Source organism: Nansenia antarctica, assembly GCF_963989245.1.
Source record: "Nansenia antarctica genome assembly, chromosome: 2".
Lineage (NCBI taxonomy): Eukaryota > Metazoa > Chordata > Actinopteri > Argentiniformes > Microstomatidae > Nansenia > Nansenia antarctica.
The window spans coordinates 68,820,379-68,872,814 of NC_137675.1; the positions used below are offsets into that span (position 1 = coordinate 68,820,379).

Here is a 52,436-nt window from a genome sequence, read left to right on the forward strand (position 1 = left end):
CTAATAGACTCTTTCAATAAGAAATGGCTTCCTAGATTATTGTTACTCTTACTTTATGAAAAGCCACAGAAAGCAGAGAGAGGACAGGAAAAGTTCCAGGCCAGATACCATGCTTGTAACAGCCATACCCTCTGATGCTATGAAATACTATAATGCTCATTTTCCTCCATAGCCATAAGACTTTTAAGTCATGTGTTTAAGTGTGCTCTCACCACTAGAGTCCAGGGTGCTTTGCCATGTCAAATCAATGCTTTTGAGTCGAGGAGAAATCAGTCATATTTTATTCGGTTCTGCATTTACTGGTAAGTGGATGATACTTTAGGCATTACTATGCTTATGTGGTGAAGGCTTTCTCATATTCAAATAGGAGATTATGGCACAGCATGTGATAAATGTCACCTAACAGCGATGACCTACATTATGTGGAACGCTCCTTCAGGAGCGTTTGACTCTCACGTCCGTTCAACACTGGTCACTGTCTCCAGGTGTGAAACCTTGCCCCTAGGCCAAGTCTTGGCTCCAGCCTAACTGAACAATTTAGCATGCCCAAAAAGGTGATATTAGTGTGAACATATAAATGTGTATAAGTACAGTAGATACACGGTAGATTAACCCTTTTAGTGCTCAGTAAACTTAAGATGTCCTTTAAAATATCTTTGAGGAGGTGGCTTATCTGTGAGAAATGAACATTCAAAAGGAAACATGCTTTAACATAAACCTTTTTGAGTTACTCATCACTTAATGTCTCAATATCTATCTATTTCATGCAGATGTAGATATTTATTCATCGCTACAAGTCTACTCTCCTGCTCTGTAGCTTATGCACGGTCAGTTAAGATGACCGACAAGCATTTTGAACATTGAGCCAGTCTCATACATCGACTGTCATGTGATGGGTAAGGGAGGGGATCAACATACTCTAACTGAGCAGGCATAATCCTCCTGAATGTGGAGTTAAGCCATTTCATAATTAGCAGATTTTCTAATGTATGCCAGGCTTTAATGACCTTTGCAGATGAGAATGGTTGTTTGAATTTCCATCATTCACATCATTTTTTTTTTCTTCCATGACTGCTCGATAGATTGAGCACAAGAGCGTTTGATGATATGCATAAGCTTAATGAACAAGGTGTCTTTGAGAGTATAAGGGTGCATGCATGTATGTTTGAATGAAAACTGATGGGCTCAGAATGGGCTCAGAAAATCAGATGAGATTCAGAATGAATTTCAGCAAATAACCTATTTAATGTCCTATTTAATCTTCTGTAATGTGACTTCTCGTTTTGTCTTTTCTAACCACAAAATATTAATTATATGTCAAATGTATGCAACACTATGGTGTTGCTGTCAAGTTACTGTCATGTAGTTACACTTGTCACCTAATATGTTCTTCAGCCCAGGGCTATAACCATCCTACAGTATGCTCTGGGATAGCACCAACCTTTGCCAATGGCTACATTAGCCCTGGTTGAGAACACATTAGCACTGACCCCAAGCTACAGCAGTACAGCAGAGCTGACATGAAACATATACAAATGTTATCCCTGGGCTGAGTACTGTTTGTACATGTATGGGCCTGGGGATTAAGTATAACCCAGGGCTAAGATACACCATACTAAACTGCAAAATGAGTGATGCTGTCTCATAGGGTCGGGATGAGGGAACACATGTCTCTAATGGAAAACAAAGCATCCAACATGTAATGTGTACAGTATATAATATACTGTAAACAACAAAAAACAAAAAGAAACAACCTCTACAGACATGTTGAATTCATGGAAGTGTTCAATAATTGACAACAAAGTTGTATTTATTGCTCCGAAGTCAGGCTGTCTGAGTGTGCCACTGTCAGAAGCTTGGTAAAAAGCCATAGAGAGGGCTCAACTAAAGCCATAGACATTCATCATGGCTTTAATGCTATCAAACTCTAATCTGTCTGGGATTTCATGTGTGTTAACACAGCTACAAATGCAGAGAGCAAACACTTCGACAACACTATATACATGTCTCAATATATTAACCAGACAATAAACAACCTTTTCAATTCCAGGGATTTGCATGGGAAATGTGCGCATTAGTGAACATAGACAAGTCTTCTCCTTCTCAATATCTACTTTCAGAAGAAGGATGACTTCAAACATGATCCTGTGAGTGAGGGGAGAAGAGAACACAGCCCTACAGAGAGAGCTGTGCCTCTCCGTTTTGGCATATCTGTGCTCACAATGCCATAGATTAGTACAGTGTCACTACATAGCTGAAATAAGCTAATTGCTTAATTAGCTGACCCAATTCGATAAGCTTCTTTTAGCATATTAACAAGAGCTATGTAACAAATAGCTCTGATTCATGCAGACTGGGTTTATTTATGGCATTACAAATATGAGAATAAAACACAAAACATTACGGTCAATGATGCTCCTTTCATGAAAGTATTTATGGAAAAGAACATAGCTACAGTACAAACATTTTGATGGTAATTTGTGACATGTAAAACCAGCGTTTTGTTGCTGGTCTACATCACATATCCACAAATGAATGATAAAAATGCATAATTTGTTATGCACATATTCTTTATATATAGTACTGTTTGAGTTAGTGTCAGCTTATTTATTTGAAACAATTAAATTAGACCTGGGAATGATTGGACTGCGCTGACAATAAATTCGGACAATGAAGCATGAGGGTTAAACGTATAAAAGTACATTTCCTTAGATTTCATTAGATTGAATGATGATTGAAATGGATTAATTTACATTTCCCCTGGCATACTTTACATATATGATATTTTGCTCAGCACAGGGAGTCCTGGGCAAAAGAGCACTACTTGTATAAGATGAACTCATCTATATGCTAATTCATTGGCATGTAAACCTGCTTCATTTTCTCTGATTCATTCCTGTTTACCTATTAGCTGTTATAGATGCAAAGAGAAATTAGAATATTAAAACCAAAAAGCTGACGGCAACAAAGCATTAGCAGTACATCACCTGTTATTATATTCATATTAGGGTGCCATTGCTGGCCTTTGTTTAAGCTGTGCCCAAGACCCAACTCCAAGTGAGATTTCACAATAAAATGAGCCATCTCTTTTACTTAAGTGAGACCTGCTGCACCTGACAAAAATATAATGGTTTCAAAAGTACCTGAGATAAGAAGATCTGGAAACTGGTCCAAGGCCCTCTTAATAATAAGGTTTCTTTGCAGGACCTCTCTTAAACATAGCAACAACTGGAAGTATTTATCTTACACAATAAAGCTGCAGTATATACCTATGTGTGTGGTAATAACATTGCCATTAGTAAGAATACTTCCATTTCTAAAACGATGCAAAGAAACACCACCATGGCCTTACACAGTATGGAGATGTGTGTGACAGATCACATTACAACCAAGGCCTAAATGCTAATGTAATTCAACTTGAACCAAGCTTAAAGTGATGCAATCAACCATTCCTGATACTCACTACTGTTGTGTTTAAGAGGATGACAACCTCCCTCTTATTGTCTATGTAATTCACCAAAATTGCCACTTATAGCCGCTCAGAGTTAGACGTTTCATCTCCAAGCTTCTTCTGGTCTGTTCTAGTCATCCCATTTCTACTTCCTCCAAAGGCGCCACCACTTCATTAACCTTGCCAGGCATGAGATAAGAGAGGCAGCGCATCAAAGCAGTCTGCCCACAGAGAGAGAACAGAGCCAGTCTCTACTACACAGCAGACATCAGACTCACACAGGCAGACCCACACTCCTCAGCCCATGCACAACTCACGAGGGGCATCTGCGTTCCAAACTGCCACTCATAGGCTGAGCTACATTCTTGTACACCTGCTGTGTTTTAAACAGTTTTAAGACTGTGAACAATACATCCAATAGGTACAGTAGCACTCTAAAGGGACAGCATTAAGTCATACTGTTGTAAAGACAGCTGAAGTCTGGGACTAACTAACACTCATGTCACTGACCTTACAGGCATTTGGTAACCTTTACCAAAATATAGAAACCCTATATGTGCACCCTATTTACTTTAACTAAATCTAGTAATTGCCATCGACATTCTTAAAGCCAGTACTCTGGCTGAAAATAGAAACAAGTATAACTGTAGCAACATTAGGAATATTGTTTTACTTCTACTAGACACACATGTCTGTTGTATTTAATCCCTCTACTCACAAGTTCTCAAAAAGAAGGGCAGAAATGAATTTTCCTTTAGAGGAAACTGCAAATCCCTGTCTGGATTCTGTTAAAAGGCTTAAAATGTCACTAAATGCTAAACTGAGACTCCTGCTAACATGTAGGTCTTTAAGACAAGATGTTAAAGCGCTGAAAGTTACCTGAAATTGATGAGGTTAATATTCTTATCGCAAACGGATAGTTCTGTGAAAGTGGATATTGAAAATGCAGACAGCAAAGTAACCCTTCATATTAGAGGGTATATCACAGGGCTTATGCACTGCAAACAATAATTACTAATTTAATTGTTTATCACCATAGTACTTATAGCTTGGAAATTTCAATTGTGCAATTGTATTTCACTATGTGGTAAGCGTGTCACAATGTGAACTGCATACTACTACTAGAACTATTTCTGATTGAGTATTACTGAAATATCACAAATTATTCTACTGTGCATCCCTTTTCTGAAAATCAAAAATAAAGTTAGATGTTGATAGAGGATGCCTCGCACTAACATTTCTAATGTAACAAAGAAAAATAAGGCCACAGAATAAATTCAGTTCATAGAGATTCCCTGGGTACCATCCGTTTTCTGCTAATGTGAATCAGAGGTAAAATACAGTACAGTAAGTCATCCACTGAGCCAGCACAGAGGGAGGGTAGAGTGAGACATTTTTCCATCTATTAAGACTTACGTTATGTATATATTGTGTTGTGAAGGAATTTAACTGATCCACAAAACCAGCAGGAAAGGATAAGAGTGAGAGTCTGTAAGAACATGTGGTAAGCAACTGCACTGCAGAATCTCAGGGAAGTTAAAAGTTGCTGTGGCGTTGAGCAGAAAGTCATGCTGAATCCTGCATGCCCGCTGATAACATGGTTGGATTAGGGATGTTTAAGGGAAGTGAAAATTATTCATTTGAGATGGATGAAAGCTGCACTTGTCAAGTCTACCAGTCATGCACTTTATACATTTCATTTCCACTAGCCAGCATGCATAATTTCTCCTCAATGCAAATTTCTACACACTGAAATGGTGAGCATATTTACCCCGCTCTCTCAACAGGAAAAAGGGATCGTCTCTCTGTAAAAATTAATTCTCTGTTGAAGACGGGCACTGAATAAAACAATGCACATGTTTTATTAAGAATCTAATGGTATACGTACGTTTTGAAATAGAATGCCAATACAATGACCATAGTGCTTGAATTGAAGATCAAATTAACGTGATATGTTAGACCCTACTTTTAGCATATCTAAACACAACTTTTAGCACATGTTCAATTATCTGTATAGTTTCCATTGCAGTCCACTATGAGGGGTGTAATTACTGTATGATTTAAGTCACAAAAGTCATCCCTTCAGTGTTGGTCTTAGAGCCTAGTAACTCTGAGTACATGCCTTCTCTCTGTACAAATATTATGATCTCTCTGATGAGAATTAAGTCTCCAGCCTGTATGGCCAATAAATTAGAGGCACGCTTCTCGTTTACTCATCAGAGCTAATGAGCCTGATAAAATTACCTCGAGGATCATAATTACAGGCTAGTGGCAGAGACTCTGGCACTTTGAGTGAGACAAGCACACACACATACAGTAACACACACAACACGCATGCATGCACGTGCACACACAGACATTTTTGCCCACAGCCTTACAGAGAGAAAAGTTTTAGCCCACAGCCTAAAAGAGGTCAGAGTGCATTCTGGAGCCCTGTCACTGTAGGAGTTGGTTGACATAGAAACACTTAGATTGTAGGCGAATAGTGTAATTGACAGAGTACCAAATATAGGTGTTGTCAAACTGTTCACATACAGGACACTATGTTTTCTTGTTCGACTCTCTTTGTTGCCATTAGTATATGTATACATCTCCCTGAATTAAATGTGAGATTCTGAGCAGGTCAGTAGAATATTAAAATGTTCCTTTATTCCTTCAGAGCAGTGACAACACATTTCTACTACCCTTTCATAAAGATTAAGCACTTAATGGGTAATGGCATATTTTGATGGACGATGGCAGCGTGGACAGGAGAGCTCACCTCAGAGGATTTCATTTCATCACACATTCACAGGATGAATTGTTTTACTTATGAATATTAATGTCCCTCTAATTTGAGGCTGTTGTTAATGCTTGTCGCTAGGAGCTTGGCAAATCAGGTCCCATTCCTGTTAAAACCATGTATTAGACACCCCCCTGACACTAAGCCCTTGCCTTTGATTCTTAATTGCAGAAGCGCAAGCATTTGCAGTAGATGGGGCGCAAAGCTTTAATTAACTGTAATATCACACGTATTCAGTCTTGACTGTCACCCACATCACGCATGGTGTTCTGCACCAATATCATCCCAGCTCCACTCAGTTAGAAAGATGAGGTTCCAAGTTCATGATCACAATTTCATGCATCTTAAATTGGGAATGTGTAGTTTGGGAAGCTGCACAATATTGACGTGAGCAAATTATCTTGATGCCTTCCCTAAAACCCACATTAAATGCATCAAATGATGTAGCTCTGTGGATTATTACCGAACTTTGATACGTGTCCCAACATTAAAGGTCCACCACAGTGACATCATGCTGGATGAGAAGGGCCTAACCTGTGCACACAGATCTGTAGTAATCAAATCAGCCTGTAAACGCATCACCTCCAGTGTTAATTCAAACTTTAAAATAACTCAATTAACAACCATGATACAGTATTTCATGACAAATAGTTAAATTCCACAGAACTTAGAAACAAAGATTTCAAACTCAGATGAAGGATGTTCAAATGATTTATTGGACAGAACATTTTAAAAACGTAATCAATTAAAATATAAATATACACATGTACACACATTCGTTTATCATTCCTTCTGATTTTAAAACGTCACAAGACATTATATCCTTGTGCATTCCTTATAAATTGAAAAAAAAACGGATGACTGACTACAAAACGTCAACTGTTCTTTTGTAGATTGTAATATTGGACCAGGTATAAAACAATATAGTTTTAATTAGTATAGAATTATGTTTAAAACAGGCTTTAAGATAAAAAGTTAAATACAACATATAGTTAATAAGCCTTCCCTGGCCATAAGCTCCTACATCATTTTCTTTCACATAATGTTATTGCATCAGTAGAGTTGAACATTTTGAAACATTTATAAAATTAGCAAAGAAATTAACTGTCTACTGTGGCAAATTGGATTTTCAAGTTCCTGCACATTTCCTTATCCTGTAAAGCCACGGTGCCACCTACAGCATGACAGTAGAAATACAACCTTAAAAACAAGGCGCTATACAATATGCTGCTTAACAGTTTCTCTAGTTAACACACTGCAACGCATTTTAAACTACCGTAGCTTTTGTCTAGATTTTCTTTCCTAATAACTTCCTTTTAGGACGAGTAAAAAATACATCATAAAATAAATACATAGCTTTAAAACAATTACTTTGGGGCTTAAAACATCAGCATGTGTCAAGGCAGATTCTGTGATTTTCATTTACACCAACAATGTTTTACAATACAATAGTTCTCTTCAACAATACCAGTAACATTATTTCACATTGCATTTATTTCAACACAGTAACTCATGAACGCTTCTTCACAACAATGTTTAAACATGGAATAAACAGTGACTTCAAAAAAAGAACAAAAGACTAAAAGGTGATATCTGTGATTTAAATAATAAAGTTAAATTAATCAAGTTTAACTCAAAAACAACAAGATTAAGATCATAAGGGTCATGAGACCAGTCTCATGAATTGCCACGGCACCAAGTGAACACTAAATTAAGAACAGAGAAAGTTGAATATCAAACAAAAAACTATTTTAATCAAACCTTCTTTTCACCAAGAGACAAGAAAAACCCAATGTGACAGCATTTAGCTGATAAAATGCTTGCTTTAAACTAGAACATCCGTCATGCTACTGTAGGAACCCCCCATCTTGTAAAACCTCTGACACTGATCCAGAAGATGATGCAGTAAGCCAACATACAATACCTCTTATTTGACTGATGATATCATTTAAAACGTCACACACTAGACACCGAGCACAACACATACACATGAACATCAGCTCCCACAGCAGGAGAAGGCAGGCTGTCATACGTTCCCCTGAAGATCACTCGACTGCTAACTTTTTACTCCTTCGCCTGAACAGCTTAGAGAAAGACGTTTTCCTCTTGTTTTTGGATTTCTTAATTCCTGTGCACCAGAACAGAGAGATTATAATGACATTTAGCAGGCACATGCCTGGGGTTTAAATGGAGGAATATTCAAAATCACCACAAACACTCACCAAGATTTTGCATCATCTCATCCAACTGCTGATCTTCTTCCTCTTCTCTAAAATCAAGAAATGTAGGTGTTTAACACAAATAAGAATCTTGTTTAAACTCTGTGATCGTTACCTGCCTTGTCCCCATCACTACTTGGGATTCCACATGAAACGCAACAGTGCTCATGTCCAATTGCAAAATGAACAATGACAAGTCTGATCTCAGGTCATTCCAACAGCATCACTCAGTCACAACCCTGTCATGTTGAGTCATGTCCCTACCTCAGCCTGTCCTCGTCCAGCCCCTCCACGATGGCATTTCTACCGTTCACAATCTCCACCAGCCTCTCCATCAACTTCTCCTCCCGTCGACGCTCCTCTGTCGACTTCAAATGATCTTTAAAGCCAAGGACACAGATCTCAGTATCAAACAAGGGAGTCTTGTTCTACAAGTTCTTGTTCTGACAACTGCTGATCTTGGAGGTGGAGGATGTAAAACGGCCAGTGGAGGGGCAGTGTGGCCCTTGTGCGCCTCTTACCTGGTTTCTCTAACAGCCGACGCAGCTCGCCCTCCACCCCTGGCTGCTGCTCTTCCAGATCAAGAGTCTTTGCTCTGAGAATTGCAGTAGTATGACAAATGACAAGCCACTATAAATCAGATACTGTAAATCAGAAAGAGTGTGACATTGTATTTACATTGAACGTACTCACATGTACACAAGCTCCGATTCCCTTCTGATGTACATCTGTTTCTTTCGGATCAGACTGAACCAGTCAACCATTAAAGGGTCCATCAAAACGTCCCCCTCTCCCTCTGCAAAAGAAAGGCCAAAGTCAAGTGAGTTACAAATATTATCAACACGTAATATGTCATTTCTATGTCAATATCGACTAGGCTATGCTTCTAGAGGACATTCATGTCCCATCCAAAATTCTATAATTGAATAATATAAAGCAACACAATGTTCCAGTTCAACATACAAGTTAAACCGTTATCATTGTCCACACACACAATTAGTTTACAGTGCAGTCTGGACTGGCCTATGACTGAGAGGCAGGAGTGCCCCATTAACTCCCACTGCCTACTATCAGCAGGCCAGGTGCATGGAGGAAGGAGTTAGGGAACAAGCAGTGGACCGGATGATATTACTGTGCCCAAACCATGGTGACCTTGAGCAGAGCAATCAGGCCCCCCTACTCCTGCTCTGCAGCCAGTCTTTGGGGCTGCTGGCCCTGCTCTCCTCCCTCTCCCTTTGCTCAATCCCAAGGAGATGGAGGTGCATCACAGAGGGAAGGTGCCTCCCTATGGGCAGTGCAGGCCTCCCACCTCATTTGGCTCTGGCTGCTGAAAATGGAACCCATTCACCGGTCACACCTCTCCCCTCCAGGCTGTGGCTGAAAGTGTGTGCAAGTCCCAGGTGGACGAGCTGGGATAACAGCTCCATCATGAGAGCATAACTCGACATAGATGCACATAGTGTACTGCATCTGGCAGTGGAGGGAAAGGGCTATTTGGATTGAAGTACATTACACATCAAATCAAAGTGCTGGTCTATTTGAAAGTTTATTTGGAAAAATAGAGTGTCCTTGAAATTCATGTGCCGACAAATACCCAGTTGGGGTGGAAAACTTTTATATGAAAAATAAAATGAATACCGTAAGAACAAATAACTGTGGTTAATCATTTTTTCTATGTCCTTCAAAGTCAGATCAGTCCTATAGTGTCTATAACCAAAGTCTATACACACAGTAGAAGCTGATTTCAAAGCAAACAGTGCATACATTCAAGATTTCCCTCTCCCATAGCTCTAATTGATATGCACAATATAGTCTATCGTTATCTGTATTCAACAAAGTAAGGAGGGACACCTAGGGAGTGAAAGGAAATTCCTTGGGAAATACCTTCCTCACAGCTGCGAAGCTTTTTCTCCATCTCCACTCCCTTCCTCTCCAAATCACTCAAACTGTCCTCAATCTCATGAAGCTCCTTCACGATCTGATCCATTGGAATGTGATAGGACTTAATCTGACCAAAACACAGAAAAACTTTGTGTTGCACAGAATAATGTCATTTACAATGTCATTTATCTTTGCATACAACACTTGCTACTGACAGAAGGCTTTACTACATGTCAGCTGTATTTATCATACATAAATGGTGACTACTTACCAAGGGTGACCTTATTTCAGACCTGGAGGCTTTTGTGGGTGACCAATACTTTCCGTTTTTGGAACCTAAGCAGTAGATAATAATAGGATTAATACAACCTTTTTATGGATGAGTTTCAAGGAGCCATTGTCAGATAAGACTGTTGACTTGTTCTATTTAAATCTAAGACATTAGACAAACATTTTAAATATCAGCATAATGGTTTGGGGATTTGTGTTGAAGTGCAGGCCCAGCCCTACCTTTGGATGACTGGCGAGGCTGTTGAGGAGAGGGACTTTTGTGACTGGCTGGACCAGTGGGAGGAGGGCTGATAGAATCCATAACTGGCCAATGGGATGAAGAATTGGTAGGCAAGCAACTCCCATTATTTGAATCTAAAAAACAATTTTCATTAGAAAACCAAGAACTACAACAGTCTCATTTAAGTGCACTCACAAACCACTTGATGTTAAGGAGTGTTTCAAGGACTAAATATTAGACACTCACCATACCACAATTTTAAGCACATACAGATCAGAATCATGACATTGCAAGTACAATGAAAATATGAAACTACAGAGAATGATTGGAGGACTTGGCTGTACCCCATCCTTCAGAACTACGGCATGGCTTGGGAGAGAGAGGTCTGTGCCAAACAGGGACAAGTGGAGGAGAGCCGATGGAGGATGGGCAAGGATAGATGATGGTTGTAGAATAATTTCCATTTTTTGTACCTAAAATTAGAAAAGTAGAATCAATTAGCATGCCTATAGGTTAATCGGAAACCTTACTGGTTCACGGTACAAGATGATACAAATCACACCCAAACCTGCAGAGGCCTGGCGAGGCTGCTGGGGAGAAGGAGCCCTGTAGGAGATGGGGCCAGAAGGAGGAGGGCTGATGGGGGACTGGGGTGTCCGAGGAGAGGAGGAACTGATGGTGAGAGGGGAGGGCTTGGAGCTGCCATCAAGTTTGGGTTTCTCAAGAATGATTGATTGGTTCTCAGCAGAGGCTGGGGTTCTGGAGAAACAGTAGAGCCAAAAAATTATTGGACGCCTCTTGGAAAAGTGTCTTGGATGTAATGCACAATATGAACAGGACAAACAGCCTCACCTGACATTTTGAAATTATGGAGATGGAAAAACTGTGAAGGGGTCATCAGACGAACTCTGGGAAACTATCTAGTGCTGCACTAGGGGTCATTTCAGGCGTAGCACTCCTTGGGACTTGTGAGGACGGGGGAGAGGGCTAAATGCTGCATTCTGCATTCAACAATTACAGAGATGGGCGAAGCAGGATGAATCCTCACACTGGAGAGTGAATACAGGACACCCAACTGTCAGCTCTCCAGCTCAAATAATTACATTTTTCACCCGAGTGACTGTGCCTGCTTCCCCCGGTGTGGATTAGAAAGAGTAAATTATTGATAGAGGCAGAAAAAAAAAAACTTACTTCAGTCCTGGTCCCTTTTTAACAGGCTTGAGATTTGATCGCCAGTCAACGGGGGCCTCTGTGCGGTCCGAATCTACAGCCAAAGAGAATAACATTTGGAAAAGACATCCGGTGGAGGAGTGCAAAACTCAAGCTCCAAATTCTACAATACATCAATGTATAGAAAAGGGTAAAGAAATGATAAAAGAGCCAACAATATTTACAAACGTTCATGGTGATAAAGCAGACTTGTGCATCATCTTGTTCATGTTCTTAATGCTTAGTACATTTTTTTTTACAATTTCTTTACGGCTATCGTTTCCAGATTTCAGCTTCTTTTATTCCTTATGACCCATTTAAAAATAATCTTCAAAGTAATCTGCAAATTAAATTTGGAAACACTTGCCTTTGGTGTTTGAGGATATAGTTGTTGGTCTGGTGCTCTCTTTGTTGATGGCCTTCAGCCATGGTGATTCTTTCTTACTGGTGGGAGTGGTGGAGGGCTGTGCTGCTGGTTGTCCTGCTGTGCCTGGAGCACATTTAGCCTGCCTCCAGCTGGGGATGGCAGCCGAGCTTGGCGCATCTCCAAACCTGAAGAAACAATACTCTTACTATTAGGTTGGATGTTTAACAGCTTATGCCCACAACATAAGTCAAACCTTGCACAACGCTGTTCTGTGGTAAAAGTGGTACACCATGCAAACATCAAAATGTTAAGAACATGCCTAATAACAGAGAAGTGTACAAGAACATCTGTCCACAGGTAAACCTGTGCTATGCTCACCTTCTTTCTGATGATCTGATAACAAACTTTCGAGGGTTATTGTTGTTGCAGTTTTCCTCAGCTAGTCTCTTGCCGATCATGGGCCTGGCTCTGTTCTTCTCTTCCTCAGGACTGCGGGGCACCTCCTTCTGCCCACTGATGTCTGAGGAGGCTGTGAACTTCCTGCTGCTGGCTGGGCCCTCTGGAGCTGGAGGGGCAGACTGGAAGAACCTCTGACGGGCTGCCTGGGTCTTCTGGGCCGAGGTGGTCCAGGGCTGGGGAACTGGGGTGCTATCGACTGGCTTCAGAACCACAGTGACAGGTGTTGACAGAACAGAGAGGCCTGTGACAGACTGGGTTCTGCTGTCACTTTTGGGTCCAACCTCTGCACTGGCAGGCCCTTTTCTGACCGCAGGCCCAGAGGAGGGAGGCTTGCACCCATTCTGGCTGCTCTGGTGGGTGTTGCAGATAAAGCTGCCTGGCTCCTTTCCTGCTTTATAGGCTCCAGCCAGGAGGACGTTAGAGCATTCGCTGCACCTGGTCAGATGTTTAACATGCAGGTGTTAACACATTGCCTTTTACAAATTAGCACAATGACATTGGTATGAATTGAACTCTTACTTGAAGCAGCTCCTGTGATAAAGCTTCCCGTCAACAAAATGCCTCTGCACCAGATGAACATGGCTTTTGCACATGACACATTTGCTATTAAGAGTGCCTGTTTTATTGGAGCTCTCAGTCAAGACAGTCTTCTTCTACGGAGGGAAGAGAAAACAGATGAATCAAAGAAGACATCAAATGTATTACTCAAAAACAAGTAACTACATTACACTTCATTTCTATTAGTTCCAGATGCTTCAAAAAATATTTTGCAGTTTATCACCAAAATGTGTAGTAGTACACCAGTATGTAACATCAACATGCAGTCAAACATTTAATCAACCAAAGGATGTTGAGGAACCATGTAGTATGTGTGTTCCTCTAACCTGCTCAGCAGCTCTAGACAGTTTAGGTGAGGTTTTAACAGCAAGGGTGGGAGGTGGACGATTTTCTATGGCCGTTTCAGACACAAAGGTTTTGGCAACTACAGGAAGATTCTTCTTTTCAGACGGCTCCTCCTTGGAGCCCTCTGCTGGCCTTTTTACACCACCCACACCTCCAACTTCGGAAAAAAAGACAAAACAATTACAAATCAGGAGGTGAAAGGAGAGCTATAACAAACTGAACCCTTATCTTATGGTATTTGAATAGTTTTACCCAAGCAATCAGATGTAAGTAAACAAAGCACACAGCCTTGCACTGGAATATTCAGAACAAATGAAGACGTGCTCTACGTAATAGAGGCTTAAGCCATCTGCCCATCTTACTGGGCGAGCGTCCATGGAAGTAGTTGTAGTACTGAGAGACATAGGTAAGGATGCTCAGTCTGTCTGGGATCCTCAGAGCCACCATGTCCTCTGCATCCAGTAAAGCAGGGATCCCCAGCTGCTCCTCTGCGACCCGGAAAGCCTGAATAAAAATAAAAATAAAAAAAGGTTTAAGAAGCAGCCTTAAAGCCAGAGAGCCAACAATAATTATCAGGGGGCAGATGTACTCAAAAGCAAGGCCAGGAGGACATTGAAAATGTGTACATTTCCACAATCTTATAGCAGGGTCCTAACATACTAATATCAGAACAAATACTACATAATATGTGTGTCACAGAGATGTTTCTTAGAGGATTGTCAATGTACAACTGTCTCAAAAGAGTCACTCAATTTAACTGTAAACACAAGCCAGACAAAGGGACTTTCCATAAATAGAAAAGTCCAACAAGCAGCATTCTATGGGCCCACACTGGGGAGGTCTGGACAAGGGGTGAATAATGAATAGCACATTTCCTGTGCACACTGAGGCCTGGGAAAGAGGATGGAGGGAGGAGGATAACAGGGCATTGTTCAGGATCAACTTGGATGTGCTCATTAACATTTAAAAGACAACCTTGCAGAAGTGCAAATCCACCCACCCAAATCCATGTCAGGGCGGAGGAGAAAGGCCAAGCAATTCTGTATAGGTGGTGTCTTCTAAATAAACTAAAGAATGCAGCCATTGCTACAGTCACAAAAACAGAGGGTACCCATTATGAATAGTGTTGGTCTCTAGTGATAAAAAAATAAATAATAACCTCCTTGAAAAAACATGACTAGCAAGAAGGACTGGGACCTCCTGTTCATGAAAAATTTAGGGGTCCTTTGTGTGTATTAAATTACCTCAGACAAAACAGAGGGGTGTCCCACCATGGCAGCAATTCTTATCAGTCGGTCAAATAGACTGTAAACAAATGTGTGAATAACACATATTGCACTATAGTATGCACATTTGCGAGTTAGAATGCTCTCACACAACCTCTCAGGGATGTCTTAGTGAAGCTGAACCGTAACATTTGTAAACAGACCTTTATCGTGTGGATCGAGTAGCCCATGGATGACAGTAACCCTCATTCATAATGAATACTCTGGAGCGCTTCTTCTGAGCTCAAGTTCTTAGACACTGTATGGGGTATCCGTACAACGAGTGAGTAGTGTTCTGCCACAGGTCTTGGAGTGCATAGCACACTATGAGGCCTGTAATCCTCAAAACAGAGAAAACTAGTACAAAAAAGGAGGACTAAATAATGGAGGTCCCAGCTGTGTTGTTTGAGTCAGTCTGTGTCTAACAGTCATCACACAGACTTCCTGGCATATAAGGAAATGGGGGGGGGGGCATAAAAATCTGGCCAACAGGGCCGGTGCAGCGGACAGGCTTCACCTCACAAATAATTCAAGTGGTGGTTACAGTGTTCTAAATACAGCCTATTCAACCTTGAGTGAAGTTCCGGTGTTAGGCTTGTGTCTACGTAAGACTATCAATTTTGAATTCTGCAGGAGTGCAAGATTGACAGATTTCACACTTTGACACTGAACAGAAGTAGACAACCGAGTGTCACTGGTAACTGAAAATGTGCACGACATTCTAAAGCCATCCTCACAGGAATCTGCATTCATGATTCAGACCTTGTGTTGCCATGGTTTGTATTACCACACTACAGTCAGAGTGTGTGTTCTACCAAATTACTTTGTTTGAGAGCTGAGGCCTCCTGTTACAGTAGCGCCAGCTAATGGTTGGTTCTAGCTCAGCTTTGTGCAGGCAACACAAGTTTGATGCCTGGTTGGTTACACTTGCACAATATGGAACTTGTTACCTAAGAAGAGACTCAGCAGACAATGTCTGGTATCTAGAATCACAAAATTGTCTCCATTCTGATGTACTGTATAATCATATCATACATCTTGTTCAATTATATATTGGGAATAACACACTTATGCAAGTCTGAGGTTAAGCATGAAGTGAACCATATTCAGCCACCACAGGTTTGCTGTGTGAGTTGAACCACACAATCTCACATATCATAATATGGGTTTCACAAGTTGCATCCCATTACCCTTTAAAAAAATAATTGTTTACCTTACTATAGTTCTAAAAACACACATCGTAAGACACAAGGGATACATCAAAATAGTTTTGAATTGACCAATGCACAGTTCCATCTGGAAGTCTACCGCCGATGAATTCATGTAATCACAAAGGACTGCAAGCAGTTGAAACAATGTAATCACGTCAAGCACACACAAAATGTGACTTCCTGATATAGCCAAACTGTTCGGTCAGGTCATGTCACACTACACAAACGTGGCTAGAATAGTGCTGATGTTATTGATGGCCTAGCTGACAATGCCAAGAGTCTTACCAAGTTGTTGTTGTTGAAAACGTCCTTTTTACTGAGAGAGTCATAGTCTCTGTAAAAAAACATGGAATTGAATCAGTCATACAATGTGGAAATTATCTTACATTTACATGTTTGGGCATTTAGCAGACACTTTTATCCCAATCACAACACATTTGGCTAAGTAAGTGAATCATCTATCCACCAGTCATAGCAGGAAACTATCTGAAATCAATGATCTGAAATGAAATGAAGAGATTATCTGAGGTGCATTAGTGGCTAGACCCGTATCCAATCCTTCAATCCAAGTCCTGGTTACCAGTTTCAATTGAATGGGTCACATGTTTCCTTACTCCTTTTCAGAAATCAAAAGGAACATGACAGAAATAATTGAATCAAAAGTTACTTATTGGCATGATTTATTGTTATTCTTCAAATAACTGACGTTTATTTTATTCTGCAGACTTTAGAAATGGATGCTGAAAACGGGATTCCCGCAGCATTGTTCTGGAGTTAGGAAGCCTCTGGGGATGCTCATACTTTCCCGACATCTGGCATTGTTAGACTAGTTAAAACACTATCCCCCGCTTTACATACAAAATGATACCAACCTCCTCGCAACATTGTCCAATGTGACAATTATTGATTGATTTCAGCTGAACGCAATTAACATTAAACTTGGAGAAAGAAGCACATAAAGCACATTTTTTAAAGTAAAAGTCGACAACAATTTTGAAAACGGAGAATTGCTTACATGAGGTCCGGTCTGTACTTGTGGATAAGCGCACAGAACGCCAGCCCGTCTCTAAAGGAGGTTGTCATATTGGTGACGGCGACATCTCGGTACCCATCACATTGAAGTTTGCACCACTGCTGGAGCGCTTTGATGGCGGCCATCCTCCGGCGCGTAATGTTCGGTCGGTATAAATAGAGAAGTAACAAGTGCTACCAACTAGTCCAATTTGAGCGACTTTGATACTTCATCCGTCAGGCTTGAACGTTTATGAAGTGTGTGTGTGTGTGTGTGTGTGTGTGCTGAAAGTAAAAAGCCCAGTTGCTGCTGTTCAGTGATGCATCTGCAGTCGGCACTGACACCTGAAAAAGACAATTGTCGTAATGCAACAAGGGGGGGGTGGAGTTTGGAAACCAGAAACTTAATTAACATCACCGGTATAGTTTGTCGTTGTGGTGAATTCTCTGTAGTGTTGTATTGTAAGATGATGTGTGCGTATATCATATATAGCAAAAATAATAATAATTCAATGTTTGCACCATAGGTCTGTGGCAACTAATGAACACAATTAATGGTTTTATGCCCAGAGTACACATACACTTACTAATGAGCACTGACAGTGGCACAGACACATTTAAGCCTTAATGAGCGTCTCAATTAAGAATACAAAGGATCCCGCTGAGCCCATTTCTCATTTGCATAGTTAGGAATTTAATTAGAAGAGCAAATGAGACATATTTGGAAATAATATACTTTAGTTATCTACTATAGACAGCACTATCATTGGCAACAATGGAAAATGCTGATACATACAAAAAATTTAAAGAAAAACGAAAAGAAAAACACCGCAACAACTCAAAACAGTGTGGTGCTAAGTTCTACATTCAGCCCCATGACCTATTTTGAGAGGAAATTAGACCTAGACTAGACAAACAGATGAGTTCGTTCTCAATTGAACCCTTGATGGTCGACTTAAGACCATATTGAGTGTCTGAAATTTGAGAGTGACCCAATAGCTGGCCCTCAACTACATACTGCATTCAAATAGACGAGATATACTGTATGTATAAGTTAACATGTATGAACATTAGGGAATAATGTAAATGTAGTAATTTAGGTACAAACTAAATTGTCGAAGATCCTAATGCCTAGCAATGTCCACATGTTTTAAAAGTGCTCATTGCCAGTGGGGGGCACTGTCAGACTAGAGAACTGTGGATAGACACTCAATCAAGCTAACTTTCTGAGTTACATTTCCCTTTACTGTAATTATAACTATTCGCTATTCATATTCTCAGACATGCTACAGTAGTTTAAGATGATTGATTCCATCCGTGTTCTCTGATTGAATTTGTATTGGCCTTGACAAGTGGGGTCATATCCCATCTTCTCTACATAACGGAAAGCTATTTGTGTTGGACAGAATCTTGGCTTTGTATGGCCAGGCTCCTGTGCAACGAGGCCAACAATTTCAAAGGAAGTGTTCTGGGAGGCTCAAAATGCATTGGACATGGAACAGCCACTCTTTCCATGATCTGAAAAATCTACATTATAGCCCTGGTAGGACATATTATATCACCCCTGGAAATCGGTGATAATAAAGAATTCTTCAAACAATCCACTCCAACATATACATAATGCTGTATTTGCACTGTATATTTCCTCTTTTATTGTACACTTGATACTTACATATACATTACATATAATAACTTGAGATCACACAACTCTTGAGCCCTCTTTTGAGAAACTGTGACAATCCCCAAAAAAAAAAAAACAATGATAGATATACAGTAAGTGACAGACTTGTTTATAAGTGTGTCTCTTGCAGGAAAAAACAACAATATGTATTTGCCATGAAATCTAATGAGAGCCTCACTGTCAATGAGGGCAGTCATTTTTCATCCACTTCCATTGTTTCCTGTAAGGGCTTGTGGCAGCATGCAGACATCCTGCCTCTCTGCCTGTAGTGAAGGTAACAGGATAGCACAGAGATGGGCTTGTCATCGATGAGATCATTGAGAACTCATCAGAGCGTTTCCTCTTTCAGTTTTACCCTAATCTTATGGCTAATGTAAGAGCATTTAGTCACCATGAACACAGAAGAATGTTAAGGCCCTGTATCTATTAAGAGTATTTCATCTAGAGAGTACAGTATTTGAACTTTACATGTACAATGTTAAAGCAGATTTATTCCTAAACCATTCCAGCCTGTTCAATGAGAATATGAGAGGATAGCATAGAATGTGAAAGAAATACTTGTAAAAGTCATTCAGCAGAGAAATTATGAATGCTTTGCAAAAAAGGAAACAAATGTTATCTTGGATAAAACCTCACATTATATTAGGTTGTCCATTATCTCAAGTTGACATTGACAATTTTCATTTTTTTCAAAACAATGCTTCTTCCCGGAGTAAGGATAGCGATGGGAAATAGCTCAAGCCAAGTTTGATAGATATTCATATTTACATTTAATGAGTAGTAATAGTTGTTGTAGTAGTAGTGGTAGTAGATAGTTCTGGAATGCATCCACCTCACTGTACAGAAAATGAATGACATTTACAACATTCAATATATCTGTATACAATTACAAAAGCACCAATAGCATGCTAAATCATATCCTCCATCACAAAACTCAGGAGTTACATTATTTGGGTGTGCAATGGTGATGAGACCTAGGGTGTAGGGACCTCTTGGTTGTGTAGAAGCCATGCAGAAAGAAAGAGGTGTATCAGTTGCTCTCTCTGCCATCAGTGTTCTGTAATTCCGAGAGCCTCTCCCCTCCTACCCTGGCCACAGTGCTGTGGATCTCAGCCTCATGTTCCCTGGCCTTGGCCCGTAGCTTGGCTATGCTACAGGACCGGAACTCCTCTGGACTGGGCCCCTTTGTCCCCTCCCATTCCACTGGCCCCTGGACCATACTCTGGATTGGGAGGGCCATCACAGCATGGGGTACTTTAGTCCAGGGATAACTTCCCTTCTCCTGCCTCTTCTCCCGGTGATCACTGTCAGAGCTCTCTGGCTCTTGTGAACTCTTGTTGGATTTGTCAGTTGTGTCCTCGTCGTCCTTCCTGGGTACTGGCTCTCCCAGCTGTCCCTGCAGCTTCAGCTGACGCCGCATCTTAGCACGACGGTTTTGAAACCACACCTTGAGAAAATGTAATATGTAATACAGAAATACATTACATTTGTGCCAAGTAAGATGTTACAAACATAGAATGAAGTTAGAATGACATACTGTACAGTAACACTGCAAAGAATGGTTGAATGGTTTTGAGCTAGAGGGTGTTCAGACCATACCTGTACTCTGGCCTCGATCAGGTCCAGTCTCAGGGCCAGGGCTTCCCTCATGAAGACGTCTGGGTAGTGGGTGGTCCCAAAGGCCTTCTCCAGCTCCTCCAGCTGCCAGCTGCTGTAGTTGGCCCGCGCACGCCTCTGCTTCACTGGCCTCTGTTCATCTGGAAAGCAAAGCACAACCGCCAATTACACAATCGCCAACGGGTGACAAGGAACTAATGGCTCTAGATTGGATAATTAGTGCTGCGTTCATTAGGCCCTCTTTAACAGTGCTTGATAATTGATTGTTAGTTACGAGCTGTAAACATTTGCACTGCACTCAGATGGGGCTCAATGAGTTTCAAATGTGAAAATGTAGTCCATTAATACCAAAACAATAACATTTTGTATTAGATTCTCACTCATGAATTACATCTATCAGATACAAAGGCTCCATACTCTCTCCAATCGTATTGTAATGGGTATTCTCAGTCTGACTGTTGGTTTGAACTCACCCATGCTCTCTGTGAGGTGCCCCATCCCAGCTGCATGTGTGGCCAATAGCAGAGCCTCCTTGCATGGCTCTGGCTGCAGGTAACTCCGCAGTGACTCATAGCTGAACAAGGGCCCTGGGATCAGGATTTGCGGAGAGCCCAGTCTAGTGGGGAATGCAGGAAAGAAGTGAGCCGCGGAGGAGTGGAAGACCGCAGGTAAAAGAGTGGATACCAATTGCCCGGGGCCAAACATATCCAAGCTCTTAGAAGAGTCCAGATTCTTCGGGAGTCAGTCCACTAAAGCTAAAGGGAAACACTGAATGCCACAGTCCAATACCAACAATGGGATGAATCTCAGAAGTACTTCATTCAACAACAAACAGTTCTTGTGCTGGTGTTGCCTTGATATGAACCAGAGTGAAATCTTGATGCTGCACCACAGTAGAATAGAATAGTGATGCCAATGAGATGGTGAAATACATCACCGGGTCCAGAGTGAAAAACAAATGCAGAAACTTCAATCATAAATTCAGAAAACTCAATAGTTGCAATCAGCTATACAGTGATTGTTAATCCAAATGATTGCCTTGGAGGATTGAGATGGAGACGAGGAGCTCAGGTGAGAAGCAGGTGATGGTTGGAGAGGCAAGGGAGGACTGCACTCAGTGGTGGAGGTGGTCTCACCTTAGCCTGGTGTGATTCCCTCTCCTGTTCTTTTTGCCTCTCCTTCCCTAGTCACATGACTCCCTATGGGAACAGACACTGTGAGTAAGGGTTGGGCTTTAGATACATAAAGAGGAATTTCAATTGAACCCATGACTAATTTTAAGGTAAACTTGCAAACCCTAGTTCACTTTCATCATTCAATCAAAATCCATTAAAACTATGACTCATTATCAGCTCAATCTTAGATTGAATATTCAACTTACATTATAGCCGTCACTGACACCCCTGATTTCATGCTGCACTCTGCTTGGATATGGTGTTCCTGTCTGAGGTTTACTTTGGACAAGTTAAGACACCTTTTGAAATGTCAATTTATGTGATGGATCAGATATTAGGGTGTGGATATACCCAAAAAAAATACTGTCTCAGAGACTTGAACATTCAGTGGAACACGTACATGTTGGAGATGCTTCCCTGTCCTTTTTAACAGTTGTCAAGTATAATAAGAACAAATTACTCCAATAGAGGTATGAACTCAAAACATGGCTAGTTCAGCCCTGCAGAGATGAAAACAAGCTCACGGGCACCAAACATGGAGCTACTGTTTCCAGGGTAAACATGTTCACACTAATTACACCCCGAAATGTAATTTAATTTGGAAGCTCATTAGCTGTATCAAAATGTTTTCCCAACCCTGATTTCCTTATCTTGATGGTTGTGGGACATACTCCAATAGTTTAGTTAATTAAGTCATTATGAACTTAAAACCTTGTCTAAGATTAACACATTTCTTCACTAATAGGATGCTTTCTTAAATATAATGGGTAATCATTTAAGTGTTCAACAACAATAATACAATTATCTTTAAATGACCGTTTCACCTTCCTTTCTACAACCCACACCAATTAGTCTTCTATCTAAAATAGGATCACCTGTTCAAACAGACTGTATTGTTTATTCCTCGGCTGAAGACAGAGTTCACTGACAATGGCTGTGGGTCAAGGATCCTTGGCCTTTGAAAACAGATCACTTTCACAGCTAAGCTTCAATTGGAATTTTGTGCTTTTTCCATGTCACCCAAATATCGTACTTCGGTTCTTTTATCCCAATTATATAGTTGCTACTTGTTACTGAAACTTTTATGAAGACAGGGATTTGATGATTACATGTTTATACATCTATGCATAAGGTATGTAATATCTGTAGATGCAGGCTGGGGATTTTTGTAGGTAGCAAGTTACATTTCTAATAGTGAGCTAATGTTTTGAAACTTTTGAAAGTGCCACTTGATCCCTCTGTCATGCTATCAGATAAACTGTCCCTATTAGTAAGGGGCCTCGATGAAATCGTTTGCACACAGAAGATAATACACTACTGTACTCAACAGACCATGACAGGGAGCACTATCTCACATAAGAGCACATATCCATTGAAAACCTAATAACATTCTGTGACTCATGCCTTCACACGTACCCTTCCCAAATACAAACCTGTGCACACTCAGACCTTCTACACCTTTCACAGACGGCCCAGCTGTGGCTCTGGTGTTGACGGATCTCTGATGAGTTGATCATGAGGACTGTGTGTGAATGAAACACAGGTGTGTCAATTAATCCGGAGATACATATCACCTAACAACACATCCCGCCAACTGGATCAGAGGGCGGCAAAAAACGCAGCACTGTCATCGTTGTCACCACTGACTGGCGGGTCGAGCCGACTTTGATCAGCCCAGAACATCAGCAGAACACAGCTGGTCAAAGCCATGCTCCAACACCAAGGATATGTGAATCACTGTCTAGTCAGGTCAATTCACCAAGCAGGAAAGCACGTCTCTCTCCTGTGGGCCTTTCATCTGCACCTGTTCAAACACAAAATTCAAGTAGATGAACAGGTATAAAAAGGTCAATATGTAAATGCAGAAACAAAATCAACGTTGAGAACATAATCTTTGTGCGTGTGCGTGCATGCATGCCTACATGTGTGCGACAAATATATATACATTTATATATAGTATATACATTTTCTCTGTGCCGTCATCTCCAGGCTTTGCTATTTCTAAAGAAAAGGAAAATAGATTAAAAGTGTCTAGTTTGAAAGGTGGCTAAATAAACACTGTGTGTGGTGGGACTGAATACTGAATGGCCACCTGAGTTTGTCCCTGGCACACAGGTAGACACAGGGATTTCGGGGATGCCTGAAAGTAGATCCCACCCCTGCGGTGTTTCGCCTGTCCCAGGTTCCTCTAATGCCCAGTGATCCAGCTAATCAGGGAAGACATTTGTGAAGAACCAGTGGGGGTGGTTTAGCCATCAGTCATGTACAAATGAGCTGATTGTGGATAATTGAAGGAGGCATTAGGGCAACAATGGTAGTGGCTAACGCCAGTCTGTATTGGTCTCTCAGGTACCCCCATTTCCCTGGATCACATGGCAGCACCTGAAATCCGCAGCAGGCTTAAATAACAATCAAAGTATCATTAGTGGGCCTTAAACAGAGGGCACATTCCTCATGGACTTAAGACCCCACCGACAGTATGCCCCCTCTCCATTACTGGCTTTAGTGAATTTACTTGTTTGAGCTCGTTTTCATGCCATTGACTGTGGGTGGAGGGGACATTTCAAAAGTGAACAAGATAACCAGTTCAGGTGATGTCTGAATGACTGACAATGAATGTTCTACAGCATGATATATGAGATAAGCCAAACTGGTGATTCACATTATGTGAAAGGACCAAAAACTGTGTATTTGTACAATTCTGGCCTGTAACACATTTAAGAGTTTTTTCTTTTTTTTCTTAAAGGACCTCTTAAAGGAAACTGGCTCAACTATCAGATTATATTTTGGATGTGTTAGAACAAGACTTAAGATGACAGAGATTGTGAACAATGCACAATATCATTAATACCCATCCATTAGAGTGACACTTTTGCACATAAAACAAAAGTTCTGCCAGATGTCGTGTGAAGATGGATGATAATCATTAGTTACGGTGTCATGGGAAAGTAAATCTAGCTGGTATGATTTGCAGTCTGGAATAGCAATGAGCGCTGATAAGATCAATGTTTAATGAGAGCATAAGTGAAGCTTAACGATTGTCACTAGTGCCTCTGCTGTAAATGACATGTACAATTATCATTGTTATCAGATGGGGTCAGTCTGAACTGTAATTACTACCCTAATATCTTTCTATTCAATCCTGGCAAGAATGTCTGATCATTCCTTGCTCATAGTTGCATACATCCTTACTTTCGTTGACCAACTCTTGTTTTAAATCCATTTCTAGTGAACCAAACTAACATAATTCAATCATGCTTTATGTGTTTGTGGCAGGGAGAAGACAAAGGGATGTGTGTTTCATGGCTGAGGAAGCCCCTATGCTAGGTGCCTCACTCTCTCTGGTAATTGTATCCCACAGCGAGCAGGCTGATTGGTTTAGTCCTGGATCACTGGCCATGGGATAAACCTGAGAGTCCAGTCCGCTTTTCATGTCAAAACCTTCAAGGGAAAGCGGCTACGATCCAAGAGCAATCACACTTTAGACTTCAAAGTGCCAGGGAAAAGAGAGGCGAGAGCCAGTCCACATTTTTTCCATGCCAGCCAAGTGCAACTCATGCGTGGAGGAAGAGGAGATGATCTAAGGAGAGGGTGCCATTGAGAGGAAGACACAGAGCAGACAGGTGTGCATGGGCAGGTAGCAACACATCAGGGCCCCTCCCAGGGATGAGTCACCCGCCCCCCCCACCTCCAGCACAACCACCCCTTCCTCACCCATTGCACTGTCCACTTTCACATGAACAAGTACATAAGAATATTCTGCAATATTAAGCATGTCAACTCTGCAAACACATCTTTATGGCTTTAGGAAAAGGAATAACGACTTTTCCCCAGGGTTTTCATGAACCGATGATGTGACTGTAACAAAGTTAAGTGAAGCTGTAAAGATTAATGTAAGGGAGTTTAACTCCCACCATAGCACACTGAGAGATGGTTTTAGAGCAGCCCACAGCACCTGCTTTTGAGGGCATCAAACACTGATGTGATGAGTAAAGGCAGAGGTTGTTAGCATGTCAGTGGCCTATCAGGCTACTCAATGACAACCCCCTCTTCTTTCACGTCCTCTCCACTTGCTGTCACTCATCTCTGTTCCGCCTCACTGCCATACAGCCAATAGGATGCTGGCGCCTCACCAAGAGCCCAGGCAGCTCAGACAGGCATCTGTTGCAAGCTGATGAATAACCACAAACAGAATGTTCAACTCTACTTGCAATGCGTTATATGACACCTTACAGGTGCAATTAACACATTGTCCAACAACAATCAGAGGAAGGACAGCACAGACAAGTATAACTAAGTCAAGTATATTTGAAGTTTCTCCCCATAAATCGCAAAGAGCAACATAATTATAAGTAAAGTTCAATTGTTTTTCTGTATAGAAAATAAATAAAAGATTGGTTGCTTTTTGCATTCATATGAAGATGTATATCAATGGTTTTGTTCTTATTTATGACAAGTTAGTTGGAGGTTCTCAGGGGTTTCCACCCCTAGCCTCAAATCAGTTCTGACATCTTAAAAGGAGAAGGGGGTGCAGATCACTGGATATGTGTGGACCTCATTGAGGGAGTCTGCTTTCATCAGCCCCATGGGAGCAGCATGTTGAGTGGCTGTCAGTCCCGATGGATGACAGCTTCCCTTGGCCCACGAGTGCAGGCATGTCTCACCTTCACATAGGATTCTCCCTTCACTACACCAGGTTCCTCTCCATGTCCCCTCATGTAACACAACACCAGCAAAGTCAATTTCAGTGCTGCCCAAAACAGCCTGCCCACATGCGGCCTTCAAAGGGCGCTTTGGTCTGTGTGATTGTGAACAATTACTGCCGTGGTTAATTTTCCATTAAAGGGTGAGGACACTTATCTGGGTTACCTGCATGCCTGCATGTTGTTTTTCCTACCCCTTTGACTCCATCAAGATGTTTTCAGATGAAGTCAGTGGCACTGGCCAAAACAACTCACACTTTCATGGCAAATTGGTTTCCATCACAGCATTCACTGCATGCCTTTAATTTGTCTTCTACACCCCAGTGAAAAGAGCATACCTATGACAGCCATTTCCAGCTTTATCAGGAGTCAAGAATGACTGGAATGAATTGAGAGGGCACCGGGCCTTGTTCCATTAACCGTTCCTCCATTCCTCTCATTTGAGGTGGTGACACAGTGATGTGCAAGCCAATAATTAACTCTGATGAAATTTCTAAGATTATGCTACACAATTTCAACTGGTAGTTGACTTCAAACATGCAACATTATCATAGTATAAGCTAATTGGCAAAAGCATGAACTCTTTGGGATTAAACACAGGAGAAAAGACGCTCACAACGTGATATTATTTCTATAACATTAGCAACAACATACAATAATTTCAAAAAAAATGTTTTATTCAAATAACATTAGTGGTTGTTAGTAATCATTATTTTGAAAAAGAATGGGAAAGCGCCGTCACTGCAGAACATGAAGCATAAGTGAATTCTTTTCCAACGGTCATCACGAACATTTCCATCTTAGAATCCAAGCATCACTTGTGAACTCAATACATCAATCAATACATCAATTCCTAAATTTCATTGTTTGGTACCTGTACTGTAGCAATGACAATAAAGTCCATTAATTAATTCATTCATCAATCAATACATCAATACATATCAATCAATACATCAATCAATACATCCCGATAAAACTACAAAACGGATTGGTATACAGCACAGGGCAGTCAGGTATAACATGAGTCTAATTGTACAATACAAAAACGGAATGACACTTCCTCCACTCAGAAGAAGACACTGTACTTCTGGGTTATCACGTTGTCGCTTCCATGTGCAGAACCTTCATAGATTCAGAGATCATAGAACTGGTGTCAATCTGTCCATAGATCCCCACCAAGAAAGCCTTATGAAGTAAGATGTCTGCATGCTCTGGAGAAAAAGCACAATAAAACACACAAAAAACATAAGCAACTTTGCTTTGACCACTATTCCTTTTCAAAACAAACATAAGCTTACTTATCAACTTGGTTTTCTACTTAAGAAACAGGGGTTGTCTTAAGCATGTCTTAAGACGTAATACGACAAATATACAGAGAAGTGTTGAGAGAATAGAGAGAGACTCACCTTGACAGAGCAGTATGTATTCTGGAAGGTTCCTCAGAGCTGTCTGAACCACATCAAAGTTTCCACTGCCCATACAGTACATGAAGGTGGGTAGGAAGTCCGATGCCATGCTGCATCACAGAGAACAGACATGTTTTAATATAGCACACAGACTCTAATTTATGACAACTTTACATGAACAACACAAGCCAACACCTTCCCACTGCAGTAAATATGCAGACATTATGCTCTCTCTAGACTAGACATCAGTGAACTGATTTCTGATCTGATCTGATAGGTTTCAGCAGTCAGGACCTACCAGGGGTTGTTCTGGATGCAGCGCAGAGCTAGGCTGAAGGCCATGTTACGACACAACTCCTCAGAAGAACTCATTAGCCTCTGGAGGTCATTCTGAGAGCAAGAAAACACGTGTTATCTACAAGTAGCAGTGTAACAACATATTGTGTTGGAGCTTGTTTCATTTAATTATAATAAAAGTCTTTCTCAAGGTGAACTTACAGTGAAGTACTGGATAACTTCTGGACTCCTCTTAGACTTCTCATCCACCTCGGTCAGAACCTCCAGCACATCTGAATTACACAGTGGGTACACTCAGTATTGGTCTGCAAAATCCCTGAAGTAATATGTTTGACTGAGTATACAGTTTCTTTGTTACCTTCAATTGCCTCTCCTCTGCTGATCTTCTTCAGGTACTTAGTCATATCAGCTGCAGTCAGTGGAACGGAGGCAGAGAAACTGACCAGGGGCAGGGGACCTGCGGAGGAGTCATCTGATTGGAGGAAAAACAGAGACATGTCACAAACATTACAACATTTAATATAACCTAGCACAGGGGTGGCCAACCAGTCGGAGACTAAGAGCCACAACATTTTTTTGGGGTACCAGAAAGAGCCACATCAGACATGCGGGCTCACAAAAGCGCTCATTCACACACACACACACACACACACGCAATACATTTCCAATAGGCTATGAGACCAGTGGTGTCATTTCAGCAAAAGCCAAGGTATGGCAAGGTCTGAGTGGGGGGGTTGAAGTGGGGTTCCCCCCCTCGGTGGATTTTCTTTTAAAAACAGTTGTGCAATAGTACATTTTGGTGAGTTGTTTCTATACAATTTACTTATGTGACATTAAGGTAATGAATAAAGGAGACAACTACCGTATGCAGGTAGTAGCCTACATCTTTCCTAGCAGGCAGACTGGTTCAATCTCCTTAGAAACAAAACATAACAGATTTAGCTATTCTCAACTCTAAATTAACTGCACTGTTAAAACGCTAGATTTAGACCTCACCTGTGTCCCTGTCCCTGTCACCTGTTTAGACCTCACCTGTGTCCCTGTACTTGTCTCTGCTGCCCTTTGACCAAAAGAGGTCTTTATGTCCATTTTCCTTTCCTTTTTTCCTTTTTCGCGAGCCGCGGGTTGGCCACCCCTGACCTAGCAGAAGCAGGCCACACTTTACATTAAAGCGCAGTTTACTGAATGCAGAAATTCCAAGAGATGTATATTGAGAGCTACAGGGAGAGCGGTATGTTGAGCAAACTCCACTGAATTAGTTTCAATGTGAGAATTTCTGAATTATGGGTAAACTTCCCGTGTAAACGTAGATTTCTATCTAAAACACAAAGAGGCCTTAGTGTAAAGATGAAAATGTTCTGGAACTCTTACACTGTTTTCATTAAAGGTGAAATGTTTTGCGAGCTGGTACTGTGCATGCGCTTACCATCTCTGTCCTCAGCAGAGCTCTCATAGGACGAAGTCCTCACAGGGAGAGTGAGCCCAGCCAGTAGGGACTTGAGCTGTAAGAGTTCTGGGTTCTCTGAGGAGAGACACCTAGTGGGGGAAACAGAGAAATGCTCAACACACGAAAACTCCCGATGCTAGAAGCTAAGCAACAATTAGCAACGGTTACAGTACATACATGATAGGTAATATCTTGATTAAATTAGGTCGAACACCAAAAATATCGATACGTAAATAACTTACTGCAGGATATCAGAGTGCTTCTGTAGGTAAGGAATCGCTGCAGCGGCATCATGGGTAATGTACTTCTGAATGAACTGCACAAATTTATTGATAAAGGCCAAGGTCATGCGAACTCTCCGGAAGTTCTGCAAAAAACATGCAACAAACAGCGTTCACGCCATGATCACTGAAAGCTTATATGTATGCACAAATAATCTAGCCTTGACAAGTCTTGTGAAGACACTGTGTTCAAGATATACACAACAAGAAATACTTGGACAGTTGCAAGTAATTGGTCATTTTTACAGCTGTGACATATCACAAAGCGAGACTGAAGAAACATTCAGGGGAGAAAAAAAAACTGTCAAAAGCCTATAAGTTGATGATGCGAACTCCCCAACCTGAAAAATCTTCATGAAGGAATAAAGGCACTCCTGCAGTGCCCTCTGGTGGTCACTGTGAAACACCAGTGGCTGCAGCAGCTCCAGAATGGCCAGTACATTCATAAAGAAGGTCATGTGGAACTGCTGTCTGCAGTCCTGGAAGTTGAGGTGGATGCGTCCGTGTAGCAACGCTGCGATCATGGGCAGATGTCTGGAAAGGAAGGCCACATTCTGAACCTGCTCTCTATATTTTAACATCTCCCAGCAACCCCCATTTTAACATCTCCCAGCAAAGCAAATTGCTGTGACAGGTTCATGCATCTTTCCAAAACTTAGTTTGTAATGTATACAAAGCTCACCTGAGTAGGAGGACAGGGTGGGACACCGCAAGCTTCCTACAAGCAAGGTTGGCATCTGACATACGGTCCTCAGCTGATTTAGTGTCTGCTGTTTCTGCCAGTAACGAGACCAGACGATGGACCAGGACGTCGAGCTGAGAAGCAAGAATAACAGATGCTAGAGAGATCCATTCTACTGTATGAAGATAGAAGGTACATTACCCCGAGGCACAGGTGTTGCAGAACTAAAGCCAGTGGAGCCTTCTGAAGGTTACCTTGCAGGTGCTGCCGTCGGCGGCCCCCTCGCTGCTCAGCGTGGCCTCAGGTAACGTCACATGCTGGATGACCTCAGGGAAGTGGAGGTAGATCTGGAGCAGGAGGTTCTGACACCTCTTACTCATCACACTGGAGACACAACCGAGACTCCGCATAAGACAACAGTTTATAACACAGCAGAAAGTTAGCGACTATACAGAAACCTCCTACCAGAATCCTCTTATCCTCTGATAATGCAAGCTGTTTGTATCGTCGTCATCATCATCATCATCACTGGGTATATTTCTCGTAGGCAGAAACAACCTTGACCGAGAGTCACACTTCACTCCGTCTTTTCAACAATTGTCTAATTGGAGTAAACACCAGCTTATATAACAATGAGCTTTAAAGAGGAGGTTGTGAGGAGAATCCCTAGCACTCAGGCAAATGTTTATCCTACACAAGGCCAAACAGTCGTGTTTTGTAAGACGGTTTAAACAAACTGTGTTTTCATTCGCAAAAATTATACACGACAGCTTAGCTGTACTTAAAATATTGTAATTCGGAAGCTAATTTTGCTTGACCTTGGCCAAAGTTTACTCATTAAAATGGTTTAAGAACCACAGACATATTCATGAAAGCAGGTTTCGCCTCCACAAAGAGTTGCACCCTGATCTCTGACAGCTCAAGTCTGAGTAGGAATTCACAACACAGGCAAAGTGTAGAGCTGCAGCTCTAATCCTCTTGGCTTCATTATAATACACTGAGCTTTTAAAGAGATCACAACACAGACGACTTCTGCTAGTTTTAATTTCACACCAATAGACCTAATTATCGAGTTTTTCCTGGTCCACAACATTGTGGCTGTCAGAGAATATTCAGTCTGCAAATTTCATCTGTTCTGTGAGAGGAAATCAAATAATATGGCCCCAAGCTTATCAGTACGTTTTTGAGAGGCTAAAGATCCAAGTTCAATATTTGGGCTCGTTGGAAAGAGCAAAGAAATGTCTCTGACTTGTTGGCATTGGACACTTTTGGTGAATCTTAGGGGTCAAAAATATGTTCGTCATTCGTTTGTCTGCTGTTACTGAGGAAGCAGATGTGGGGAGAGAGAGAAGAGAGATAAGAGAGAGAGAGAGAGAGAGAGAGAGAGAGAGAGAGAGAGAGAGAGAGAGAGAGAGAGAGAGAGAGAGAGAGAGAGAGAGGGAGAGAGAGAGAGAGAGGCGACACAGAAAGGTCTGTCTAGGAGTAGATCACATTACGACAGATCGCCCTTCACCATTATCAAATTACAGGATCAATCATGGCTAAGCATGTCAGAGCCCGCCGGACATCCATACCTGTCTCCCCATTTCTTGGTGCAGTTGATGAGGTACTCTGAGACTTTCTTCACGTTCTCCAGGTCTCCGTGACAACAAGAGTGGAGCAGGGGCAGTCGTGACTGGATGAGGGAGCAGGAGGCCTGGTCCAGGGTGCTCTTGCCCAGGGGGGAGTCACGGCTACTGAGCTCTGACTCAGACAGGATCAGATCCACCAGACTGATTAGTTCTTCCGGGTTCAGCCGCAGAACAAACTTCTCTGTCCGCTTCTGAAGAGACGGGGGACGGGTTAACAGTCAGGGCGATGCGTAGCAACCAGCAGTCAGGGTGGGGAGAAGATGGTCTGTGTTGTGTTACTTGATGCGAAGTTAGATCTAATTTAGGTAACTAAATGTTATGGTAGTGCCTCACCTCACTGGGTTGTAGACAAAATGCATTAATGATCAAACAGTAAAACTTTAGAACTAGAAACAAAGAAAATAAATGTGGAATGGGCACATGAATGCTGTGCCTTGAAGCCGTAGAGAGCAGAGTGGTCTACGGTCATACCTGTGGAGTTTTCTGGTCGCGGCCCTGCCAGATACGCGGGATGTGACTACAGGCCCACAAGAAGTCTAGAGCAGAGGAGGGGTCCAGCCTGAGGAACAACACACAAACACACACACACACACACACACACACACACACACACACATACATACACAAACACAATTACAAGCAATAACAAGACCTTCTGATAACTTAGGCAACACTACCAGAAAAACATTCAATATTACTGTGTTAGTTAGATGTGGTGACTAACCTCTTGTCTTTGTGCTTGCTGAGAATAGCACTGATGCACTGATGAAGAGTGATCCAGTTGGACTGATGTGTAAGCAATGCCAATAGGTAAGGCCTGTAGGAGGGAGTTCCTCTACCCTGAAATGGAAACTGCAATAAGGCAAGGTGCTGAAATGCATAACAGTAAGACAAACCCAAAAACATGAGCTAACAAACACAAACACCTATGTTTTGATTAGATATATCAGTGAGCTATGCAGATCTTCATCATGTACTCTGCTGAGATTACCTTGTTGAGAGCAAAGAGTAGCTTTTGCTGAAGGTCTGGACATACTGATGTCACCTCAGGGTCAAGAAGTTCCAGCCAATCAACCAGCAAACCTGAGCTCGACCCAGTCTTTGTCACCTCAGAGCTGCTGAAAGGGATCGAAAGTTCAAGCACGGGAACATGAAGTGGAGTGGAACATCTATTGAACCATAGACAAACCACAGGGGGTGAATGTGACAGTAACCATCTTGTCATTTGAGTCTGTGAAAAAACAAACATGCTTTTTTGTATGACATGAGTTACTGATATGCTCACTTTTTAGAATCCACCTCCATTTTCACAGCTTGCTCCTCAGTCTCATGAAGAAGCAGAGATATCACCATGGCAACAGGGCCTGCTGTGGTCCCAGTCCCAGCCTGTGTGCCAACAGTCATCAGCAGGGCCAGCAGTTCCTCCAAGTAAGGGGACTTAACCTCCACTAGCCCCTGCAACACTGTCAAAACAAACAATACCTCTTCATACCTCTATCCAACATGTGCACTGGAGGTGCTTTTATTTCTGAAGCTACAGTGAAATATTTCCAATATAAGTTCCAAAACAAACCACCCTTGACATACTGGGCTTAGAAACATCTTGTGACTCAAAAAAAAAAAAAGTATCATGGGACCAAGCCAATCCCACACGCCAGAAATATGTACTACCATTATTGCATTCTTGTGTAAGCTAGGTTGCTAGCTTAACCGCAACCAGTTGAAACATTGAAACATCTTTCATCTGAGCCTGATGGCAACATCAGCACACACTGGACATAAACAAGCTCATAGCAGCACGCCCCATGTAGAGGTGGTTTGGTTTGGTTTCAAGTAAGACTTCTAAAGTCATAACAGAAACCAATGGGGGAAAAAAGGAGACTCGGAGGCGGCAAAGACAAAAACAGTTCTGGGGAACTTGCGCAACATCAGTTGCCACATCCAAAGAGTCAACAACAGTTACTATTTTCATCCTCTAAGAGTGTTGAAAGAAAGTGACACACTAAAGAAAGTGAAACAACAATACCTTTGCTGATGAGTTCAGCCTCTGCATTACACCTCTCCCCTGCCTTCAGCGTGGCTATGACGGCTCTCACTGCCCCCTCGGAGTCCCGTCGATACGCCAGGGCCTCAGCAAGGTGGAGGAAACCTGTACGGACTGCAGAGGAAAGGTATGCTCTGTTATCACACAGCTCAAGTTGAGAGCCTGTCGATCACTTCATAATAAGCGTGACTAGGAGAAGATGCGGGGCACCCACCATCACTGAGCCGGTGTTTGTGGGGGTACTGTCCAGCAAAAGTCTTGAGCAGGGTCTGCAGTGGCCCTGCCTCCACAGCTGGGTTCTCCAGCCAGGTCAACATCTCCACGATGGACTTGAAGAAAAGCGAGGAGAAGGCCACGTCTTGAGATACCAGCCGCTGAGAGGTAGAGAGATTAGGGCAGAGTAAGAGAGTGGGAGTAAAAGGGAGAGATAGTGGGGAGCGTGAGAATAAGAGAGTTTGAGAGAGAAAGAGAGCGAGAGAGAGAGAGAGAGAAACAGAGAAAGAATGAGACATGAGAAATGGCTGTCAAATCCACTCATATCTTTTTACTTCATGTGTTGTAGAACGTGTCGACATGTAGACTGACAGCATACCATACCTGGTAGAGGTGCAGCTGGCGCAGCAGTGGGCAAGAGAGGGCATGGCTGCGGTGCATAACCATGACCAGAGCCCCGGCATGGGTAGAGCTGAGCAGGGTAGCCAGGGCCTGCAGGAGACGCAGTGCCACCCCGCCCTGCTGCGTGTTGCCCTGCCTGGCACGTACCAGCTCCTGAGCCAGGGCCTGCTGCAGCCCCAGGGAGAGCTGTCGGGGAGGGGGGCCGTGCCACCGCTGGTCCACCTTTAGTGGGAACATCTGTGGAGAGACAGCCCAAATAAAGAACTCAGCACAAACTGGCCATAAACAGCTCCGTTTTGAAATTTACTTCACAGTAACTTTACTACACAGGTTTTCATGTGGTGACAGATGCTTGTACCTGAAGTAGCATGCCAGTGAGATCATCGTCAGGCCCAATCACTGGGATCTGATTCGCTCCTCTCATCTTCACAGAGCCATGAGGGGTTTCCACGGTAACTTTGGCCCTATTCCCCTCAGAACTGTCTGTTTGGGCAAATGCAGTCACAAGTAAACAGGTACCCAGAAAATATCCATACGGTTTAATGAATGAGCTCCAACAAAGTGTACAAAGTGAACTTAGAACAAAGTGTATATGCCACAATGAGACATTTGATAACCTAAATGGCACATCCATATCTAATCATGGAAAAGAAAGACATTGACCTCTGCGAGGAGGGAGAGAGGAACTGAGCATCGTGTGGAAAGTGTGCCCCCCGGTGGCCCCTCGCTCATGTTGCACCTCAACCAGATGGGCCATGTAGTCTGTTGCAAAGCAGACACAGCAACGAGAATCCGATTAGCACATAATACCAACTGAGATATCAACATTATTGATGTGGAATGGAAATAGTGAAGGCCTATTTATTCCAGGCGCTTACTCTTGTCCATGATGTTCTGCTCCAGAGCCTGTGGGTCATGTGACACTGCCTGGTCCAGGTACTGCAGTAGTTTACTCATGCTGGACACTGGGATGCCAAAAGACTGGACAAACAGTAGCAGCTGCTGCGGTTCCAGGTCCTGCAGTGCTGCATCCACCAATCGTGCGACCTCTGATCTAATCATCCTCAGTTTTAACCAATCGGGTAACAGAAGGGCCTCCTCGGAGGTGTCAACCAGGAAAGCGGTGGGGAGAGGCTTCTTGTCTGGGAACCAGATGTCCAGGAGGTTGTAGAAGTCACTCTCCCCTGCGGATAGATACACAATATACATCCAGTGTACTACAGGAACATGCAGACACTGAGTAGGTCATGGTTCTTAACAACAGACATTATTCAGATGTCCATACCTTTTGGAGGCCCTAGTGTCAGCAGAATGACCATGGCGTGGACCACCAGGATGTGCATGGTGGCAGTTTCCCCTGTGGTCCAGCGCAGAAACACCTGGTCCTGAGATTCTGACTAAATAATCAATATAAAGATCAGAGTAATGCATGTTCATTACTTCATTTGACATCACAATGAGAACCTCTAGTGCAGTGGTCTTCAACCGGGGGTCCGCGACCCCTAGGCGGTCCGCAGAGGTACTGCAGGGGGTCCGCCAATTTCTGTCATAATAATTGACAACTTTCACCAAAATAATCAGTGAGAATTAAAAAATATAACAAAAATGATATTGAGTAAGGTACAAGCATTAATAGGCAATAATAAGCTACTTTTGACAAAAACAATTTACAAAATAAATGATGCCCATGATTCTAGAGTCTAACATAACGTCAGCTGGGGAAAAAAACACACCTGTCTAGCAAGCTAGGTGTTGGCTAAAACGCTGCAGTTCGGTCTTCATTGCGAAATTAACGTTAATTAATAACTAGCATAACGTTACTAATTTAGTTACTAGTTTGATAATAACAAACACGCCTCTTTGATTGATTGATTATTGATTGATTATACTTTATTGTCCCCGAGGGGAAATTTGTCTTGGGCAGGGTACTTTCATGCTTCAAGTGCAACAGAGACGATACATACAACATACAGTAGACAAAGTAAACAACAGGACAGCAACAAACATTGAGTGACATTGGCAGCAGTTTCCACCTGGACATGGCATCATTTGGTATAAATATATATTGCACATAACCCTTCAAGTGGTGTTTTCGAATATTGCACATGGCCCTTCAAGTGGTGTCTAAGATAAAGTGCAGGTGCTGGTGATCATGTCCTAATCATCGTTTCTGCTTGAGCGAATTTTTTACATTTCCATAGCATTTATCTAGGATCTTGTCATTACGGGTAGGGATGTCCCGATCCGATACTGATATCGGATATCGCGCGATATTGGTCCTGAATGCTGGATCGCAGATCGGACCAGAAAAAAAAAAGGCTCCGATCCGCGTGGCCGATCTGGCGTGTCACTCAAGTGACGACACAGTAGTAGCCAGTGGTCACGTGCATGACCGGGCTCGATAGTGCGACTGTTTTGGTTTTCATTTGCGAGTGAATATATTTCTGTGCGACTTGGAAATACATTCTATCGCACCAGTGCGACTAAGAGACAGCTGAACTACTGTCATGCGCAGTCAAACTTATGTGTATAAGCGATGAGGGAATGAAAACAGTGAACAGAAACGCGTGTCGCAGAAATGCTTCACGCGAGTCCTATATGCGCTTAAAATGCGCATAAGCTCTCATAGTTCGTAGCGCTGTGTGCTTCCGGTTTCATTACAAAGAGGTTAACCCATATGTGCCTGACGTCTAACAACATTCAAATGACTAACTTCGTCATCTTTTTTCGGATTTCAATGTATGACACATCATTTGAAAGCTTATGATCCGTAGTTCCAATCCACAACAAGTCGCATTTGTCGCTTTAATAAAGGCTGGCAGTCTTTAATTTAACTGTTGTTGGTGTGGACTGGGGAGGTATTTGTTATTATTCAGGGGTCAAAAAATGTATACAAATATCGGATCGGTATCGGTATCGCAGATACCCGAAGCCCAGGTATCGGTAGTGAAAAAGTGGGATCGGGACATCCCTAATTACGGGTATTACATTTCACATATTGTTCAAAGCCAGGTAGCTTAGTCTCTAACTTGCAGTGGTTTACATCACCCAGGAAGAAGATAGGCGCTCCCGGTGTGCGCTGCAGCTGTTCATGGGCACATTCCGCAACACGGGCGGCTGCTCTGCCTGCATTTCCGCTGGGTGGTACATAGACGGCGGTTATGATGATGTTACCGAACTCCCGTGGTAGATAGTGGGGTCTCAAGGACAGACAAAGCAGCTCGACGTCTGGGGTGCATACGGTGTCTCTCACTGTGCATTGGCTGCTCCACCGGTCACTCACGTACACACACAGCCCCCCGCCGTGTCCTTTCCCTGCTGCAGCGGTGCGGTATGCGCGCACGGACGAGTAGTCATCCAGGTTGATCAGAGAGTCTGGGATTCCCTGGTGGAGCCACGTCTCGGTCAGAACCAAGAGATTCGCCTCTCGGTATTCAAAGCAGTGCTTCATGTTGATACGTAGCTCGTCCATTTTAGGCAGCAGGGACCGCACATTGCTGAGGATTATTGACGGCAGCGGTGGTTTGTTGTTTCGCCGACGGAGGCGTTCACGTACGCCTCCCCGGCGACCTCGCCTGCGTTGTGGCCGTGGCCCGGTGTCTGTTGGCTGGGTGGAGTTCAGCACAAAGTCCGGTAGTGGCTGAGGTGGTCGGAGAGACAGCAGCGTTTCCCTGGAGTATGTGATGTGCTGTTGTATTGTTCCATATTCCCCCTGCGTGTTGGTCGCACGGCAGCGGAGACGGTCGCTGATAATTAAGACCAGCAGTAGAATTTTGCCAATAGACATGTTACACAAAACACAAAACGAACAAAACAAATAAAAACACTTGAAGCAAATCAGTATCACCGGCCCGAGTCGCTACAGAGCAGCGCCACCGGCTCAGCGGCTGTCATTTTTTTTCTTTTTTTCTTTGCTTCTCTATGCGCCGCTATAGGAGAGGAACACAACGCGCTCCTTTACCATTCCGAGGTCAGATGGCTTTCCCGTGGATCAGTATTGGCGCGCGTCTTTGAATTACGCACAGCTATCCTCGAGATTCTGGTTGGCCAAAACCGCGCGGAGCTGGCTGCGCATTTCAATGCGCCCTCGCCTGATGTGAAATGCACAATTGTTGATCACTTGGAGGCACTCGAAAGTCAATTTGAGAAGTACTTTTCTGAGACTGAGTCTTGGAGAAAGCACAAGACATGGATACGGTTATCATTCAAAGACAATGCATCCGACGGCTCAAACCTGACAGCCGCTGAGGAAGATCAGCTGATCGACCTAACCACAGACAGTACACACAAGAATGTGTACGAGTCACAGCCTCTCACCCAGTTCTGGATCCATTGCCAGAAATACTTCCCCCAACTGACAGCAAAGGCCATGGTGAGCCTCTTGCCTTTTGCAACAACTTATCTATGTGAAAGAGGATTCTCCTCCCTCACCTACCTGAAGAGCAAATACAGTTCCACACAGCAGCCTGAGGATGACAGGATGCTCTGCCTGACAACCTCCACCCAGGAGGTAGGCATACCTTGCTTCCTGAATGAATGAATGAATGAAAACCTTTATTGTCCCCAATGGGGAAATTTTGTTGTTCCTGAAGCTAAAAGTTTCATTGTTGAAAAAATAATAGAAAATATAAGCCTCATCAAGAACAACAACAACAACAAAAACAATAATAATAATAATAATAACCAATCATAATTATGCATGAACGTTTTATCAATCATAAACACATATGTGTGGTGGCCTGGGAAAACCCTTCACATGGTGGCATTTTGACATTTTCATTTTTTAATATTTCCATAAATTAGAAGTTCTCAGCTATTCATAACTGGTTGAATGACTGAGATAGCCCTATTTTAAAAAGTTATGAGCATTTTAATGTATCATGTCAAAAAAAGTGAAAGGTAAGAAATGCTGCCCCCATGCTGCCCCCGACCCCTTTCTCCTCCGGGTCGGGGGAGGAGCCTATGCAGATCGGCCGGTCTCGTTTGTCTGCTTGTGATGCAAAGCAAACTACCCACCACAAAAACATAAAAATAAGTACTTTCTCTTTTGTTTTCTTAAAATGTTTATTCACCATAATGTAGTATGGAGTTCAAAGTACTAGAATACCACATAATATCAAAATCACCCAAATCGCGATTTCCATCTATTTTTGCTCTTTGCCACAAACGAACGCCAGCGACATCCGACGGGTTTTCCCAGGCCACCACACATATAGGCTAATAACCCAGTAAAAAAATAGGTTAATATGGTGAAATAAAAGGTGAATGAAGTAAATATAAAAGTTATTATAGGCTTATGTGTATATGTGTATATATTACATGTGGGGGTCCCTGTTCTGTTTGTCTCTCATCCAAGGGGTCCTTGGGTTGAAAACGGTTGAAGAACCATGCTCTCAGTCCTTTATTCCAGCTGCACTCCGACTCTACAACCAGGCCCTGCAGGGTGGGGGAGACCTGGAGCTGAGAGGCCGTTAAGACTGCTACTTGGACTATACATGCACTTGAGCACTTTATCTTGCACTGTTTACTTATTGAGCCTGCACTGTTTTATTTATTTATTTATTGAATGTTTTCTGTCTGCCCTACTAAGCTGTTTGACAACAACATTTCCCCATTGGGGACAATAAAGATTTTCATCATCATCTAGTGGAACAATTCTTCTTTTATTTTTTCCTGAATTGACCGCTACGAAAAAAGTCAGTCAGTCCTCCTTACCCAGCTGTAGAGGTCCTCTCCCTCCTTGGTCTTCCTCATCCTCCTGATGTAGGTGGAGAAGATGGTGATGAGGGCGGAGAGCACAGCGTCAGACTCGGGCCTGCAGGAGTGCTTGGAGAACAGGCTGTTCATGATGGTGGAGCGCTCTACGATCAGCCTGGCCACATCCTACAGGATCCAGAGAGAGTCCAAACATCTCAGCAACATCTCATAGACACAACAGCCTGTGTCTATGGAGGCAGCACATGTAAACTATACAGAAGGAGACAGCAATATCACTGACGATGAAAACAGTCATAGTTACCAATGCCAGGTCATTGTGAGACGACTGCTCCTCCACTGGGGCGTGCTGTGATAGGTAGATGAGGTAGGCACTGATGGTCTGTGGGTCTGTCTCCATGTGAATGGCCTTTGGGGCGAACAGAGAAATAACACACACTCTTACCACATCTCTTCCGTTCAGTCACACAAAGAAAAAAAACATTTCAGTTAAACCTGACAATAAGGCCAAATCATGTGAACTCTCCAGATCCCCGCTGACCTGCTGAAGAGAAGTAGACGTCATGCCTCTGACACTGTCGAACAGGGGCAGTTTCGGCAGGTCCTGCAGGAGCCATTGGTAACCTGGCAACAGCTCAGAGTCTGTGGAGTCCTCCTCCATGGGCTGGTCCCGCTCCTCTCCATCCTTCAGCCCCCCTTCGGTCAGCACCAGAGACAGCCCCTTCACACAAGGTCAACACAGAGAGGGACAATTCATAAACAACTCTTTATGGTTCACTCATATAACGTGTGCTGTCTCTCATGCTGTTACCTTCATTGCCAGGACTCTTGACGCCACCTGAGAGGAACTGAGACGACGTAGGAAGTAGTCTAACACCTCACATGTTGTCTGCTCATCAGCTTTAGGACCCAGCAGCAGATCCTGTAGCCGTCCAAGGAGCTGCCTTTGCTTTTGTTGCCTCTGGCATAGGGAAGAGATGGGAGGGAAAATTGCATTTAGTAGTTTGTCTGGATGACATACTTCATAACTAATAATTAAGCCTGACACAATAATTACAATCTCTTCATTTCATAATGTATTTTGAGCCAAAAAGGCTTTTTACGCAAAAACACGATGGCAGCTAAAATGCTGCATACTTGTCTTTTCTTGGCTCTCTGTTCTTTGCTCTCTCCTTCATCCTCATCGTCAATGGGCAAAGTGTCATCTGCAGCATCATGGAGCAGGAATTCACACAGGCACTGCACAGGCAGCACATCCAAGGACCCCTCACTGGACTGCACCAAGTCGGCCAGCCAGGGCATTGACTGCGAAGAGGCCTGGGGGGAAATACAGAATGCAGTTGTAGAGCTAGATGTCCATCCAGAAAGCATAGGCCTACTGTACCTGTTTAGGAAACAGAGGTGTGGTGAGAGGGTGTATTTGCCAGGCATTAACCTGTCTCTGGATGATGTCGAGCAAGAAATCGGGGTTGCGGCTGCGGCAGAGCAGGTGGCCCAGGCGCAGGGACTGGTTCAGGCTCTTCACCTGCTCCTGGACCTGGGGTGGGGGTTTGCGAGGAGGGCCCCTGGGGGAGGACACACACATACAGAATGAGATCCCCACTTCCTATCACATGACTAATTAAAAGCCTGCTATGAGAGGACAGGACTCTTACTGTGGGTCCAGACTGGTGAGCTGGGACAGCAGCAGGCTGTTACTCTCTGTGATGGTCTGCTTGGTTGAGGCTGCCGCCAGGTGGCTCTCGAAGGCCAGGATCTCCTGCTTCTCTCTCTGGGAGACCTGCAGCTCCCGGTTGATCATCTCTGTCTTAGTCTCCTCGTCCGCAACCGTGCAAGGAGGATAGGAGTAGTTACTATCCAGCAGAGAAAGAGAGAGCATAGGTTAGTTGTTTGGTATGTATTGATAGTTTGGGTTTAAGCGTCTATGTTTGTGTATTAATGTATTCAGGCTTACTTTGTCATGACCATTTCCATGAGCATTTTCAGAGTAGGATAGCCATCCCAGGCAGCCAAGCCTGAAGGGAAATAAGAACAAATGATTGATATTTAAAATAATAAATATAAAAAACAACCTTTGATTGACTGCTTAATACAGTATATGCAGCGAGGTCTTGCATTGAAAATAATTGAGACTCATACCTATCTTCTGTGGGTTGAATGCAGCCACCACAAGTAGCAGAAGCCATGCCTTCCAATACAGCAGGGATATTGCCAAGTTCGGAGCTGAATACCTTCAACAACATAATAAAATGATACATCAATTATTTGCACTGCAGGAGACATCAACTCCTCAAAATAAAGGAAACACCCTTGATACACAGAGAAGGAGCAGAAGGAAAGGCCATACCCAGAAGGTAGTTGAATGTTCTCTGGGTGATGGTATGTACACAGGTTTAATACTGCATCGATGAGTTGGATCCTCTCTACTTTCAGCACGTCCATATCTATAAAACAGAGAGTCAGCTTCATCTCATCTCTTCTCAGGTTAGAACGATCAAGCAGTCCAAGTCCATGTTCATGTTCTTACCCAGTGTTTCCCCTAGGATTTTTTGTAGCAGTGGTGGTGGTGGTGGTGTGTGTGTGTGGGGGGGGGGTTGTAAGGGAGAGGGAAAAATGTGTAAAACAACAGTTAGACGCTCAGTTCTGACTACTTCTCCAACCGATATTCAATTAGTTATAATGCATTTAATTGGTTAACGCTTCAATCACATACCCAGAGCACTTCACAGGTCAAGCAGAAGAAAAAAAAGATGCTCTGTGTACTAGTGTTGTTCCGATACCATTTTTTGATCCCGATACCGATACCTGACCGTGCAGTACTTGCCGATACCGAGTACCGATCCGATACCACGGCGTTTGAAAAAACAAAACAAAAAAACATGTTTTTTGAGCCGCATACTCACCTCAATGTAAAATTATTCCTAACACTTAGTCTGGCACTGCTCAAAACCTTTGTAAAACTCGTAAAGTTTTTGTAAAACTTAAGTAAAAAAAAATAAAAATAAAATTACGCTTTTGTAAAGTACTCGCCGATACCGATACCAGCATTTTTGTGCGTATCGGTGGCCATGCCGATACTAGTATCGGTATCGGAACAACACTACTGTGTACTATGGTCGTTAGCAGCAGTGTGAGCCAGCTGGGGGAGGCAGCCGCAGCGCTGAGAGCTTTGTCAGTGGCAGGAGAGTTGTCACAAATTGGGAATAAACAGTGACCATAATTGCAGCTCACACCGGTGCGACCGATTTAGATTTGAACTCTCAAAGGAAAGCTATTTGGTCGCAAAAGAGCTTTGGCAGGAGCAGTATGATATGATATGAACATTTTGTTGTTGTTGTGGCGCAGCGCCTGAAGGTGGGTAGCGGAAACACTGCTTACCATCAGACTGAACCCCAGCTGCCCTCTTCACCAGGTGGTCAGCCAGCTCCATGGCATCAGCCGGGCCCAGGGGCAGGTCACGTGACAGTCCAATGACCAGGATACGCATCAATGTGTCCTCCAGCAGGGGAACTTCAGAGCACAGTCGAAGGAAGAAACTGACAGAGAAAAATATCTTAATAACCCTGGCTGACAGAACAGGGAACACTCATTATCTATTGTAGAATCTGTGGAAATACTCACTTCCTGTCACTCTCAGGAGGCCAGTTGTCCCACTTGTAGTAGGTCTCGGGCTGCTCTGTGAAAAGCACCTTGTGAAGGCTGGGGAAAAGAGGCAGGAGTGTATGTACACCACATTGAGAGAAGAAAACATTCCCACTAACTACAGTATGCATAACGGTGATTAACCCATGAACTTATTCAGCTGCTTTGAATGATCAGAGCTTTGTGAAAATGCCCCAGTATTAGTACTGTACATACCAGTGGATATAGTCCTTGTTAGGTGTTTTGCTGATAGTGGGAACAACCGTGTGGAGCCACCACACAGCATCCCTCTGAATGGCAGCTATATTATTCTGAAACGACCGCAGACTGTCAAGATCTGAAACAAACCAAAGGGATGTTCAATAACACTCAAGGTTATTATATATCCATGTCAAACACTGGGGTTGAATACTGAATTAGGAAGTTCTTACTCTTCTTTTCTCCTTTGTCCCATGCAACGCCAGCCTCCTTCACCTGAGCGGTAATGCCCAGCATCATGGAGACTGTGAGCAGGTCTGTCACCTGGATGACAAAGCGTTCCTGTGGAATAGACAGAAAGTATACGCTTAGATACTGAGGGGAACATAGGACCTGTTTCAGGGCGACTAAGGCCCTGTTTCATGGCGTAGGATTGCGATCAAAATAGGATTGAGAATTGAGAGGTTTTAAGAGTATGGGCTCACTTTGAACTCCATGTCCACATAGGTGGCCTCCTTCCTCTCTTGCATCAGGCCCAAGCAGAAGGACTGGAAGTTGATCTCGTGCTTGGTCTGTTTGATGATCTCTCTAAGCAAGGCTCGAGAAGCACGCAGGTAATCATCCTTATTGGTCAGCAGGTCCTGGAACACCATAGCCAGAAACTGGTGATGGAACAAGAAGAGAGAGGGAGGGAGCAAGGCTCGGTTAGAGAAGCTGTTTTGAAGCAACACACCATAATATGTACCACACTATGACTTAGAAAAGATCTGATTCATACCAGCAACTACACAAAATGGCTTTCGGTTTTCCATGTGTCATGTCAGCATGGAATACTCCCTACCTTAGGAGCCTGCTCTGGGCTGTGCTGCAGCACTGTGTGAAGGACTTGCATGTTGTTGGGATTCCTTGCATTGGACAGCTCGTTAAAGATCACCAGCTTCACCATAGTGCCCAGATTATCTCTGTGTGCATTCAGAAGCTCCCTGGGAATCAAATGCAATGAAGCACAGTTAATGGGATATGTGTAGGATGCTGTATGGAAAACAATGAGTATATTTTTGAATAAATAACACAAATATTGACGTAAGAAAAGGTGGCAGACCTGACACAGAGCATGTAGTGATTGAGCAGGACTTTGGGTTTGAGGCGGATCTTGATAAGGTTGGAGACCACCTCCATGTCATCCGCTCCATGGCTGTTGCAATTCATACAGAGAGACATGAGAAGGTCCTGCGCTGGGCGGGTCAGCTGCAGAGACAATAAACATTTCATGTTATTTTGTTTACTGTAAGACTTGAATTGAACATAGCAGATTTAGGAGACTGATGTAAAACATATACCAAACGGGTAGATGGTGCTCTAATGCAAACTTCTTGATCACTATTCACTAACAGGGTATTCCAACTTAAATGATCATTCTTAACTAATGAGAGTAATGTGGTAGGTGTATGTTACTCTTCTCACCTTTGGGTTCTGCAGCCACATCTCCAGCCTCTGCACAGCCATGAGCCGCACCTCCTTGTAACCACAGGTGGCAGTGAGCAGACGCAGCAGATTACGGGATACGTTGTCCATGGGCTGTCTGCGATTTAACTGATCCCGCAAGACATCAAGCACATAGTCCTCCACACTCTCAGCCAGCTCCTCGTACCTACAACAAAAGAGTGAATGAATTATATTCCTGCATACATTACAGTAATTCCTGGTTAGATGTAAACATGAGGCTACTGTTTATTGTACCTTGGCATAACTTGGCCATCATCTTCAGGGCTAAGCTTTTCCTCAGCAATCAGCAACTCAGTCTGACTATCATCCTCGTCTGGGGTGGAGGGGTGAGGGCTGCTTCCTGGAATCCCAAAAGTTATTTGTCAAAATATCCATCAACACTCAAATCCTGTGACAGCAAGTTCCCCCCTGAATAACCAGGTCTGTGTCTAGAAACTGTACCTGCACTGAGATCCCCACCAGAGCGCCCAGTGTCAGCCTGCAACAGCATACTCTTTGGGGGCATCTTGGTGCTGAAGGCGGTCTGGATGTTGTCAACAAAGATCTTACAATGGGAACTGTCCACCCAGATTCGCTCCCCCAAGGAGTCCTCAATGTACACCTAAGACCAACAACAAGTTAAAATAGGCACAACAGTGTTTTGATGCAAAGCAAACAAAAACTATTCCCATAGGCATGATGAGGGGTCCTTACTTTGACAAAGATTTCGGGCCAGTTCTCATCCTCCTCATAGGCGGCCATCAGCAGGTTGCAGGTTAGCACAGACACCAGGCTGTTGCCCTTGGCTTTAAAGTTGATAGAGGCATCCCGACGCAGAAGACTGCACAAGGCCTGTCCGCAGAAAGAGAACGCAACTTCATAAGAGAATGAACCTCTTAAGCAATTCAATAACATGGGTCTGATAGTGAAACATTAGACCAAATCCTCACCTCAATAATGCCTTCAGTGGCAAAGACATTGGGCTTAATTTTGGCCAGGAACATGAGGCTAAGATACAGTGTGATGTCAGGTTTGGCCCGATTCATCTTCAGCTGTTTGACAGCTCCACAGAGCACTCCCTCAATGCGATCATCGTTTCCTTCAGACTCCGCAGACTCAATCTCATCTAGCAGCACTGCAGGAGGGACTACAAGAGAACTGACTTATAAGTAGCAAGTACAGCCATAGAGCATCACAGGACTATTATCTGAATTCAAGTCATATGAAGTTAAACATAATCTATTACCACCATCAACAGCGGTTCATAAATTCAAACTTTCCTCTGAAAGGTTTTTGAGTCCTACCTTCTATAGGCACCACTGACGGCTCTTTAATTGAGGGCGATATTGCCCTTTTATCCACTGCTGCCACATCAGCCAGGCGTCCCAGGGCGCTCACAGGAGGAGTAGAGGATAGCTTGGGCCGTTTCGTAAGGCTGGAGAGGCCAGAAGAGGGGGGCAGGGATGAGGAAGTCTCTCTTTTACGGTCAGTGGGCAACCCCGTGGATGCTGGCTTCAAGAGAACAGCAGGTGCCTTGGACTCTCCACCTTGGCTCTTTGACCCCAATGCTATGAAATCTCCTGGAGGAGGGTGACCTAAAAGGCAACATATGAAGTTGTAATATTTGCAATACTTCCTTATGCTCAGTGTTTCCTCTATATGCATTTATTGGTGGCGGGCCGCCACGAATTAATTTCCTCCGCCACTTGATTCAGACAGTCCACTTTGATTCAGGCTGCGCAGAAAGGCAGCGAGTTATTATGACCTGAGAACAGAAAAAAAGCATGTGTCCCTGAACGCTCCGCCAATCACTGTGAGCAGTCGCGACCAGGCTAAAACACTGGCTATAGTAATATGTGCGTCAAAAAAGGCTCTCAGGCGGAAACTAAACCCCGAACGACAGTTCCTCATGTGTCTTTTAGGAAATATTAGTTCCCACTTCACACGAGATAAATAGATTAGATAGTTTGACTGTGTGATAGATCGATAATTTGATAATTTGAAAGTGTGATTGATCGATAGATAGTTTGATTGTGTGATAGATAACTAGATATTTTGAAAGTGTGATAGATAGATAGATCGATGGATACATAAATTAAAAAGTGTAAAAAATAAAATGAATAGGTATGTCTATCAACTTGCATTGCTGTTATCACAGCAGTCTAGTTGGCGCAGTGGTTAAGGCAGCCAGCTGGAGTTCCAAAGGTTGCGAGTTCGAGACTTGACTAAGTGATTCTTATTTTATTTTTTTACATTTAACCGAAGATTTCATGCAAAGGCTTCAAACACCATTGTAATCGTGTCAGTTCTTGTAAATTAGCCTGCACCATAATTTTATAGCCTACATACTTTTTTAGATGAGATTTTAGATTAGATTCAGACAACGAAATGCAGTAAAAAGTGTGTCCGAAGAGGGATTCGAACCACGTCTAAAAATGATGAATAAATCCTGTGGCAGCGGTCGATACCACTAGGCCATTGTGGCGATATGACGGTTTGTAGCCTGCTGCTGATATCACCACAGTAGTAATATTCATTTATTAAAATATGAACATATAACAATAACTGGGGCTAGTATGACCTACGCATTTAATCGGTCAGCAATTTCTTGACAAACCATTTCCCTCGCCTTGTTAATTGCGGCAGTATTGCACTATTTTACATCTTATTTTTCCGTCTTCATAAAGATCAATAATTCGGGAATGCTGCGCAAATGTCGTACCCCTGCAGAGTGGAGTATCTTCATTTCGACAGATCGACTCTTCGGGGCACTTTATGTCTGCGTGCACGCGCCCATATCGAAGATTTGTAAGCCTGTCTTCTGTGAACACAGGAGGAAATTGGAGGGCGGGCTAGTGGCCCACAGCTCCAAGGAGGTGTGGAAGGGTTTCAAGAAGATCACGGGCCACAAGCAGCCACATACTGTGGTGGTGGGGACCCGAGAGCAGGCGGATGACCTGAACTGCTCCTTTAACAGGTTTGACCAACCATCCCCCTGTCACCCCCCACAGCCCCCGACCCTCTCCTCCCCTCTCCAATGTACCGCACCCCTGGCAACAGTAGCCCCCACTCCCCCTGACCCCCTCACACCCCAGCAGCAATTGCCTCCCCTTACCAACACCAGGAGCCAGGGAGCATGCTTCACACCTGGAGACACCGGTACTCACAGCTTTATAACATCTGAGCAGGTGAGAAGGCAGCTCTCCAGGGTGAATGTGAACAAGTCCAGAGGTCCAGACAACATCAACCCCAGGGTTCTGAAGGTGTGTGCTGGAGAGCTGGCGGACACATTCCAATCTCTAAGACTGAGGAGGGTGCCACAGCTCTGGAAGACCTCTTGCATCGTCCCAGTGCCAAAGAAGGGACGGCCCAGCACCCCAAACGACTACAGACCTGTCGCCCTGACACCACAGGTCATGAAGATCCTGGAGAGGTTAGTGCTGCAACACCTTAAGCCCCAGGTGAAGGACTTCCTGGACCCCCGGCAGTTTGCATACCAGGAGAGCATGGGGGTGGAGGATGCCATCATTTACATGCTGCACAGGGCCTACACACACCTGGAGAGGCCACAGAGCATGGTGAGGACCATGTTCTTCGACTTCTCCAGTGCATTTAACACTATCAAGCCATCACTGCTGGCTGACAAACTAGCAGTGATGTGTGTGGAGGACTCCCTGACGGCTTGGATCCACAACTACCTCACAGACAGGCGTCAGTATGTGAGACTGCAGGGCTGTCAGTCTGAGGTGGTGGTGTGCAACACCGGTGCCCCCCAAGGGAACTGTTCTGTCACCCTTTCTCTTCACCCTCTATACCTCCGACTTCCAGTTTAGCTCCGACCAGTGCCACCTGCAGAAGTTTTCTGATGACTCCTCTATCGTCGGTTACATCACAGACGACAGGGATGAGGAGTACAGGGCCCTGGTGGAGAGCTTTGTGCAGTGGTGCGACACCAACTACCTTTTGCTTAACACCAGCAAAACAAAGGAGTTGGTGGTGGATTTTAGGAGGAAGAGAAGGACCCCAGCCCCCATCACCATCAAGGGGGTGGAAGTCGAGAGGGTGGACTCCTACAGGTACCTGGGAGTACAAATTAATAACAAACTGGACTGGACTGACAACACGAGGCTCTTCTCAGGAAAGGGCAGAGCAGACTGTTTTTCCTGAGAAGGCTGAGGTCTTTCGGTGTCTGCAACAAGCTGCTGCGAATGTTTTATCAGTCGGTGGTTGCCAGCGTTCTGTTCTTCGCCGTGGCCTGCTGGGGTGGAAACATCTGTGCCAGGGATGCTGCGAAGCTAAACAAACTGGTGAAGAAGGCCAGCTCTGTGGTGGGGACCGGGCTGGACAGCCTAGAGGTGGTGGCAGAACAGAGGATGGGGAAAAAACTGGCGGCCATGCTGGCCAATCCCTCCCACCCGATGTACTGCAAGCTGGCGGGGATGAGGAGCAAGTTCATCCACAGATTTGTTCTCCCCCGTCAAAGTACAAAAAGATTTGTACAGTCCTTTGTTCCAGCTGCACTACGACTCTACAACCAGGCCCTGCAGGGTGGGGGAGACCTGGAGCTGGAACTTTGGAACTTGGAACTTTTTACTTATTGAGCCTGCACTGTTTTATGTATTTTATTGAATGTTTTCTGTCTGCCCTAACTGAGCTGTTTGACAACAAAATTTCCCCATTGGGGACAATAAAGGTTTTCAATCAATTTTCAATCAACACTGATGACACAAGCCTGATCCTCGTTCGAGGAATCACCTAATTCCAATCCCGAGTTGCCTGATCGCCTGATTTCTTTCAATCGCCGATATACTAAGCCACCTTTAGTGGAATGGCCCCCAGGGTTGTTCTATCTAATTTATTATGTTTGTGTTATGCTAATAAATGTAGATCCACACAGGTATACAAACTGAGCTCCGTTTACTGTCAAGTGCCATTCATTCTGACAACACACACACACACAGGTCGTAAAGCTCTAACGGAAGTACAGACGTGACGTCGTAAAGTGCAACAAAGTGCTGCAATGACATACTGTCGTACATAACAATATTGGTATTTGATCACCTTCTATATAAAATCACCTGCTCGGCTTTAATGACTTAACCGCTATTTAAGAAATTATATATTTTTCCCGTGCTGCACGCGGAAAAAAGAATCGCGCGCTGCGCGCACGAAAGACGACCGCTCCGCCAATCATGTGAAAAATCCTGGAGGAAACACTGCTTATGCTTGAAATATTCCTGCATAGATATTGATTTGGTTCATAGTGTCTTTCACAGCTACATACCTGAGGTCTTAGCAGCACTGGGACGCCTGGTCGTTGTAGGCTTAGGACGATTCATCATGAACTAGCTTACTGTACACTCACTGTCAGATTGTGTACCTGTGTGGGAGCAATGGCATGACATCAGATGGGAACACATAGCTAGCTAGTAAGGCTAGTTACAAACTGAGCAATAAAATAATGTTTGACATCGAGGCAGCCCATTTGTAAAACAAAGCCACAAATACATGGTTGGCACATAGACTTTTACTTTGGGCATGATAGTCGAGCAGGGTAGGCTAGCTAGCTTCAAAACTACTGTTAGCCAACTAGCGAGCTAGTAGCAATATAATATACTAGCTACTATCTGAGGCATAAAAAAAGCAAGCAATGCTTTGTGAACATATAAAAAACTCTTACGTGATGGTTAGTTGTCAGTTAAATGGAGGGGAATTGTACAGGCTTTTGCAATTTACTGGATATCAAAAACAAATCGAACACTCTCCACTTCCATGTTTCATTTCCAGACCGGAGATACTTTGTGTTACGAACGGAAGTCCCTCCTCCCTAACAAAGCCTGTATGCTCAAAAACATCAGGGGGGTATTCCATCGACAACGCTAAAGGAAAATCCAGGCTTATTCTGATCAATCTCGCGAGAGTTATACAAAATAAGCCTGGACTTTCCTTTATCGAGAATGATGGAATACCCCCCAGATGTGGGCGTGCTGTGCAAATATCATCCTGTTTGTGGACCGTCAAAAACAAATGAGTGGACAACAAAAGATCCTTTCTACAATGTTTAGCATTGTCCTTGATCAATAAAGGCCCACCCATTTCATAAAGATCCATATCATGGATATAAAAACACATGCATTGTGTATAAACATTTGTTTGTGTGTCACTGTGTATAACCAAAGAAAGTAAGTAGGACCTCTGATATTATTGCGTCTCATAACAAACACATAAATCTTGAAAAGGAGTTTCCAAGAATCTTCACATGATGTCACTTATGGAAACAGACATTACTGATCCTGCCAGACACAAAAGAAAGCATAACTTTCACCCAGAAAATAGACCACAAGGCACAAACTGTAAAGTACAGAGAAAACAACATGTGTTTGTTCGATTAAATATATAAGGTTACAGCTGTTTTGACACATGCTCAAAACTATATAATGACAGCAAAAACTATGACAGTGTATGACGTTTGTCCTTTTCTAAAAAAGCAAAAAAAAAGCAAATACAGACATATGATAGCATAATGTACTCACATTTTCCAAACAATG

The 52,436-nt window shown here is 43.2% G+C and overlaps 3 protein-coding genes across 3 annotated transcripts; all 3 read right to left on the reverse strand.

Moving 5' to 3' along the window:
• Positions 1–8,142: 8,142 nt before the first annotated feature.
• Positions 8,143–17,416, reverse strand: micall2a (mical-like 2a; the record flags this gene model as incomplete). Its single annotated transcript, XM_080523334.1, has 16 exons — positions 8,143–8,361; positions 8,456–8,502; positions 8,717–8,831; positions 8,974–9,047; positions 9,146–9,248; positions 10,337–10,454; positions 10,605–10,669; positions 11,413–11,516; positions 12,036–12,108; positions 12,421–12,605; positions 12,799–13,314; positions 13,399–13,532; positions 13,764–13,939; positions 14,145–14,286; positions 16,544–16,592; positions 17,274–17,416. 16 exons carry the CDS (start codon positions 17,414–17,416, stop codon positions 8,279–8,281), a joined length of 2,127 nt encoding a protein of 708 aa, XP_080379460.1. The 3' UTR covers positions 8,143–8,278.
• Positions 17,417–19,980: 2,564 nt separating this feature from the next.
• LOC308150513 (visual system homeobox 2) lies at positions 19,981–21,272 on the reverse strand (the record flags this gene model as incomplete). The annotated part of the gene is made up of 3 exons (XM_080523335.1): positions 19,981–20,397; positions 20,550–20,707; positions 21,041–21,272. 3 exons carry the CDS (start codon positions 21,270–21,272, stop codon positions 19,981–19,983), a joined length of 807 nt encoding a protein of 268 aa, XP_080379461.1.
• A 5,871-nt stretch (positions 21,273–27,143) lies between these two features.
• On the reverse strand, positions 27,144–51,667 carry ints1 (integrator complex subunit 1). Its single transcript, XM_080522330.1, has 47 exons — positions 51,569–51,667; positions 51,173–51,268; positions 47,193–47,483; positions 46,839–47,035; positions 46,603–46,740; positions 46,351–46,510; positions 46,144–46,249; positions 45,868–46,054; positions 45,506–45,651; positions 45,245–45,386; positions 44,889–45,065; positions 44,637–44,745; positions 44,422–44,542; positions 44,185–44,262; positions 43,942–44,099; positions 42,911–43,007; positions 42,703–42,794; positions 42,518–42,578; positions 42,219–42,416; positions 41,999–42,128; positions 41,701–41,880; positions 41,375–41,524; positions 41,105–41,284; positions 40,868–40,972; positions 40,564–40,731; positions 36,134–36,245; positions 35,727–36,032; positions 35,512–35,610; positions 35,207–35,331; positions 34,831–35,085; positions 34,448–34,607; positions 34,216–34,347; positions 33,475–33,652; positions 33,181–33,304; positions 32,914–33,029; positions 32,661–32,748; positions 32,133–32,380; positions 30,813–30,942; positions 30,559–30,692; positions 30,218–30,410; positions 29,838–29,962; positions 29,575–29,684; positions 28,507–28,620; positions 28,350–28,420; positions 28,150–28,241; positions 27,852–27,961; positions 27,144–27,656 (listed from the first exon to the last, which is right to left on the reverse strand). The coding sequence occupies exons 2-47, from the start codon at positions 51,228–51,230 to the stop codon at positions 27,541–27,543; spliced, it is 6,567 nt and encodes a 2,188-aa protein (XP_080378456.1). The 5' UTR covers positions 51,231–51,268; positions 51,569–51,667; the 3' UTR covers positions 27,144–27,540.
• Positions 51,668–52,436: the final 769 nt, after the last annotated feature.

Coding starts and splice junctions, on each gene's coding strand:
- ints1 (XM_080522330.1), bottom strand. CDS start 51,230: ATGATGAATCGTCCTAAGCCTACAACGACCAGGCGTCCCAGTGCTGCT. Junction 43,008..43,941: donor AGCTGGGGTTCAGTCTGATG/GTAAGCAGTGTT, acceptor TCTGTTTTATAG/ATATGGACGTGCTGAAAGTA. Junction 27,962..28,149: donor TGCATCCAGAACAACCCCTG/GTAGGTCCTGAC, acceptor TCTGTGATGCAG/CATGGCATCGGACTTCCTAC.